The 72089-nt window shown below is 38.1% G+C and overlaps 2 protein-coding genes across 2 annotated transcripts; both read left to right on the forward strand.

Moving 5' to 3' along the window:
* Positions 1-14416: 14416 nt before the first annotated feature.
* Positions 14417-15614, forward strand: LOC142161697 (uncharacterized). The gene is made up of 2 exons (XM_075218471.1): positions 14417-14828; positions 15307-15614. Exons 1-2 carry the CDS (start codon positions 14417-14419, stop codon positions 15612-15614), a joined length of 720 nt encoding a protein of 239 aa, XP_075074572.1.
* A 96-nt stretch (positions 15615-15710) lies between these two features.
* LOC107804524 (uncharacterized) lies at positions 15711-16688 on the forward strand. The gene is made up of 2 exons (XM_075218473.1): positions 15711-16045; positions 16112-16688. Exons 1-2 carry the CDS (start codon positions 15711-15713, stop codon positions 16686-16688), a joined length of 912 nt encoding a protein of 303 aa, XP_075074574.1.
* The last annotated feature ends 55401 nt before the right edge of the window (positions 16689-72089 follow it).

Genomic DNA, 72089 nt, shown 5'->3' on the forward strand with positions numbered 1-72089 from the left:
GGGTTTTGCTAATATAATAAATTGGGGATTGCGTACCTTTATTCTCGCGGACCAGCACCGCACTTACCGCGACTTCTGAGACGGCCAAATATACGAGGAGGCGCTTGCTGGAATTTGCTTTGGCGAGTAGTGGGGGCGAGGACATGTATACTTTTAGTTCTTTCAAGGCATTAACACCTTAACGGGGTGGGAAGGGTAGATTTGGATATGATGACCGATGGCATACAATAAGTAACGATACCATTTTGAGCCCGTTATCTTTTTTTAGCACGTTGAAGAATTTGTGGCATCTGTCGGATGACCACGAGATGAATCTTGACAGAGCGGCTATGCGGTCAGTTAGTTTTTGCACCTATTTTTTACTGGTCAACACCTCAGGTATCCCTTCAATGGATCTGATTTATCTGGATTGACCTCGATGCCTTTTTGTGATACCAAGAAACCGAGAAATTTGCCCGAGGTTATGCCGAAGGCGCATTTTTCGGGGTTTAGTTTCATGTCGTACCGCCTCAATATACCGAAGGCTTCCTTCAGGTGATCGATGTGGTCTTCTTTTCTTTTTGATTTAACCAACATGTCATCGATGTATACTTCCATTGTTTTGCCGAGTTGATCTTTGAACATCTTAGTGACCAACCTTTTGGTATGTTGCCCCCGCATTCTTCAACCTGAATGGCATGACTCTGTAGCAGTACATTCCCTAATGAGTGATGAAAGTAGTTTTCTCTTGGTCCTCTTCCTCTATGAGAATTTGGTTGTTATGAGTAGGCATCCAAGAAGCTTAGCAACTCGTGTCCTGCTATTGCATCGATGAGTTGGTCGATGTGCGACAATGAGAAGGAGTCTATTGGGCACGCCTTGTTTAGGTCTGTGAAATCTACGCACATCCGCAATTTTCTATTTTTCTTTTTTACCATGACCATGTTAGCGACCCATTGGGGGTATTTTGATTCTTGGATAGAACCGTTGGTAAGGAGTTTCTCCACTTTGTCACTTATGGCCTTGTTGATTGCAGCATTGAATTTCCTTCTTATTTGTCGTACTGGCGGATAAAGTGGGTCAGTGTTTAACTTATGTGTGGCCACGTCTTTTGGGATGCCCAACATATCTGCATAGAAGAAAGCAAATAGATCGGTGTTGTCAATTAAAAACTTTTGAAATTTACCCGGTTCTGAGAATTTATGCACGATGTAAGCCTTTTTGCTGCTGCCACTGTTGTTTAGCCGGGCGGGATCGAGATCTTCTACTGTTGATTCCGCTGCTTCCATGACATCGGGGTCCCTGATGACGTCTATTTGTACGTCGAGTCCGGTTCACGACTGTGGTAATTGCTATGCCTCTGTGTCCGCTCTCTTCATCTGTTGGATGTACGTGTAATCTCAGGCGATGTGATAGCATTCTTGGGTGGTGCGTTGTTCGCCCCGGATACTGAATATTCCCCTTGGAGTGGGGAACTTGATTACTTGGTAGAGGATCGACGGGATGGCCCTCATGGAGTGTATCCATGGCCGCCCTATGATGGCGTTGTAAGTTGTGTCTTGGATTATGACATGGAATGTTGTTTCCAAGGTGATGCCCCCGGCTAGAACGGGTAGCATTATCTCCCCGGAGGTTTGCTCAACTGTATTGTTAAACATGTTAGTGTATGCAACGCGATATTATCTTGTCCTCGTGTATTATTTGTGCGAGGACTCGAGGGTGGATAATACATGTGCCGCTTCCATCATCTACCATTATTCTTCTTACATAAGTGTCTAAAATATGTAAAGTAATAACAAGAGCATCGAAATGAGGGAAAGTCAAACTGTCGGTATCCAACTTATCGAAGATGATACTGTCTCTGAAATTGTCATACCATTCGTGGGTGATCGACCATTTCAACTTATGTGTAGTGGTGAACTTCACGTGGTTGATCGTTGTTTCATCGCCTCCACCGATGATTATTTAGATAGTGCGAGCGCGAGAGGGTGGCTTTGGAGGTCCCTGGTGTGGGTCGTGTCCACGGGCAAAGTTCGCTCGTCCGCAATCGCTCATCAGTTCCTTCAGGTGCCCTTGGTTTAACATTCTCACTACCTCTTGTCGTAGACCTATGCAATCCTCGATTTTGTGACCTCGTTCCTAGTGAAATTCATAGAAGATGTTCGACTTTCGAGTATTTGGGTCGGACTCATCTTTTGTGGCCATTTCACCTTCGTGTCGAGCTTTTCTAGTGCGTACACTATTTCTGAGGGGGAAACACAAAAATTGTGAGCGGATAAGAGTGGAAGCATACCTCTTTCATTTCGCTGAGTCCCTGTGTGCGGTTTGGGCGGCCCTTCTGTATGTCAAGGAGGTGGTGGGACAACTGTTCTGACGTAGGGCTGACGTCTTTCTCGACTGAGATGGGGGCCCAACTAATCCCTTCGACCGTCGTTACGATGATCCTTTCTCAATTCTGCTTGAATAATGTCAGTCGTTGGATTGGTCCGTTAAGGTCATGAACTATCCTCGTCGGCTCTTATCTCGGCGCAATAGGCATTGCGGATTTCTTCCCAAGTGCTGGGAGGGTAGTTCATGAGCCTGCTTATTTATTTTCTGGTTGCTCTCAACCCATTCCTGCTCAACCCGTTCTGGAAGGCCGCTACCGCCATCCCTTCTGATACATTGGATAGGCTCATTCTTACCTTGTTAAACCGGGCGAGGAAGTCCATGAGTCCCTCGCCAGGCGATTGGCTAATGGTGAATATGTCATTCAGCCTGGCTTCCGCCTTCTTAGCCCTGTCACACCTCCTTTTTCTATCCCGGAAAGGGTATAAGGGAGTTTTTCTAATTAAACTGACAAAAATCGAAACGGGATTATTTATCAAATTCAGAGTCGCCACTGGGGATAATTTATGGTGTCCCAAGTCATCGGTTTAAAATACCGAATCGAGGAAGTTTGACTCTGTTTTACAGTCTGCGAAACACAGAAATCCTGGTAAGGAATTCTGTTAACCCGAGAGAATGTGTTAGGCATTTCTGGGTTCCGTAGTTCTAGCACGGTCGATCAACTATCATTATTGGTCTAATTATCTGATTAATTACATATTTTATACCTATTGTGCATTTTTAACCTTTGACCGCTTTTAATTATTTATGGAATTATTCTAGAACAAATTACGATTGCCGTACACTTATTTGTTTGGCACACATTGTGAATCGTGTCACGGGAACCGTACCCACGATCTACAACATGTTTATTTTATAAGTATTATTAGAAGTTATGGTCGGGTCACATGAAATGTGCACTCGAATTTGGAAATTATGTATCACAACTACGTCACAGGAATCGTATCCGTAGCCACAATGAATAATTTAATTACGCCTAGAGCAAGCTACGATGTTTACGAATATTAGCGGTTGAAGCATGCTCCTAACGTTTAAGAAAATGATGAAAGCAAAACAATTAAATGTTCACGATATGATTTTTCACATCTGATATCACCCCGCGACCCAATACAGCCAGCGACCTAATACAGCCAAAGAAACACGCAAACAGTTGCGATCAAATTTTGATCTTCAAGAATTTAATCTTAACTTTTGTTAAACCAACTCAATAACATTTAATTGAAGATCATATACTAGTTGAACATAAATGCAAACAAATTCTAGTAGTATGATCAAACACAGACAATAGGATGATATATATATACTTGTTACTTTCAAACATATATCACAAACATATACACGGATTTCAGATCAAAAAATCGAACAAATTACAACACGAACAGAAGCAATGAAGCTTGAACCAACTGACCAGATCAGAACCACGACGGCAACGGAAACCTCGACTTAGACCAACAGAAATAGATACCGATAAGAGCCTTAGACCGGAAAACTTCAACGGCGGAAACTCGAATAAGGACTTCATTAACTGTAATACATGAATATCGGTAGGTGGCTGTGCGAGATTATAGCCCAACTCTGTCCCAGGAGATTTTTACAAATGCTTAGCTTTGATTTCAGTTTTTTCATTGGACTGGCATCTCATCAGGGATTCAAAAGTTGAAAGCTCTTCAGACAGCTTGTTCGCAGTATTTTCATCATCAGCTACTAGATTAATGGGGCTTGATTTGATGGTGAAGAGGGGGAGTGGCGTTAGGGTGTCAGGATGAAGAAGAAGCCATCCTTAGCAACTATTCTAGCTTCTTTTTTTTTGTTCGCTTCTTAGGGTGTCTGGACAAAGAAGGGGTCAGCTGGTGTATAAGAGAGAGATGCTGAAGATTGAAGATGAAGCAGCAGGAACGACTGGGGTTATAGCTTCTCTAGGTTTAGGTCTAATGTTGTTGTTGAAGAAGAAGTTCATGGGGGAGCTAGAATGACGTTCATGGAGTCTTAGGGGTCTGGATTTTACCTGAGGAAGGAGAAGAGGCGTGAGGGTTTCTGATCGTTGCTTCTTGTTTTGTGTCCTAGGCTTTCTGTGCTGAGAAGACCAAGATCGAAAAACGGTTGCTCCCTCTATTTCTCTAGGGTTCAGTCATTTTGTTGAAGAAGGAAGAAGAAGGGTCTTCTAGGGTTCTCTTTGTGTGAAAAACGGTTGGTCCTAAGTGTCTAAGGTTTTAAGGTTATTTTTAGGTTAGGGAGTATATGCTTAGGGATTATGGGCTTTGGAATTATGGGCTCGATCCGAATTGGGCCAAATTTTTTTCAAATATATCTTTAAAAATGGTCATTTAACTCTACTAGACTAAAACTATTAATTCCTAAAATAATAACTATAAAATTGTGAAATCATTCCTAATTAAAATAAATTACCAGAATAAGACTAAATACTAAAAAATGAGATTATTTTTGTATATTTTTTTTAATTTTATGAAAGATAGATAAACTAAAAGCAACTAAATAAAATATCAATTAGCTAAATAAGAGAAAATATTTTTGTAATTTTTATTTTTGTGACAAAATAAAGTAATAGAGTCAAAATAGTTAAAGTAGCGATATTAGACCTAAACTAAGTATTTAACACTAAAAGATGTAAAATCTTGGTGAGGATCAAAATTACATGTCTATAGCTGCTCCTTTTTGTCTGGAAATACGAAGTATTTTCAGACAAAGAACGACGAGACAGGTTTTTTGACCCGACCCTTATTATTTAGAGAGACCAAAAGCTAAAAGAAAGGAGAATGTGACCGAGCCCTGGTATCTAAGCTGCCTACATATCCTTGGCTATAAAGGAATCTGGTCACGTGTAGCTCAGAAGTAGGAATAGTGATGGAGTATACCGAGGTGGAGAGCCGATTGAGGTGCCGTTCTGTCGAGGTTCCGGTCCGCGGTCCTGTTATTATATCAAAATCAAGAAATGAAAAGACTAACTAAGTCTGTCAACTATGAGTTACAAGATTCCTATCTATAAGTCTTCTGAAGCTTGATCTTGAGTCTTGAATGGTTCTTCATGCAGACTTTAGATTTGAACATTGACGCTTGCTAGATGCAGGTGCTAGTTTGTTCTTTTTCAACTTTTTTGTATCAAGACTGGACATGTAGTTCTCGTGACTTCAACCATGTCTTGAGAAGTTCACATCTTTCTCTGCTTCTGCATTTTGGATTCACTTCCCTTTTTTCTTCTCTTTTTCTTTTTATTCTGGATCAAGAATACTTCTGTTGGTCATCTCGGACTAACGACTTGCATTCTTGCCGCGTGCTTCTGCTACTTCTAACTTAAATTGAATTCTAAAATGACTTCCCCCATTCTTCAGGTGGGTGCATGCTACTAACTAGAAACTTGAAATAAATTCTATTGTTCTCCAGGTGGGCACCTGATGCTGACTTAAAATTTGAAATGAATTCCCTTGTTCTCCAGGTGGGTGCCTGCAACTTAAACTTGAAATGAATTCTGTTGTTCTCCAGGTGGGCGCCTGATGCTCACTTAAAATTTGAAATAAATTCTCTTGTTCTCCAGGTGGGCGCCTGCAACTAACTTAAAACCCGAATGAATTCCCTTGTTCTCCAGGTGGGCGTCTGATGCTGACTTAAAATTTGACATAAATTTTCTTGTTCTCCAGGTGGGTGCCTGCAACTTAAACATTGAATGACTTCCCTCGTTCTCTAGGTGGGCGCCTGCAACTAACTTAAAACTCGAATGAATTCCTTTGTACTCTAGGTGGGCGCCTGCATCTTAAACTTGAAATGAATTCCCTTGTTCTCCAGGTAGGTGCCTGTTATTATGACAAAACAAAAGAAACTTTTCTTCCCCGGTTTGGTACCAGGAACGTCTATAGGTGTTAATCGGATCCTGTTAACCAAAAATTCTCTCAGAATTTAAAAACTAAATCTCATTATCCAGGAGGGTCCTAACAACTCGAAATTGTATCCCATTATCCAGGAATGTCCAGGAGAGTCCTGACAACTTAGCTACGTCCTATTATCCAGGAGGGTCCTGACAGTTTTGAAATTAAATCCCATTATCCAGGAGGGTCCTAACAACTTAAAATTGAATCCCATGATCCAGACGGGCCCTAACAACTTAAAACTTTATCCCATTATCCAGGTGGGTCCTCAAACTTTAAACTAGATCCCACTATCCAGGAGGGTCCTGAAATTTAAACTAGATCTCATTATCAGGAGGGTCCTAAACTTTAAACTAAATCCCATTATCCAGGGGGATCCTGAAACTTTAAATTACATCCCATTATCCATGAGGGTCCTGAAACTTTAAACTAAATCCCATTATCCAGGAGGGTCTTGAAACTTTAAACTAAATCTCATTATCCAGGAGGGTCCTGAAACTTTAAACTATATCTTATTATCTAGGAGGGTCCTGAAACTTTAAACTATATCTCATTATCCATAAGGGTCCTGAACTTTAAACCAAATTCCATTATCCAGGAGGGTCCAAAACTTTAAACTAAATCCCATTATCCAGGAGGGTCCCAAACTTTAAACTAAATCCCATTATCTAGGAGGGTCATGAACTTTAAACCAAATCCCATTGTCCAGGAGGGTCTTGAAACTTTAAACTAAATCCCATTATCCAGGAGGGTCCTGAAATTTTAAACTAAATCCCATTATCTAGGAGGGTCCTAAACTTTAAACTAAATCCCATTATCCAGGAGGTTCCTAAAACTTTAAACTAAATCCCATTATCCAGGAGGGTCCTGAACTTAAAGAAAGCTAAAAACTCTTCTGATTAGGGAGAATGCCTGGGAGGTACGGTTCTTCTCGACTAGGGAAAATGTGTATGAGGTAAAAACCTTCTTAACTAGGGGAATGCCTAGTAATTAAAACCTCTTCAAACAGCCTTTAATTGATAAAATGTGGGCACAACACTTGAAAAATTCAAGCTTCCAAGCTTTTGATTTGGACATAGTCTTCGTCCTTGTTTCAAACAAAGAAAACTTGTGAGTTTAAATTTGGTGGTTGGTTTGTGGCCTTGACTTTGAGGGTGATTGCTCCTTCACTTTCCATGATAACTTTGATTTCAACTTGAAAGACCTTTCTTGTTTGTTGACTAACCACTTTCTCTGCCACCCTTATCACAGAAAATACCTCTGATCCGTTCAAACCCAATACCCTTTATCTGTTGCTTTGTGCTCATGAATTGACATATACCGAACCTTTGTATTTCTCATGAATTCCAAAGAACGCCAAACATTGCCAACTCAGTGTGCATACTGCTCTTTCTTGACTTATACCACTTTGATATACTAGCCAGGCTCTATTTTGTGCAATTGGAAAGCTAGTAGTAAATTTTGAAGTCATTTCTTACTTGATCTGACAAAACAGACTCAAGAGGACTTAAACAAAGCAAAAAGAACAGAGTTAAGGGAATAACGGAAAGAGATGACAATTAACAAGAAAATCACCAAGTAGAAACTTATCAGATGTGGATATCAACTCTAATGACCATGACATGCACTTTTGGATTAGGTGGCCTAATCTGTCAAGCAAGTTTAATATTGAACTCTTGTTGTACCTCTTTACCGTAAAATTGGGCTTCAATGCTTCGATTATCCTATCTGATTCACGATCCTTATTCGATTTGTAGTGCCCGAAGGGTTTTTACCATCAAGCCTCTCTCATTTTGTTCTTTCTCTCAACTTATCGTCGCCTTATAGTGCCTGTGAAGGTTTTCACCGATAAGACTCTCTCATTTTGTTCTTTTTCTTTTTATTTCCTCTAATTTTATCGATGACAAGGCATTGACCATAGTAAAAATATCATATGCTCCTGGCATGTCTAGCTCGGCACTCTCAAAGATTATCTGAGATGTCTTTTTTGGACTATAATGTGGCTTTTGGACGGAATTAGAAAGAAAGAATATCATAAAGGCTCAAAATAACTAAGACAACAGGGTTAATTTATTTACAACTTTTGGAATCCATTCTAAAACTTTGCCCCAATTTCTAACCAGGGGATTTGATTCTCTTTTTTTCTTTATCTTTTTAAGATGGGATTTCTAAGAAAGACTGCCCCACTCCCGACTTCGTAGTATTCTGAAATATTTTATTTGGTGCGACTGAACCTTAAGGCTACCTACATATCTTGTGGTGACAAGAATCAGATCGAACGTAGTTCAAAAGACTACTTTTTGTTACTATTTTCCTTTTTCTTTTTTCTTTCTTTTTTCTTTTTTTCTTTTCTTTTTTTTCTTTATCTCTATTTTTTTCTCTTCTTTTTCTTGAATTTTCCTTTTGGAATGATTTTTTTTAAAATAAACCTATGGTGACATGAACTTTTTTTTTTGTATGACTCTAACTTGATTTCAAAAGAGGGGAGGTCAAAGAAATCAGTACAGGCTCAAAAGGGTATCGAATGATATAAGTGTTTGGGTAGCTTAAAGAGGGCCTCCCAATCCCTGAAAATGCCAAGTACAACACGTTCAACTTGAGAATGAAAAGAATATCACGCACAACATTTTTTTTGCAGCTTCGGCATTGATATCACTAATATGCCTTCCACTTTTCTTTAGCGCCTTGTCAAGTACAGAACTCTCGTTGGGTAATTTCTTCTTCACAACGGATACCCTCCGTCAGTTCAGAGCAAACTCCCTTGGCTTTATCTTGTTACTTGAGGTGCACTTGAACTCAAAACTGCTCAATTCAAATTGTCTAGGATGCATTCTCCTTTAACGAATTCTTGTCATCCTATTAACTTCCCAAATTATCTGCCCTAGTTTCACACAGTTTCGGGCTTCAAATGATCTCAAAATATCTAAATCTGTACTTATCTCCCTCAAGTGTTCATCTTCAAAACTTGCTTCATTGCTTTATGATTAGACTAACTTTTAAGACTAGGCTAAGAATCATGCGTACATGCCATGGCACTAGAGTCAACAGGAAAAGAACTATAAAAGGAAAAGAGAACTAAACAAAAATGACTAGAAATAACAGAAAATAGAAAATTACATTAGACAGATGGTGAAAGGATTTGAACAACAAAACAAACAAAACACACTAGGATTACGACCCTGGAAAAACCTAAATAACACTAAAAGGGGTACTACGACTAAATGAACTAGGCAAAATAAAAGGATAGAAGGGTTTGAGTCATAAGATAATATCTGGATTACAATCCTAAAATAACCCAGACAACAGAAATGACAACAAAATAAACCACCAGGACTCCTCCCCGGGTAACCAAGAAGGGAGCATCTTTCCTATTACCAAGCTCGACATCTTAGCCACTGAGTTCCACATCAATATTACCAATACCATTACCAATTTCAATCACATTGACCTCAGCAAATATCTTTTGGGTCCCTTTTGCTAACTCGCTCTTAAGATCAACTTTTGGAACTGAGACTGATAGCACTGAAAACTTTGCGACAAGTGGCCTTCCAAGAAGCTCAGAAGAGTTCTCATATTCATTTTCAACACAAATCATGCCCACCATATGCGTCTCATTATGAACATGCAATGGAATTTGGTTAGTATCTGTCGCATCTGGATTTTGTACGGTAATGTCACCTGCATCAATAAGCTTTTGGATTGCTCTTTTCAGATGCCAACATTTTTCTATACTGTGCCCCGGGGCATTAGATCAATATGCGCACCTTTGAGAAAAATTAAAATTCTTTGGAATGTGGTTCGGCCTTTTTATCTGAATCGGCTTCAACATGTCTAATTGCTTCAACCTTTGGAACAAACAAGAATTTGACTCTCCAATATGTGTGAAAGACTTTTCTCTTTGCTGCTGCCTTTTTATTTTGTACTCCGACCTCGGTTGTAACCTCTTACGGGTAGGTGGTTGACATACTTGAGGATGCGGGTAAGATATTTGTGGAGGTGGTGCAGGCCATTGCGGGTCTCATGGGTGTGGATCATATGGCGGTGCATTGTGGATAGAGTACTAGGAAGGTGAGGTATGACCTTGGGATTTTGTGGAGGAAAGTAGCACTTGGAAGGATTATCTAGAGTACGAGGATATTCATGGGGTTGGTATTGAGGCTGAAAGCATTTAGCAGTAATGCCCACTGGATCCTGTCGTTGGTGGGACTCAGTAACATCTTTTCTATTAATCGGAGAACTGACCCGAGCGACTTGCTCATTCTATCTGAGCCAAAACTCCCTAAAACTTCCCTCAGGTTTCTTTTCCATATGAGAGAGGGAAGAGTGGTCTGGGATAATGTCTATATTGTACTGATAGTGCCGAACAAAATCTTGAGCCATGTCACCCCATACACGCCACTTACTGACATCTTGACGAGTAAACCATTCCAAGGCTTCCCCACTCAAACTCTCACTGAAATGTGCCATCAACAATTTATCTTTCCCGCAAACACTTATCATTTCACTGCAATAACCCCTTAGATGGGCTCCTAGATATTCATGCCCATCATACAAATCAAACTTTGGCATCTTAAACCCAGCAGGCAACTAGACGTCGGGAAACAAGCACAAGTCTTTGTAAGATACGCTCATCTGGCTCCCTATCCCTTACATGTTTCTTAAAGACTGCTCTAAGATTTCCAGCTTCTTGGATATCTCATCTTGCTCCACTGTCTTAGCAGGCTATTCAGTTTCACTGAGAGGCTCAAAATGAGGAGCGTGAGAGTATGGATCCGAGACCTTGAAAGTTGGTTCTGGAGCACAATGTTGGGCATCGAGAATTTTGAACACAATCTCGCTACAGGATCTAGGAAAGGTAAATGGTGGATGAGCTACAAAAACATGAGTGGTCAAAGGATCGGGATATGAGGTGGTTTTGGCAGGTGGAGTGTGAAAAGGTTGTGGGGAGATATCAGCAGGAGTGGGAATCTGGATTTGTGATAGTGGCGGAATGGTGACAAGGCTTTCAGGGTAGTTAGTGGGAAATAATGGTGGAGGACGCCCACTAATTCAGGCTTGGTATATTTCAGCCATCTGTCCTTTCAACCTTAAGACTTCTTCTTTCAACTCAGATTCTGACTCAACAATCTCCTTAGACGGATCAATAACACCCATGTCCAAGTCTTTGCTAGCCATGACTACCTTGCTCTTTGACCTTGTGTTGTATAGAAGAGTTACCAGTTAAGAACCACAAACCAACCACCCTTCTACTATAATGAATATAACAAAAAGGAACAAAATTAAGGCATCATGTTAGCGTTAGGGCATTTAACAGCTAAAAGTATCACATTGCGTGCATTGCACCTAATCACAATTATCGGTTCTAAAATAATTTTGAGGGTCACAAGGTTACTTGGCATCATCCCAATTTGTTCATTTCAATCTTCTCTTTTCTTTTCTTTTCTTTTCTAGCACTTCTTGGCTTGCTCATTTTCCTTCTTCTTTTCTTTCTAATTATAACTCTTTTCTTTCCTCTTATTTCTCACATCCCATAATTTTATCTTTTTTTCCCTTTTTTTCTTTTTCTTTTATTTTTAAAAATGATTCGATCGAACCCTATGTAGGTTGCCTACGTATTATGTTTCACATGAATCAGACCAAGCGTAGTTCTAGAAAAGTAATGGATAAATTAAACTAAAAAAATAAAAATCTTTTTTGGATTATTCATTACAATTTTTTTTACATTTTCAAATACAAAATAGGAAGTATGATAATGAGAGACTCAACTCAACTATACTATGACAAACTCCAACACCAACTAAAAGAATCATTACTACTGGACATGACTATAAAGTACAAGACAACATAAAAAGAAACAGACTCAAAACATAAAAAATCTCCTTAAGCAACTCCTGAATGAAACGATCCTGACCAGATGGTCCTGGGGTGTCTGTCATGCTCAAACTCCGGTAAGTAGATCCACACATATATAAGAAAACTAAAACCAAATAGAGTTAAGGATTTAGAACACTATGTGAGACAATAACACTCCCTATTGGACACGTGCAAGACATGATTGAGGATATTTTTGCATAGCGGCTTATGTGGCCAAAAGGTGCAAACTCAACAAAGGTGACTTCCAAGACATGGAAAAATTACTTTGCAAAAATGACCGATTTTGTAGAAATGGCCAATGTGGCCAAAAACGGCTAAGCATGCACATTTTACATAATGGGCCTTAAATATAGAGGACACCTTGTTATGGACTTAGGACTCTAAGATATGGGTTAATTGAACCACTTTTGCGAAAATAACCCTCTTTTACAAAACGGCCTATGTGGCAAAAAGCGGCTAGAGATGCAAGTTTCGACAAGGAAAGACCTTAAAGTAAAGAGACACCTAATCGTGGATTCAAGATTCTCCAGACAATTAAACAAAATCACTTTGCAAAAATAGTCATATTTTGCAAAATGACCGATGTGGCTAGAAGTGGCTAGACATGCAAGATTTGGCTACGACCCTCGAAGCCAAGAACCTAAGACTCACTAGGAAGACCGAACCCTATGTGGGTTGCCTATGTATCACGCCCCGAAAGATGAGAATCACGTATGCGTAGTTCGGGAAGATTGGATACGGGCGAGAATAAATAAAACAACTAATTTAGAGAAAATATATTTTTTGTCTTTTTCTTGAAAAATGATGAAACATGTAAGATCTTTTTGGATTTTCTTTTCTTTCTTTTTTTTGAATAAATGATGGGGAAAGTGCAAAATCTTTTTGGATTTTTTTGTCTTTTTCTTAAAAACAAAATGTGAAAGAGAAACATAATTGGACCCTACTAGCTTTATTTTTTACACTTCACCCGTTTTTTTCATTTATCCTCAACCCTAATTGGTCCGCCAAATAACCCCTTTTACCCTTGAAGATTTCAACATGTAGCACATAGAATGTATCAGGATGGTCTTTTCTGTGGGCACACCTGTCCTAGACGGACCCAGCCCCTGTGTTGAGTTCCCAAAATCAGATGTACGTGATGCAAATAAATGTTTCTACTAGGGATCCGGCATGAGGCTATGTTATTCTAGGTTTAAAACCTGGGTGTATTGTGCTAGACCTAGCTTACCCGAGCGGACAACTCGAGTCGGGGGGGGGGGGGGGGGGGGAGCATACCGGTAACTAAAAGATCATCTGACTTTGCAACTTGTCCGAACCTCGTTCTAAATTAGGGTATGAAACTAACAGACAAGAAGTCACGCCAGCATGCACTTCCCAGAAGAATAGAAGAGAGGTGTTTTGCAACAGTTTATATATAGTTCAAATAATAATATCAAGGCGGTAAAAAACGACATTTAGCACATTAGGCCCAAACACGTAGAAAATCAGATAATGAACAAAACTCAACTATAACAGTTATTCTAAGCTCGAATTCTGAACCCTGAACCAGAAGTTCTGGGTTCTTTTCCCCAGCAGAGTCGCTAGAGCTATCACACCTCCTTTTCTACCCTGGAAAGGGTATAAGGGAGTTTTTCCAGTTAAAGTGACAAAAATCGAAATAGGATTATTTATCAAATTCAGAGTCGCCACTTGGGATAATTTATGATGTCCCAAGTCACCGGTTTTTGCCTCTCTTTTTTATTTGTTATTTTTTATTTTTTGCTATGTAAATCTATTTCTTTATTCATTAAGAAAAAAATACTACATATTAAATATTAAATAGTCTCCAAATCTCAAAACCTCATGTCTCTTGGTTAAAAACTTTCACCCGTAAAACATTCAAACCTCAAGGTCTCCATCATCGGCCGTAGCGTCGCTTTTATTTGCCCACTGCCATCTCGCTAGAATCCACCTCTCGCGCCATCCACAAAGTCACCAATCAGGTTTTTCTTTATTCTCTACCTTTTGTATAATGTATCTAATTATCTTTGATTATAAATTTATCATGGTTGTGTGTGAATTGTGATTTCTTCAAATAAAAAAAATTTACACCTCTTAAAATTATTGGTAATTACAGTTGGATTTGGTATTTCTTCTTTCTTGTAATTTGGGAATTAGCACCAATCACCATCATTATTTTGTGAATTGAGTTTAAGATTATTCTTGTTTTTTATGCTAGTTGAAACATAAGTTTAAATATACTTATTAATTATTGTTCTAATTAGAAATTTAATTTGGTAATCCAATTTCAAAATTCAATGAAGAGATATTTCACTCCAGTATCTTCCAAGTTGCCACAATCAAGTTCTTCCCGTCAAAATGCTCCTCCCGGAGAAGAAAATCTGAACCAATTAGAAGAACAACCTCCTTCGTCTAAAAAACAAAGGCAACGAGTTGATCTGGACTCTTTAAAGGCTGATCCAAAGGAAAAAATATCTATTAGGGACTATCATCCAAATGAGCTTGATGAGATTAGAAGAGCATACCTTCAAAGAGGTCCTTACCAACCTGGAAATCACAAGTTTCCTAAAAGAGATTTTTCCGGTTTAAAGCATCGTTTTAATCCCAAATGGTTTGATCAATATCATGATTGGTTGGAGTATAGCGTGATAGAAGATGCAGCTTATTGTTTGTGTTGTTATTTATTTCAAGATGAAAGCATTCATCAAGGTGAATGTGATGTATTTTCGAGTATGGGATTTAAAAGTTGGCATAAAAAGAAAAGATTAGACATGCATATTGGAGGGCTGAGCAGTATTCATAACCAAGCAAAGAAAAAATGTGAAAATCTAATGCAACAAAAACAGTCAATTCAAACTGCATTTGATAGGCAATCCACTCAAACAAAGCTCGAACACTGACTTCGTTTAAAGGCTTCAATTGAGGTGGTGAGACTCCTTCTGAATCAAGGATTAGCATTCTGCGTACATCGTGAAGATGAATAATCATTAAACAAAGGTAACTTTCTTGAAATCCTTAAGTGGTATGCAAAAAGGTGTGATAAAATCCATGATCTTGTGTTGGAAAAGGCTCCAAAAAATGATAAGTTGACTTCTCATAAAATTCAAAAATATATTGTCACTGCATGTAAGCTTGAGACAATTAAAGCTATTATAGAAGATCTAAATGGTGACATTTTCATTGTTAGTGGGTGAATCTTGTGACATTTCACGCAAAGAACAAATGGCTATTGTTTTGCGTTATGTTGATAGAATGGGATCTGTGGTGGAGCGGTTTATTGGGATCGTACATGTTCGTGACACTAGTGATTTATGTTTAAAGGAAGCAATTGTTAATTACATTGTTCAATGTTCTTTGAGTTTATCTTATGTACGTGGACAATGCTATGATGGAGCAAGCAATATACAAAGGGATCTAAGTGGCCTTAAAACTTTGATTCAAAAAGAAGTAGATCAACTCATTCTGTTCATTGTTTTGCTCATCAACTTCAACTAACCCTTGTTGTAGTCTTTAAAAAATGTCTTGAAGTGGGAGAACTTGTGTTGTTGGTTTCTAATGTATTAAATGTAGTGGGGGGGTTCTTTTAAGCGTATGGATTATCTTCGACAATCTCAAGCAGAAAAACTTCAAGAGGCATTAGATATGGGAGTAATTGATACTGGCAAATGCTTAAATCAAGAACTTGGTCTAGCTAGAGCTGCTGATACTCGTTGGGGATCACACTATAAATCTTTTAAGAACTTTATTTATATGTTTGGCTCTATTATTGATGTTCTAGATACTATCGTTGTTGATGCTTGGTCTTTAGAAGAAAGAGCTAAGCCAACAGGATATCTTAGAACACGTCAAACATTTGAGGTTGCTTTCATGTTACACTTAATGAGAAATGTTTTGGTGATCACAAATGAGCTTAATGCATCCTTAGAGTAGAAAGAACATGATATTGCAAATGATGTTCTACTTGTTTATGTGGCAAGAAAATGATTGCAAAGGCTAAGTGGTGAAGGATGGGATCCACTTATTGATAAAGTGTCTGCATTTTGTAACAAGCATGACATAGTGATACCTAATTTTGATGAGTTCTATGTTAACTCTAGAAGATCTCGACGCAAAGTTACAGAGCATACCATTTCACATCACTATCGTGTTAATGTGTTTATTAAGATTATTGATTGGCAACTTCATGAACTCAATGAGCGTTTTAATGAGGAGACAACAGATTTGCTTATGGGAGTCATTTGCTTGAATCCAGTTGACTCATTTTCTTATTTTGACATTAAGAAGATATTGAGATTGGCTGAATTATATCTTGATGATTTTGATGAAAATATTATGATTACTCTTGAGAATCAGCTTGCAACTTATATCGTTGATGTCCGTGATGTTGATGAAAGGTTCTCTAATTTAAAAGGACTTAGTGATCTTTCTGAAAAGCTAGTTAAGACAAAGAAGCATTTGAATTATCCATTTGTGTTTCGCCTAGTAAAATTTGCGTTGCTCCTACCAGTTGCCACTGCTACAGTTGAAAGAGCTTTTCCCGCAATGAAGTTGATCAAGAGTGAATTGTGAAATCGAATGAATGATGAACTTATGAGTGGTTTTTTGGTACCTTATGTTGAAAGAGAAATGTTTAATAGTGTTTCTGATGAAACAATTATGAATAGGTTTCATGAAATGAAAACTCTTAAAGTACAGTTGGAATAATATATTAGATTATTTTTAAATTAATAATTATTTATTTTGTTGATTTCTTTATGCATTACTTCTTCATATATTGAATCCGCTTGATGAAAATCCTGGGTCCGCCACTGCATGTAGGTCCGCCCCTGCCCGGGTTCCGTAATTTTAGCATGGTCGATCAACTATCATTATTGGCCTAATTATCTGATTAATTACATATTTTATACCTATTGTGCATTTTTAACCTTTGACCGCTTTTAATTATTTATGGAATTATTCTGGAATAAGTTACGATTGTCATACACTTGTTTATTTGGCACACATTGTGAATCGTGTCACAAGAACCATACCCACGATCTACAACATGTTTATTTTATTAGCATTATTAGAAGTTATGGCCGGGTCACATGAAATATGCACTCGGGTTTAAAAATTATGTATCACAACTACGTCACGGGTGTCACACCTCCTTTTACCTACACCCCCGGAAGGGAGTAGATAAGGGAGTTCTTCCAATTAAAGGACAATCGAAATGAGATTATTTTTAATTAAAGATTCAGAGTCGCCACTTGGGAGATTTATGGTATCCCAAGTCACCGGTTCAAATCCCGAATCGAGGAAAGATGGACTCTGTATTACAGTCCGCGAACACAGAAATCCGGATAAGGAATTCTGTTAACCCGGAAGAAGGTGTTAGGCAATCCCGAGTTCTGTGATTCTAGCACGGTCGCTCAATTGTTATTATTGGCCTAATTATCTGATTTTAAACATGTTTTAGCCTATGTTGCAATTTTAACATATTAAACCGCTTTTAATTATTTTAAAGAAGATTTGACGTCATTTAAAACATGTCTTTAGATCGCGCCACATGAAATGCACCCGCAATCCGAAGCACATTTTATTCAACATTGTTAAGATTTGGATTTGGGTCACATGAAATGCACACCCGAGTTTAGGAAGGTAATATCATTGAAATAATGCGCCTAAAGTAGCTACGCATTCTTAACTTTGCGAGGGCCATGGAGATTTGCAAAATGGTGCGCCTCGAATTTTAAAGATTTTTTTTAAAGAAATAATTAAATGAGGGCCACGCATTTGAGATTTTATTTGGCAGGGCACACTTCGATTCAGATTTTAAAGGAAGCTCGAACTAAGCTTTTGAGGGCTATAAACTATTGATTTTATTTACTATGGCACACCTCACCCAATTAACGGAATCCAATTAACTAAATACTAAGAGAATTGGGATTTTATGCGAACTAGCTAAAGGGCTTGCGTTAAAGAAAAGGTTCAATTATTTAAACAAACGACTTGCGCTATCACAGATAATTAACGGGAAAACCGGGCTCAACAAAGACGAAGCGGGTCTGAGTACCATTTTTTCGAATGCCTTCATGCTTGGGCCCAAAACGAGCCCAATTACAATGAGAGAATGAATGCCCAAAGGCATAGTATCATGCCCTCGAGTCTGAGATTGAACTCTCATTAAATGGGCCAGCCTTAGGCCCACCTTTTGAAACCAGCAATTGTACGTAACCCATTAAATGACAATCATCAAACACTACATGAAACGTGAAATTAAACTAACATTTTATGCTTCTGCATTTTAACTGTTCAAGCACAGAGCAATTAGCTAAACATTCTGAATTTTAAGCCACAAATTCAACTTAAACATGCTCATAAACAAACCAGTATCAAATCAACGCATAGTTCAATTTTTAGAGTATTCTGGACCATTTTCCCCTTTTTAAGCATGACTTCATACTCACTAAAGTTAAGAACACATTTAACTATGATTACATGAACACAGCACCATCCAAACACAAGGTTAAACGAACTTATTATAGCAGACAAGACTCCAATGCAGTCCACATTATAGGATTTAGCATGATTGAATATAGGTTCTAACTACTGATTCAACACAACAAATTGTTCCCCAAGTTTTCGTAATAGTCTCAAGTTAGCTAAAATAGTAAAAGTTCACTATCCAAAACAGAAGCTCAACTAGACGATGTACATATCAAGTTACTAAAAAACATTTAAAAAAACAATACAACTGAGTCACAAAATAACTGATGATATGATCTAAACTTTGCTTTACATTTCACTCTTCAAGTCAAGCCTTACATGAGGTAGAATTCAGAGATCATGTACCTAGGAATAAGGGGAAAGCAAGAAGGAGTAAGGATCAATAGGCAGCAGCAACAAAACAAATTCTCAGATTCAGCAGTAGAACAGTGAAATCAGCTCAAGAATAATCAATGAAACAGTAACCTTGACCCAGAACTCAACCCCAGACTTTAAAATAAAAACAAGTTCAAGCCATCTCATACACCCATTGAACCAAAGATTGCCATAAGCAAGTTGGAATTCAAAAAAAATCATAAATGTATTCAATGGAAGAGTGATTTTTCTTCAAATTTTAGCCGTTCTCTTTTTCTGAGTTTCTTAGCTCTCTGAAATCTGAATTGAGCCTCAAGTAACAATGTCTTTATAGGCAAGTTACTAGGGCAGCCATAATGAGATCAATTTTTTGTACTTTTTCCTTTTGAAGTTTTCGTTTTTGCTATTTAATCCTTAATTTAAAAATCAGGTTTTTACACAAGTCTCAACCCCAGCTTCTAAGAAGCTTCCTTGTTCAATTATTGAAGATTCTCTAACTTAGAATTCCTAAAATAAACCCAGACCCCCCTTTTTTCTTAGGAAACCAATAGATCAAATTAACCAAATGGTTCAAACAAGACCTGGTCTACAAGACCGGGCTGAATCCTTTCTCCTGGGCCTCCGTCTAACAGAGCCCATATAGAATTGTTGGGCTAGACAGAATTGCCCAAGAGAAATTCGGATTTCCTTTCTTTGAAAGCTAAAAAATGAAATAACACACAGAACAATGAAATTAAACGACATGCACGAACAACTTTGATTTAAAAATACATAAATAGAACTAATTTAAAACGAAAAGAAACAAAAAAGACGAAGTAAAAGGAGATGAAGACTAGGACTTTAAATGAAACAAAAAGAAGAAGAAGAGAAAAAAAATGAAAGGAAGGAAACGAAACTAAAAATACCTAAAACCAGGCGGGTAAAATATTGAAAACTTTTAAAGGAATCTTCGATTTTTTACCGAAACGGGCCTTAATCGTATGTTCTCAAGCGAAAACACGCGATTAAGATCGATTTCGGCCTCAAAATTTCATCAACTCACTGATTTGGGGTCTTGGGCTTTTAGGGCTCCGATCTTCGATTTAAGATTCGAAGAGGATTAGGGTGATTCGAGGGGAAATGGTGCCGGATTGGGGAAGAGGGAGCCATGGAGATTCTTTGGTGTTGATTTGGGGTTGAACAGAGGTGGCGCCGCCACCAGAGGTGTTAAGGATTTTGGGGCGGCGGATTAGGGTTAGGCTTGAGTGTATCTGAAGATGAAAGAGAAGAGGGAGATGAGTTAGGGAGTAGGGGGTCAATCAGACAGTTTTATACTGTCAAGCCCACAGTTCTCGTTCGTTGGATTGAGTAAGATCAACGGCTTAGATGGTGCGAGATCAAAACGGTGTCGTTTTGGTTACTAATGGGGTTTGGACCGGGTTGGGACGCGGATCTGGGCTGATTTGGTCGGGTATAGGGGTTGAATTAATTGGGCTTTGAGGAATTTTATGGATTTGTCCCAAACATCTAATTCTTTTCACTTCTTTTCCTTTTCCCATTTTCCTTTTATTTTAAAAACATCTTTTCTTTTCAAAAATTAGAAATAAAACCTAAATTAATTCCTAAACCAAATTATCCTACCAAATTAAATTAATTAACTCTAAATAATAATTACCACAACTAATTAAATACCAAATTAAAAGAAAACTACCAAACTTCGGAGCTAAAAATTAAAAATGCAAAAACGAGCTATTTTTGTTATTTTTCCACTTTTGTAAAACAAACTATTTTACTAATTAATCTAAAAATGTAAAATTAAATCCTAAATGCAATGCGTGATATTTTTTGCTATTTTTCATGATTTAAATAAAATTAAATATGCGCACAAAATGTAAACAAACACGAAAATTGGGCAATTAATTCCTAAAAACCAAATAAAAAAGAAAAATCCTAATTTTGGGGATTCTGTAGGAGTAATTCATGCGGGGCAAAAATCACGTGCTCACAGCTGCCCCTCTTTGCTCAGAAACATGAAGAATTTTCGTGCGAAGATAAAATGAGCAGATACGAGCGATTTTTGCCCGTTTGAATACTCCGTAGGAAACATTTTTGAAAGATTTGACCCCACCCTGCTTCTGAGGTTGCCTACATATCCTTGGCTATAAAGGAATCAGGTTAGTGTAGTTCGGGAATGTCTGGTAGCTGGGACTACCATGAAGCTGTGATTTCACTGTTGCTGCTGCTACTGCTACTACTTATTGAAACCCTTATTACACCATGGCAAAATAAAAGAAGCTAGCCTAAACTATGATCTATGAATTATTAAATCCTATCTATATCTTCAAACTTGCTCTTATGGTTCTTGTTGCCTTGTTGACTTGTATTCTCCCGGTGGAATCTCCTTGTTGCCGCCTTGAATTGTAATCTGAGATGTCCTCCCTTTCTCCAGGTGGACGCCTGGTTGCTGAAACTTGAATGTATCCCTTGTTCTCCAGGTGGGTGCCAGATTGCTGAATTTGAAGTGTACTCCCTTGTTCTCCAGGTGGGCGCCTGATTTCTGAACTTGAAATGTATTTTCTTGTTCTCCAAGTGGGCGCCTGATTGCTGAACTTGAAATGTATTCCCTTGTTCTCCAGGTGGGCGCCTAATTACTGAATTTGAAATGTATTCCTTTGTTCTCCAGGTGGGCGCCTGATTGCTGAAACTTAAAAATGTATTCCCTTGTTCTCCAGGTGGGTGCCTGATTGCTGAATTTGAAATGTATTCCTTTGTTTTTCAGGTGGGCGCCTGATTGCTGAACTTGAAATGTATTCACTTGTTCTCCAGGTGGGCGCCTGATTTCCACAAAATAGACAAAAAGAAAGAAAACTTCTGCCCCAGTTTGGCATGTTACCAAATATCTCTATGAATTTGAAAGCTAAATCCCATTATCCAGGAGGGTCCCGAAAACTTAAAATTAAATCTCATTATTCAGGCGAGTCCTGAACACGTAAAACTAAATCCCATTATCCAGGAGGGTCCTGACAACGAAAAATTAAATCCCATTATCCAGGAGGGTCCTAAAAACTTAAAACTAAATCTCATTATTCAGGCGAGTCTTGAACACTTAAAACTAAATCCCATTATCCAGGAGGGTCCTGACAACGAAAAATTAAATCCCATTATCCAGGAGGGTCCTGAAAACTTAAACGTCAAATCTTATCTTAAGAGTGACAAATCTTTTCTGCCGAATTATGCTGCCCTACAACAGAACTTATGGTACATCTGGAAATCTTAAAGCTAGGTCCCATTATTCAGGAGGACCCTGAAAACTCCTACTTGAATCCTATCTCAAACATGCAAACTTTGAAACCCTCTTGCATTCCTCGGGGTATATTTATGCTAGATTTTACTACTCATGATTGTTTTGAATTTCAAACTAGGTTCCATTTTTCAGGAGGGTCCTGAGAGTTTATGGTCAAATCTGATTAGTGCTTGTTTTTCCCTTACGGAGCGTTCCTCCAAAACAAACGAATTTTTTTGCCCCTGTTTCAATCAAAGGAAAATCTTGTCAGTTTAAAATGATGGTTAGTTGACGACATTCTTACTGGAGGACTCTCCGCTGCCATGTTTTGCTTTGACTAACTTCCCCGAACTGGCCCTAAAACGCTTGACTTTCTGTCTGACTTTCAAACCCCATGACCTTTGAAGACCCGAGTGTTCTATACCCATACTGCTTTTTTACACCTCTGATCCCTTTATCTGAACTTTTGCATCTCCTATGACATTACCAAACCGTTCCACCGATGGTGATTCCTTGTATCCCACTTTACATTATACTACTTCTAGCAATGCCTTGACCACCCTACGCCTTGTACCACTTTGGAAGTTGGTAGTAATCTTTGAAATTCCTTTTTATTTGCTTAAACAAAAATGACATTGGGAACATCTTAGAAAATTAACCCAAAAGAAATGAAATGCAAAACTGGAAGACTATCTGAGGGGAAAAAGAAAGAGGGACTTATCTGAGTGGAACTACTGGCACCAATGATCATAACATGCATTTCGGATTAATCAGCCCAATCTGTCCAACCAATCAACTTTCAGTTGCCATACTTGCTACCTCGGAATTTCCATAACCTGATTTCTTCACCAAAACCTTGACTTTGTTCGGCCTGCGGTTCCCTGAAGAGTTTTCACCAACAAGCCTCTCTCATTTGGTTCATATCTCAACTCACTTTCGCCTTACGGTGCCCGTGAGGGTTTTCACCAATAAGACTCTCTCATTTTTGATTTCTCTCAGCTCCCGTCGCCTTATGGTGCCCATGAGGGTTTTCAACAATAAGACTCTCTCATTTTCAATATTTTCTGCTTGGACCAGAGTGTTGCCCTTGATATGAATTACCTCCACTTGCTTGACTTGGCATCTCTCGAAGACTAATCGGAAGGTCTTTCTTCGGATCGTAACGCGGGCTTTTGGATAGGGTTAGAAAGAAAGGATATCAAAGGCTCAAAACAATTCGAATGGGTTCAAAATTACAACTTTCAGAATCAGATTTCTGACAACAACTACATCTTCTGCCACAGTTTCTTGTTTGGGGACTTTTGGATTTTTATTTTGATGGGACCGAACCGTGAGGCTGCCTACGTATCCTTAAAAGGAATCAGGTCGAACGTAATTCATATCATAGAAATTGTTTTGTATTTGTGCTTTTTCTCTTCTTTTCTTTTCTCTTCCTTTTCTTTTTGCAGTTTTGTTTTGTTTTGCTTGTGTTTTTTTCCTTCTTCTTTCTTTTCATTCTTTTTCTCTTTTTATTTCTTTCTTTTACTTGTCGTTTGTTCTCGCATTTTGAATTTTTCCACTGATTCCCAAAAGAGGGGTACGAAAGGAAATAAACAAGGCTCAAAAGGGGTAACAAAGGATAAAGTGTTCAGATAGCAGAACAAAATGCCTTCATCATTCCAATCTCCAAAATATGCCAAGTACAAACAAACCCAATTTGACCAAAGAAATCATACATAGTATCTTTTGACTGCATCAGAATTGATGGTCATTTCTATACATTTTCCTTCTATATCCGTTAAATACAAAGCATCATTGGACAACACTCTTGTCACGACGAACGGCCCCTGCCAGTTTGGGGCGAACTTGCCTTTGACTTCAGCATGATGAGGAAGAATACGTTTCAATACTAACTGACCCACTTCAAACTTCCGTGGACGCACCTTCTTATTATATGCTCTTGCCATTCTTTGTTGATACAACTGGCCATGACACACTGCTGCTAATCTTTTCTCATCAATTAAACTCAATTGTTCCAGGCGGGTTTTAACCCACTCATCATCGTCAATTTTGGCTTCTGCAACAATCCGAAGGGAAGGAATTTCAATTTCCGCGGGTATCACTACTTCCGTGCCATATACCAACAAATAAGGAGTTGCTCCTACTGAAGTACGAACAGTAGTGCGATAACCCAACAATGCAAAAGGCAGCTTCTCATACCATTGCCTGGACCCTTCCACCATTTTCCAAAGTATCTTCTTTATATTCTTGTTGGTTGCCTCGACTGCTCCATTCACCTTGGGGCGATATGAGGTGGAATTGAGATGTGTAATCTTAAACTGTTGACACGCCTCTTTCATCAGATGACTATTGAGGTTAGCCCCATTGTCTGTAATGATCACCTTTGGTATCCCAAACCGGCAAATGATATTTGAGTGCACAAAATCAACCGCCGCCTTCTTGGTTACAGACTTGAATGTTTTAGCCTCTACCCACTTGGTGAAATAGTCTATGGCCACCAGAATAAACCTGTGCTCGTTTGATGCTGATGGCTCAATTGGCCCAATGACATCCATGCCCCAAGCGACAAAGGGCCATGGTGCGGATATTGTATGCAATTCAGATGGCGGAGAATGAATCAAGTCTCCGTGTACTTGGCATTGAAGACATTTGCGCACAAAAATGATGCAATCTCGCTCCATGGTGAGCCACTAATAACCTGCTCGAAGAATCTTCTTTGCCAGAGCATACCCACTCATATGCGGTCCACAGACTCCAGAATGTACTTCGGTCATAATAGCCGTAGCCTGCCTAGCATCTATGCATCTCAACAACCCAAGATATGGAGTCCTTTTATACATAACCCCTCCGCTGAAGAATAAACCGTTTGCTAACCGCCTAATTGTTCTCTTTTAATCACCTGTGGCTTGTATTGGATACACCCTCATCCTAATGTATTCCTTGATATCGTGAAACCAAGGCTCCCCATTGAGCTCTTCTTCCACCATATTACAGTAAGCATGCTGATCGTGGATCTGAATCTGCAAAGTATCCATATAAGCCTTATCGGGATGGTGCATCATTGACGCCAGAGTCGCCAAAGCATCGGCGATCTCATTGTGAATCCTTGAAATATGCCTGAACTCTATTGATTGGAACCGTTAACAAAGATCCTGCAAGCATTGTCGATACGGTATGAGTTTTAAGTCTCGTATTTCCCATTCCCTTTGAATGTGGTGCACCAGAAGGTCCGAGTCGCCCAAGACCAAGACCTCTTAGACACCCATATCCACAGCCATCCTCAAACCCAAAATGTATGCCTCGTACTCAGTCATGTTGTTAGTACAGTAGAACCGAAGCTGAGCCGTAACAAGGTAGTGATGCCCTGTTCCAGAAACAAGTACCGCTCCTATCCCAACGCTTTTCATATTAGCATCCCCATCAAAGAAAAGTTTCCATCCTGGCCTTTCAATCTGTTCCGACTCATCAATGTGCATTACCTCTTCATCAGGGAAGTAAGTCTTCAAAGGTTCGTATTCTTCATCCACAGGATTCTCAGCCAAATGGTTGGCCCATGCTTGTGCTTTCATCGTAGTCCGAGTCACGTAGACAATGTCAAATTCTGTGAGCAAAATCTGCCACTTTGCGAGCCTCCCTGTAGGCATAGGCTTCTAAAAGATATATTTTAACGGATCCAAACGAGAGATGAGGTAAGTAGTGTGAGATGACAAATAGTGCTTCAACTTCTGTGCCACCCAAGTAAGGGCGCAACACGTCCTCTCAAGATAAGTGTACTTAACCTCGTAAGATGTGAACTTCTTGCTGAGATAATAGATGGCCTGCTCCTTCCTACCGGTAATGTCATGCTGACCCAACACACAACCAAATGAATTGTCCAAGACCGTCAAATACAGAATCAAAGGTCTCCCTGGTTCTGGCAGGACCAACACAGGTGGGTTTGACAAGTACCTCTTTATCTTATCAAATGCTTCCTGACATTCATCTGCCCACTTGACTGCATCATCTTTCTTTAACAATTTGAAGATAGGCTCACAAGTTGTCGTGAGCTGAGCAATAAACCTGCTGATATAATTCAATCTCCCTACCAGACTCATTACCTCAGTTTTATTCTTTGGGGGTGGCAATTCCTGGATAGCTTTGATCTTTGAAGGGTCTAATTCAATACCTCAACAGCTGACTATGAATCCCAACAACTTTCCAGACGGAACACCAAACGCATATTTTGCAGGATTGAGCTTGAGATTGTACCTGCGAAGCCTTTGGAAGAACTTTCTTAGATCTCTGACATGGTCAGACTGCTTTCTAGACTTTACAATCACATAATCCACATAAACCTTGATCTCCCTGTGTATCATGTCGTGGAATATGGTCGTCATTGCCCTCATATAGGTTGCCCCAGCATTTTTCAAACCAAATGGCATGACCCGATAGCAGTACGTTCCCCATGGAGTGATGAATGTCGTCTTTTCTGCATCCTCCTCATCCATTAAGATTTGGTGATAGCCCGTATAACAATCCACAAAAGAACCAATCTCATGTTTGGCACAATTATCGATCAATATATGGATGTTCGGCAATGGGAAGTTATCTTTGGGACTTGCCTTGTTGAGATCTCAATAATCAACACACACCCTAGTCTTGCCATCTTTCTTCGGCACAGGCACAACATTGGCTAACCAGGTGGGATACCGGGTGACCCGAATGACTTTGGCCTCGAACTGTTTGGTGACCTCTTCCTTAATCTTCACACTCATATCAGTTTTAAATTTCCTCAGCTTCTACTTGACAGGGGGGAAATGTCGGGTCAGTGGGCAATTTGTGAACCATCAAGTCAGTGCTTAGACCCGGCATGTCGTCATAGGACCATACAAAAATATCTTTATACTCGAACAGTGCTTTAATTATCTCCTCTCTGAGTTGTGGTTCAAGATGGACATTTATTTTAGTTTCCCGGGCATTATCTTGGTCCCCTAAATTGATTGCTTCTGTATCACTCAGGTTAGGCCTCGGTTTTTCTTCAAAATGGCTTAGTTCCTTACTAATCTCTTCAAAGGCCTCATCCTCATCGTATTCTGATTCATCATCACACTCTATTTCTTGAATTATTATTTCAGAATTATATTGGCTTTTAAGACTGGGCCGGAGATTCCTCATGCATGTCATATCATTGAAGCCAGCATAAAAAGAACTGTAAAAGGAAGAAAAGAAAAGACAAATAAAACTATCAGGAAGGGAAAAAAAAGAAATTGCATTTCATTGAAATTAAAGATAACAAGGTTTATACATCCAAACGGACGGAACATAGAATCTGAATTATAACCCTGGAGTAATTTAGATAAACTGAAAGAAAATCAAAGCAAACTACCAAAACTCCTTCCTGGTGGGGAGAGGAGTAGCTTCCCAATTGTTAATCTTTGCACTGGGCCCAACAAATTGCACATCCGCCTTACTCGAACCCTCTCCAGCCTCTAACACGTTCACATTGGCGAATAACCTCTCAAACTTTTCAATCAAATCTCCATCCATATCAACCACTGAACTGGGAACCATCGTTACTGGGCGCTTTCTAGTACCAGGCCTGACAAATGATCTGGAAAGACGCGGGACCGGCTTTGGAAGGGCCCATGCCTTATGTTTCATTTTTCTAGATCTTCTTACGTCTGCAACTGTGGGCTTGAATCCTAGACCAAATGTATCCAAGTTTTTAGGAAGAGAAATCGGTTGTACGATACCTTGCAGAGATGCACCCAAACCCTTGCCCGGTACAAAACCATTTTTCAACATTTCAACGGCTACCATGACTGATGCAGCAGCTACTCTTGGAGTTGGCACGCACTTCCCTTCTGGAATTTTCTCTACCAATACCGTGTCAAAAACCTGATAAACCCACGGCCCCTTGTCGCCTTCAACCTCTATGAGCAGAACAATGGCATCACCGGGAACACACAAATTATCTTCGCTGTGCACAACAATTTCCTGTCTATCCCATTCAAACTTGACCATTTGATGCAGAGTAACGGGACCGCGTTAGCAGCATGAATCCAGGGTCGACCTAACAGTAGATTTTAAGAAATAGCCATATCGAGCACCTGGAATTCTATAGTAAATTCAACTGGCCCTATTGTAAGCTCAAGCACTATGTCGTCAACTGAATCTTTCCCTCCACCATCGAATCCCCGAACACAGATATTGTTCCTATGAATTCTTTCATCCTCCACCTTCAACTTGTTCAGAGTGGAGAGAGGGAAAATGTTCACTCTGGAACCATTGTCAATCAGTACCCGAGTAACCAATGAATCTTTGCATTTCACCATCAGGTAGAGGGCTCTATTGTGCTCAGTAGCCTCCACAGGCAACTCATCATCAAAAAAAATGACTTTGTTTACCTCAAATATTTTGTTAGCTATCTTTTCCAAGTGGTTTACTGAGATTTTGTCAGGAACGTGGGCCTCATTCAAGATCTTCATCAAAGCCCGACGGTGCTCGTCTGAATGGATCAATAATGACAATAATGAAATCTGAGCCGGTGTTTTCCTCAACTTCTCCACAATGGAATAGTCCTGCACTTTCATCTTTCTCAAAAATTCCTCTACTTCTTCCTCGGTCACAGCTTTCTTCGCCAATACTGGGTTATCTTTGGAGATTTTAGCTTTTCTCAACTCTTCGGGGGCAAAGCATCTCCCCGATCGAGTCAGACCATGGGTCTCACAAACTTCTTCTTTAACCTCTTTCCCCTTGTAAGTCATTGTCACTCGTTCATAATTCCACAGGACTGCCTTGTTGTTGACTATTAGTAATTAAGTTAGCGGCTTGATAATGACAGGATCTGTGCAGGCACCCTCCACAACTACCACAGGCTTGTTTGCCACTCCTAGCACAAACACTTTCGCTCTTTCAGGTTTCCCTGCAATGTCACTTGAGGACCCTTTCTTGACCACCATGGATGGTTCACTATTTGTCCCGTTCAACTCGATCACAGACTTTTCACATGTTGACTTTTCAAACGGCCTGGCTTCACTAGACCGAATTATCATGACAGTTTGCGAAGGCTTCTTAGGCTCCCCTCCCTTATGCACTATCTCAATCATATTTGTCTCATGTTGGGCTGGCAATGGGTTCTGGTTGATATTAGGTGCCTCCGGAGCCTGGACCTCAATCCGATTAGTATCAATGAGCTCTTGAATAGTTGTTTTCAATTGCCAGCACTTCTCTGTGTCGTGCCCCGGAGCACCAGAACAATATTCACAACTCACAAAGTGATCAAGATTCCTCGGGGGAGGATTTTGCAATTTTGGCTCGATCGGACTCAGCATACCCAATTGCCTTAACTTGTGGAACAAACTGGTATAGGATTCTCCCAATGGAGTGAAAGTCTTCTTCTTCTGTAACCTCTCATTCTTGGTGGCCTGATTGGGCCTGAAACCTGTTCCAGGGGAATTTCGGTAGGCTCTCAGTGGTGGATAAGTATTTTGCGGGGCTAGGTAAGGATTATGTAGAGTTGGCGCACGCCATTGCACATGGGCAGGAGATTGAGGGTATATTTGTGCATGATGGATGGAAAAATGGGGATCTGGTGGTGGGTAATAGTGTTGTGGTGGGCTATATGGAGTGTGGGGGTAAGTTTGGTGATAGGGTCGAGGTTGGTTGTAGTAACGTGAAGGGCCCCTGGGTCCGACCCAAGCTCCTGACTCAACTGTCACAACATCCTCTTTCTTCTTTTTCCCAAGTACACCTCCAGTACCGTTTTGAATGGCCTGGGTGGTCGCTTTGATTGCTGAATAACTCATGATCTTATTGGACTTGAGTCCCTCCTCAACCATGCCTCCCATTTTTACAACCTCATTAAAGGACTTGCCCACTGCTGACACCAAATGACCAAAATAAGTGGGCTCCAAGGCCTGCAAGAAATAATCAACCATCTCGCTTTCTTTCATTGGAGGGTCAACCCTCGCGGCTTGCTCCCTCCAACAGAATCCATATTCTCGAAAACTCTCACCAAGCTTTTTCTCAATCTTTTTCAATGACAGACGGTCTGGGATAATTTCAAGATTGTACTGAAAATGGCAGGCGAAGGCTTGGGCCAAATCGTCCTATGTGTACCACCTATTGTGGTCTTGTCTAGTATACCATTCCAATGCCGATCTGCTCAGACTTTGGCTGAAATATGCCATCAATAATTCATCTCTTCCGCCCGCCCCTCTCATCTTGCTACAAAATCCTCTTAAGTGTGCTACTGGGTCACCATGCCCATCGTACAGATCAAACTTAGGCATCTTGAACCCTGCTGGTAACTGAACATCTGGGAACAGACATAAATCCTTATATGCCACACTTACTTGACCTCCCAACCCCCTCATATCTCTAAACGATTGTTCCAAGCTTTTGACCTTTCTGATAATCTCCTCATGTTCGGGATTTTTGGGTGGCTTCTCGGTCTCTGCCGGGAGATCAAGATGAGGGGTGTAAGAATATGGTTCCGGAACTTTGAAGGTGGGTTCAGGGGGATTATACTGGTTGTCGTGAGTCTGGAACAGAGGTTCACTGGAAGATCGATGTAATACAGCAGGTGGAGGTGCCATAAAAATGGGAGTGACTGGTGGAGGAGGGTATGGGACTTGTTTGGGTGGTGGAGTTTGAGAAGTATGGGAAGTGGTGTCATAGCATTGTTGGTAGAGGGGAAAGGCTGGAGATGAGTTCACAGTGGGAGGCTCCTGAGGTTGGGCCGATGGTGGGATATAAGCAGGGTTGGCGGGATAAACCGGTGGTGGATGACCCTTTGCCCAGGCTTGGTACATTTCAGCCATTTGCTCCTTTAACTTATACATCTCTTCCTTCATCGTATAAACATCCAATTCTTCCACCTCTTTTGACGGATCAACAATACTTGCCTCCGGTTCTTGGTTGGCCATGTTCAGCTTGTCTTTTGATCGGGTGTTGTAGGAGTGAGTTGCCAGAATGCCAATCAACTAACCACCTGCCTGAACTCAGTATATCAACAACGACCTTGTTAGTGATTAGGGCTTTAACAAATTGGTAACTGCACATTTCGGGGAATGAATGCACCTAAGCAGTTAACCGTTTCTATTATGCATTTGATCGGCTGCTTGCATCATCCCTGCTTTTCGTTATTTCCATTTGCAATTCCTCTTTTCCCCCTTTTTCTCTCTTTTCATTCTGGCCTTTGCCTTTTCTTTGTTTTTATCCTCTCATTTCCCTCTTGTTTTGCCATTGTTTCTTTCTCTTGGTTTTCTTATTTTTCTCTCTTTTCTTTTCTTTTTCTCTCTTGTTTTTCCTCTCTCTTTTTCTTTTTCTTCTCTCTTTTCTCTTTTGGTTATGGTCAAATCTTATGGAGATTGCCTACGTATCATAACCCCGCATGAATCAGACCGAGCGTAGTTCTAGGAGATAAGTGTGAAAGTAAGTAATAAAATATTTTGGGATTTTCAATTTTCATAAAAAGCAAATGCTTTGATTACAAAAACTCGAAACCAACAGACTAACAGACTCTGATGCAAAGACAAAATATAGACTCCGAATATAAACTATCATACTCCAACAAAAGAAAATATAGACTCAAAAACAACTGACAGACTCCAGCAGAAAGAAAATACAGACTCAAAACAACTGACAGACTCTAACAGAAAAGGAAATATAGACTCAAATGAAAAATCATAAATACATTAATGCTCCTGGTGCCCGCGGGACATAATTCGGTCTCGCCGCGGGCCTATATGCAAAATCCCTTTGAAGTCGATCCAAGTCACTCATTATATGTTTAACAAATGTCATCACTGCCGCGAAAAAGGTGGTGCGAGTCATATCCTCACAGGCTTGGCACTTCACAACAATGTAATCGGCGATGTTTCTAATTCTCTCTCTTATGACACCTTTTTCTTGTAACAAACGCCCGATCTGCTGGGCCCTGGCTTCCAAAGTTTGCTCGGCCACATGATTCTGCTCCTGAAGTTGTTGCAAATCTATTTCTAATTGTGCCAATTCTGTATAACAATGTTCCCTTTCAACCTTGAAGTCTTTCGCCTGTTTGATCATTTTATTTTCCGTGGCAATGACCCTTTTCTTTAATCCCGCGACGTCATTGTCGTACTTTTCTTTTAAATGCTTAACCAGGCATGCTCGTTCATCTGTATTTTTAGCCAATTGCTTTTGAGCCATGGCTAGTTCACTTTCTGCTTTGTTCAAATAAAAACTATAGTCACTCACTTTCTGCCTCAGGTTATCTATGAGTTTTTCATCTTTGGCACTTCGAGCGGGGTTTTCTGCCGCTATTTTCATTTTCTGAATTTGGGCTCGAAGGGCCTCATTTTCTTTGGCTAGCTTTTTCTTTTCTCTTTCGTCCGTCGCGGCTTGCAAGCTATTCTTGAATTGAAGTTCTTTGACTTGTTTTTCCAATTTGCTTATAGTAACCCTGTACTCGTTTTCTTTGGTCAACCAGTCCCATTGCACTTGTGCTCCGTCGGTGAACTGTTGGACATGGGGTCTCTTTGCAGGCCTTTCAGGCTCATGATGAACTCGGGATCTTTTACCATACCAAGCAGTGTAACTAGGCTCCACCTCGCCTCTGGATAGATCTCGTACTTGAGTATTAAGCCCTAAGAATTTGCACTGATGCCAAATCCAACGCACTTTTCTTCCGGGAAGGCAGCTTTTGGTTCTAACTCGATGACCTGCTGACTCAAATCTTCATCGTGTGGGATGGTCTGGTATCGTCCTAACTGATGTAGGACTATGTGCAGAGCATAAGGCTGGATACTCTGAAGACCCATCAACAGCAAACAGCCGACATATAGATTACTTCACTGACCGAGAGCCACCCGATCGTCCATTCGATCTTGTTTGCAGTCAAAGATCTCAAATGAGCATGCCATGCTTCCGTACCATCTGGGAACTCATAACCCTCTACCCACTTTTCATGTTTTTCGATGCATTCAAGGCCATTCATACCACAATTCAAGTATCCGGGATGGTAGCAAAGGTGTTCCTCCATCCATAGTTGTAACAGCATATTGCACCCTTCAAAGAACTTCCCTCCTTCTCGACAAAGGGTCAGAGCTCGGTAAATTTCCGCCAAGATCAGCGGCACTATAGTCCCATTTGCCTTTTTCATCAAGAAGTCAGCTATCCCCACAAGCCCCAACTCTATGTTCCCGTCTTTTCTGGGGCAAACCAAAATACCCAGGAACGCCATTATAAAAGCTATTCCTCTCCGAGCTTCCCACTTGTCTTGGTTTCCCGCGTGAGTAAGACCGGTATCTGGCGTTTCAAAGCCACGGGGATTCCCGTAACGTCGATACAAAAAGTAGAAGGTACAAAATCCATTGGCCAAATTTCCGTCTCGGATGTACCGACTGATGCTTAACAAGTCCAAAAATTTGTGAGGGGTTACTGTTCTCGGTGCTACCGGGTATTGATTTCTAATATTCCCCTCGAAGCCGGCATAGCCTGCTATCTCTTCCACTGTATGAGTTAACTCGAAATCAGCAAAATGGAATACATTATGTGTTGGGTCCCAAAATGGTATCAAGGCCTCAATCACGTCTTTTCTTGGCTTAACCTTCAAGAGCCCGATAAGACTGCCCAACGCTTTTGTCACAACTTTCCTGCTGTCGTCCCCCAAATCATGTCACCACATATGTAACTCCAAAGGGATCTCTTCACGGACTGAGAAAGGTTCATTTTGAATTGTGCTCGTCCTGCACATTTATTAAGGTAATTTTAATTAAAAGATAACTATGACTCATTTTGACTAAAGAAAAATGACCGTTGTTTTCAAACTTTTCACAAAAATATCCGGCCTTGCCAATACGGCCTTTCAGCATTTCAAAAACGAAGATTTTAAGGCTATGTCTCTAACCAGTCAAAACCTTTAAATGTGACTAAAAGTGGTTGTTCTTGCAAAAACAGCCTTCCGGCGCTCTTTTGAGGGATATTCGGCTATTTTGAGAAGAATGGCATCATCTTACTTTATTTGCAATGAAAATAAAAATTTTATTTTTTTGGGTTGCTTTTACAAAAGAGAAGTTGGACCCGATGGGGGTTGCCTACGTATCTCACACCCTGTGAGAATCAAACTGGCGTAGTTCGGGCAAGTAAAACAAACTATTTTTGAAAATAAAACTCTTCACTTTTTTTCATTTTTCATTTCGTTTTTTTTCAAAAATTCGGCAGAGTTTCAGCACTGTTTGGACATTGGTTTTTCTCAAAACAGGTGATTAACTCTTTTAACCCTCTACATTGTTATTTCCTTTTCTCGACTTTTCCCAATATTCACAAGCCGGTCAGCATGCAGGTCCGAGGCAAATAAATGCACAATAAGTAGCAAGTAAGATGTGTCAGGATGGTCTTTTCTATTTTGGTGTACCTGTCCTAGACAGACCCAACCCCTGTGTTGAGTCTCCAAAGTTAAATGCACATGATGCAAGCAAACATTCCTACTAGGAATCCGGCATGAGGTCTCGTTGTACTAGGTTCACAACCTGGGTTTATTGTTCTAGACCTGGCTTACTTGAGCGGATAGCTCGAGCCGGGGGGGGGGAGAGGGGCAGCGTACCGGGAATACAGAAGCTTCACCGGCTTTGCAACTTGTCCGAACCTCGTTCTAAATTTGGAATATGACTCTAACAGAAAAGAAGTCACACGAAGTGCACACTTCTTCATGATTTAGAAGACTCAGAGAGAAGAGGGATTTCACAACAGTTTATATACAGTTCACGGAATATCAAAGCGGTAAAAGCAATCAATTAGAACATTAGGCCCAAATCATGTAACAAAATCAGATAATGGATAAAGCCAACTATAACAATTATTCTAAGCTAGAATTCTTGAACCCTGAACCAGAGATTCTGGGTTCGTTCCCCAGCAGAGTCGCCAGAGCTGTCACACCTCCTTTTACCTACACCCCCGGAAGGAAGTATATAAGGGACTTTTTCCAATTAAAGGACAATCGAAATGGGATTATTTTTATTTAAAGATTCAGAGTCACCACTTGGGAGATTTATGGTGTCCCAAGTCACCGACTCAAATTCCGAATCGAGGAAAGATGGACTCTATATTACAGTTTGTGAACACAGAAATCCGGGTAAAGAATTCTGTTAACTCGGGAGAAGGTGTTAGGCATTTTCGAGTTCCGTGGTTCTAGTACGGTCACTCAATTGTTATTATTGGCCTAATTATCTGATTTTAAACATGTTTTAGCCTATGGTGCAATTTTAACATATTAAACCGCTTTTAATTATTTTAAAGAAGATTTGACGTCGTTTAAAACATGTTTTTAGATCGTGCCACATAAAATGCACCCGCATCGAAGCACATTTTATTCAACGTTGTTAAGATTTGGATTTGGGTCACATAAAATGCACACCCGAGTTTAGGAAGGTAATATCATAGAAATAACGCGCCTAAAGCAGCTACGCGTTCTTAACTTTGCGAGGGCCATGGAGATTTGCTAAATGGTGCGCTTCGAATTCTAAAGATTTTTTTAAAAAGAAATAATTAAATGAGGGCCACACATTTGAGATTTTATTTGGCAGGACACACTTCGATTCAGATTTTAAAGGAAGCTCGAACTAAGCTTTTGAGGGCCATAAACTATTGATGTTATTTACTATGGCACACCTCACCCAATTAACGGAATCCAATTAACTAAATACTAAGAGAATTGGGATTTTATGCGAACTAGCTAAAGGTCTTGCATTAAAGAAAAGGTTCAATTATTTAAACAAAAGACTTGGGCTATCACAGATAATTAACGGGAAAACCGGGCTCAACAAAGACGAAGCGGGTCTGAGTCCCATTTTTGCGAATGCCTTCATGCTTGGGCCCAAAACGAACCCAATTACAATGAGAGAATGAACGCCCAAAGGCATAGTATCATGCCCTCGAGTCTGAGATTGAACTCTCATTAAATGGGCCAGCCTTAGGGCCCACCTTTTGAAACCAGCAATTGTACGTAACCCATTAAATGCCAATCACCAAAGACTACATGAAACGTGAAATTAAACTAACATTTTTTGCTTCTGCATTTTAACTGTTCAAGCACAGAGCAATCGGCTAAACATTCTGAATTTTAAGCCACAAATTCAACTTAAACATGCTCATAAACAAACCAGGATCAAATCAACGCATAGTTCAATTTTTAGAGTATTCTGGACCATTTCCCCCTTTTTAAGCATGACTTCATACTCACTAAAATTAAGAACACATTTAACTACGATTACATGAACACAGCCCCATCCAAACACAACTAATATGTTGTATCAACTTAAATGAACTTATTATAGCAGACAAGACTCCAATGCAATACACATTATAGGATTTAGCATGATTGAATATAGGTTCTAACTACTGATTCAACACAACAAAATGTTCCCCAAGTTTTCGTAATAGTCTCAAGTTAGCTACAATAGTAAAAGTTCACTATCCAAAACAGAAGCTCAACTAGACGATGTACACATCAAGTTACTAAAAAACATTAAAAAAACAATACAACTGAGTCACAAAATAACTGATGATATGCTCTAAACTTTGCTTTCCAATTCACTCTTCAAGTCAAGCCTTACATGAGGTAGAATTCAGAGATCATGTACCTGGAAATAAGGGGAAAGCAAGAAGGAGTAAGGATCAGTAGGCAGCAGCAACAGAACAGAGTCTCAGATTCAGCAGTAGAACAGTGAAATCAGCTCAAGAATAAGCAATGAAACAGTAACCTTGACCCAAAACTCAACCCCAGACTTTAAAAGAAGAACAAATTCAAGCCATCGCATACATCCACTGAACCAAAGATTGCCTTAAGCAAGTTGGAATTCAAAAAAAAATCAGAAATGTATTCAATGGAACAGTGATTTTTCTTCAAATTTTAGCCGTTCTCTTTTTCTGAGTTTCTTAGCTCTCTGAAATCTGAATTGAGCCTCAAGTAATAATGCCTTTATAGGCAAGTTACTAGGGCAGCCATAATGAGATCAGTTTTTTGCACTTTTTCCTTTTGAAGTTTTCGTTTTTGCTATTTAATCCTTAATTTAAAGTCAGATTTTCACACAAGTCCCAACCCCAGCTTCTAAGAAGCTTCCTTGTTCAGTTATTGAAGATTCCCTAACTTAGAATTCCTAAAATAAACCCTAGTCCCCCTTTTTTCTTAGGAAACCAGTGTGTCAAACTAACTCAATGGTTCACACCAGACCTGGTCTACAAAACCGGGCTGAATCCTTTCTCCTGGGCCTCCGTCTAATAGAGCCCATATAGAATCGTTGGGCTAGATAGAATTGCCCAAGAGAAATTCGGATTTCCTTTCTTTGAAAACTAAAAAATGAAATAACACACAGAACAAAGAAATTAAATGACATGCACGAACAACTTTGATTTTAAAACATATACATAAGTAATTTAAAACGAAAAGAAACAAAAAAGACGAAGTAAAAGGAGATAAAGACTAGGACTTTAAATGAAACAAAAAGAAGAAGAAGAGAAAAAAAAATGAAAGGAAGGAAACGAAACTGAAAATACCTAAAACCAGGCGGGTAAAATCTTGAAAACTTTTAAAGGAATCTTCGATTTTTGACCGAAACGGGCCTTAATCGTATGTTCTCAAGCAAAAACACACGATTAAGATCGATTTCGGACTCAAAATTTCATCAACTCACTGATTTGGGGTCTTGAGATTTTAGGGCTCCGATCTTCGATTTAAGATTCAAAGAGGATTAGGGTGATTCGAGGGGAAATGGTGCCGGGTTGGGGAAGAGGCAGCCATGGAGATTCTTTGGTGTTGATTTGGGGTTGAACAGATGTGGCACTGCCACCAGAGGTGTTAAGGATTTTGGGGCGGCGGATTAGGGTTAGGCTTGGGTGTCTTTGAAGATGAAAGAGATGAGTTAGGGGTAGGGGGTCAGTCGGACAGTTTTATACTTCCAAGCCCACAATTCCCATCTATTCGATTGAGTAAGATCAACGGCTTAGATGGTGCGAGATCAAAACGGTGTCGTTTTGGTTACTAGTGGGGTTTGGACCGGGTTGGGACGCGGATCTGGGCTGATTTGGTTGGGTATAGGGGTTGAATTAATTGGGCTTTGAGGAATTTTATGGATTTGGCCCAAACATCTGATTCTTTTCACTTCTTTTCCTTTTCCCATTTTTCTTTTATTTTAAAAGCATCTTTTCTTTTCAAAAATTAGAAATAAAACCTAAATTAATCCCTAAACCAAATTATCCTACCAAATTAAATTAATTAACTCTAAATAATAATTACTACAACTAATTAAATACCAAATTAAAAGAAAACTACCAAAATTCGAAGCTAAAAATTAAAAATGCAAAAACGAGCTATTTTTGTGATTTTTCCACTTTCGTAAAATAAACTATTTTACTAATTAATCTAAAAATATAAAATTAAATCCTAAATGCAATGCGTGATATTTTTTGCTATTTTTTATGATTTAAATAAAATTAAATATGCGCACAAAATGTAAACAAACACGAAAATTGGGCAATTAATTCCTAAAAACCAAATAAAAAAGAAAAATCCTAATTTTGGGGATTCTGTAGGAGTAATTCATGCGGGGCAAAAATCACGTGCTCACAACGGGAATCGTACCCGTAGCCACGATGATTAATTTAATCACGCCTAGAGCAAGCTATGATGTTTACAAATATTAACGGCCTAAGCATGCTCCTAACGTTTAAGAAAATGATGAAAGCAAAATAATTAAATGTTCACGGTCTAATTTTTCACATCTAATATCACCTCGCGACCCAATACAGCCAGCGATCCAATACAGCCAAAGAAACACGCAAATAGTTGCGATCCAATTTTGATCTTTAAGAATTCAATCTTAACTTTTGTTAAACCAACTCAATAACACTTAATTGAAGATCATATACTAATTGAACATAAATTCAAACAAATTCTAGTAGTATGATCAAACACAGACAATATGATGTGTGTGTGTGTGTGTATATATATATATATATATATATATATATATATATATACACACACACACACACATATATCATAAACATATACACGGATTTCAGATCAAAAATCGAACAAATTGCAATACGAACAGAAGAAATGAAGCTTGAACCAACTGACCGAATCAGAACCACGACGGCAACGGAAACCTCAACTTAGACCAACAGAAATAGACGCCGATAAGAGCCTTAGACCGGAAAACTTTAGCGGCGCCGGAAACTTGAACAAGGACTTCACTAATTGTGAATATCGGCAGGCGGCTATGCGAGATGATAGCCCAACTCTGTCCAAGGAGATTTTTACAAATGCTCAACTTCGATTTCAGTTTTTTCATTGAACTGGCATCTCATCTGGGATTCAAAAGCTGAAAGCTCTTCAGATTGCTTGTTCGCGGTATTTTCATCATCAGCTACTAGATTAATGGGGCTTGATTTGATGGTGAATAGGGGGAGTGGCGTTAGGGTGTCAGGATGAAGAAGAAGCCAACCCTAGCAGTTGTTCTAGCTTCTCTTTTGTTCTGTCTGCTGCTAAGGGTGTCTGGACGAAGAAGGAGTCAGCTGGTGTATGGGAGAGAGATTCTGAAGATTAAAGATGAAGCAGCAGGAACGACTGGGGTAATAGCTTCTCTAGGGTTAGGTCTAATGTTGTTGTTGAAGAAGAAGTTCATGGAGGAGCTAGAATGGCGTTCATGGAGTCTTAGGGGTCTGGTTTTTACCTGAGGAAGGAGAAGAGGCGTGAGGGTTTCTGATCATTGCTTCATCTTTTGTGTCCTAAGGTTTATGTGCTGAGAAGACCAATATCGAAAAATGGCTGCTCCCTCTATTTCTCTAGGGTTCAGTCAGTTTTGTTGAGGAAGGAAGAAGAAGGGTCTTCTAGGGTTCTCTTTGTGTGAAAAACGACTGGTCCTTAACGTCTAAGATTTTAATGGTATTTTTAGGTTAGAGGAGTATGGGCTTAGGGATTATGGGCTTTAAAATTATGGGCTCGATCCGAATTGGGCCATATTTTGGCCAAATATAACTTTAAAAATGGTCATTTAACTCTACTAGACTAAAAATTATTAATTCCTATAATAATAACTATAAAATTGTAAAATCATTCCTAATTAAAATAAATTACTAAAATAAAACTAAATACTAAAAATAAAATTATATTTTTATATTTTTTTAATTTTATGAAAGATAAATAAACTAAAAGTAACTAAATAAAATATCAATTAGCTAAATAAGAGAAAATATTTTTGTAATTTTTATTTTTTAACAAAATAAAGTAACAGAGTCAAAATTAGTTAAAGTAGCGATATTAGACCTAAATTAAATATTTAACATTAAAATATGTAAAATCTTGGGAAGGGTCAAAATTACATGTCTACAAGCTCCTGCATGGGCGGTGACAAACTTGTCGGCCATTTCCTCGAACGTTGTTATTGGCCGCACCGGCAGTTGTGAATACCAGGTTAGGGGGCCCCCTGTTAGGGTTTCGCCGAATTTTTTCAGTAGCACCGATGGTACTTGCTCCTTCGAGAGATCGTTGCCCTTCACCGCTGTAGCGTAGTGGATGATATGATCTTCTGGATCTGTAGTACCATTGTATATCTTTAGGTACAGTGGCATTTTGAAGGTTTTGGGAATGGCGTATGGAGCCGCTTCTTCTCTGTATGGTTGTTCGATGAATCAACCAACGTCTCGTTTCGGTAGTAACTTTGGGGCACCTGGTATCTTGTCGACCCTTTCTTGGTGTTCTTTCATCTGGTCGTGGAGCACCTTATTTTCGTTTTCCATTTCTTCCATTTTCTTTAGGACGGCTGCGAGCGCATCGTTACCTGCATCCATAGTGGGGTGAGTGTTACCTATTTGAGGAAGGGGATGCTCACCAGTAGTTGTTATGATGTCTGCTTGCATGGTGTTTCCGTTCTCCCTTTGGGCAGGTCTGTCGAGTATATTGCTTAGAGTGCGTGTGAGCCTCTCTTCTAGTAGTTTCTTCACTGCTGGTGGTGCTTCTTCAGCTGTGGATGTGGAGGCTCCCCTTTCGCGTGATACCGTCACGCTTTCGTGAGGGGGAGGTGAAATACTTCACCTGGACGTAGCGTTTGGTGTTACATTCTCATCATCTCCCCTGCCATCTTCGTTGATGGTATTCAAAATATTGGTAGTGACACCTGCTATCGCCTTCAGTCTCGCATCTCCCTTTCCTGCCATCGTTAGTTTGTGCAAAACGTGAATTTTTTTTATGATCTAGAAAGAAGTATAGTTTCAACTAAAACCTCCCCACAGACGGCGCCAAATTGTTTGAGCAAATAAATGCTAAACTAATTAGTAACAGGTTAATGGAGTGAATCTCAGTTGAGCTTAATAAATCCTAGACCAAATAGAATGAAACTCTCGTATAGTGAGAAGAGTTTAAGAGCATTAATTAGTGAGTTCAATATACTAAGATTGACAAAATATATAATATCATAAATGTGCAATAAATGCAAGAAACGACAATGGTTATAGTGTAAAGGAACTGTCACCCAATGATTGTATGATTGGGTGCCTTTTCTCTCTGACGACGTGAAACGGTATGTAGTTGATATGAATGTGGAATCTTTGAGATTTATCGATGAAGGTTGAATAACATATGCTCGAATAAGGTGAATAAGACAACTCTTCCGTATATTCTTCTCTTAACTTTACAATGTGTTTCTTAGTTCTCAAAAAGGCAGATTCCTCCATTGTTCACTGTCTCCTCCCATTTATAAGGGACATTCCCAAAAAAAAAACTAAAAAGTACAACACAAAGAATATCCAAAGGAATATTCTTCATGTCCCTTTCTAAGTTTAAGCAACCGTTATTATCTTATCTCAGTTGCCCACTTCTGGTCGTCGACCATTATCACAACGATCGTTAATCGATGTGTCGTGATCGACCCTGCCCTTTGTCTTGCTTATCTGTTACCGTAGTTACCAAATTGGACCTATACAACAACATTCTAGTTTTTAAAAGTTAAACTACTCTCTCCAATATTATTTTATGATCTACCTAAAATGTATAGGGATTGGAAAATAAGAGAAACCAAGATAAGTTCGATTCATTTATTTTATGCTACTATATGAACTTAAGAAGGCTTCAAATTTTACGAACTTTGCACTATTCTTTTCTAGTTTAAAATTTTCTATTTGAGAAAAATGACAAGGTTATCCTAAAAAGTTATGGTAAAAAGAAGACATTGTGGTCAAGATATGTTAATAATTAAAGGAGAAAGGTCCAATTTATTTCTCAAATTTGATAGAATAAGTTTTTTAGAATCAGTAAAGAATTATTCTTAAGAAATTTTATACAAATATCTCATTGTGGTTGATGATTGAACATAATAGTACTATTTATTATGAGGAGAAGGAAAAGGAAGGTCTGATTTAAGTAGTTGGGCGCCCCTCATAATGGAACATTGGAATGTTAGAGACAAACTCTTTGCATACTCACCTAACAATCATGGCAAAATAGAAAAAGTCCCTCCCACCCACACCCCCTCACCCCCACCCCCCAAATAAAAAAATTAAAAAGAAAAATTTGGAAATTTCAAAAGGTGGCGATTGAATGGCTTCAAAAGTACGTATGGTCATCTCTCGTGTCTCAAGTTGTTTTTTTTAAAATCAGTCTTAGAGTTCGATTATTTTCCTTAATAAAAGGTCATGCAGTTCATATTATATGAGTGTAAATTATACTAGAGTTTATGAGACATTAAAATTAAATTATTTCAAATTTACGCATAAACTATTTTTAGAATAGAAAAGCACAAATAAACACAATGCACAGAATAATAAATTACACAATCTAAAGTCTTTACTTTACACTTGATGATGATTTCTTGGTTAGTAGATTAAATTGATTTTTGAGTTAAACCTTAATGACCATCCATTATAAACTTACGCCAATTAATTAGCAACAAAATTTTCTCACTGTACTTAAAATATACTCCAATTATCAACAAAATATCTAACGTGATACCTGAAACTATATAATTACATACTATGAAAAAAAATATAGTTACATGGCCAATGGGCTAAATGACCTTTTCATGGGAGAATTTAAACTAGTCACTCCCTCCTTTCCACTTTAAATGATTTTTTGGCCTCTTTTTTATTGTCCATAATATTTAATTTTTTTCAAATATCAAGAAATAATTAACTTTTTTTTCCAATGTTGTTATTGGAGTAAAAAGCCTAAGAATATTTATTGTTTTTCCAATGAACAAATTAAGGTTAATATGATCAATTACATTGTTAATTAATATTACAAAGTGAATTCCTTAATATGTGTAAATACAGCCCAAAAAAATTACTTAAAATAGACAGGAAGGAGTATAAATTAGCTACTGTTAATTTCATTTAAACAAGTTAAAGATAGAAGTTTGATTAAACAATCAAAAGTAGTTAAGATTCAGTTAGATGAGGAAAGCGAAAGGTATTTATTTCTTTACTGTTGTGATATTAACACATTACCGAAAGTGAAAATCTTTTGGAAGCATTGATGTTGGCTTCCTTTAATGTGTCTGAATCATTAGGGCAAATGGACCGACTCTTTTTAACCATGCAAAGGCTTATATTTCTTTAACCCCTCTAGTTGGAAGGTTTCAAGAAAGTGATCTAATTATACTCCTCTATGTTCGTATAATTTATCTTTTAAAATTATTTATGCATCGATACACCTTTGGACATATGGGTGCTGAAGCACCCATTGACTTTGGCCAAATTATATAATATATTCATAAATAATACGTAAAAACTTCACTAATTGATCATGAGCACCCACTATAACCATGCTTGGCCATCTAGAATTTAAATTAAAATCAGTGAAGCACCCACGACCCATAAATCCTGGATCCGCCACTGTATGCATCCCTAAAAAATACAGTTTTCCATCGATTCTTTATCAATGACCCATCTTTTCTTCGAACCTTGTCAATGATCGAACTTAAAGATATGAACTGAGTGTCATTTGATGAGTAGCTGAGAACAGTTATCCGTCTCCCCTGCCCTGTTAGAATAGTCTGGTCTGCAACAACACAACCTGAAAGGAAGACATTCCATTTAATAGTAGCATTTTTGTATAAACTTTTCTTTTTATAATATAGGCTACTAAAGAGTAAGTGTAAAATTAGAAAATAAAATAATTTTTATTTACTTTTCCAAATATTTGATTCTGTGAAATAAATTCAGTTTTTCAAAGTGACTAACATTTAGGAGGAGGAGGTGTAAATAATAAATTGTGAAGCCCAAGATTGATTTTGAAATAAATTATACTATTGACAAATGAGAAGGGTTTGACCAGAAGAGCAAAATCATGCATGATTTCACGGGAATACTAGGCATAATTAGTGCCTTATGTTTAGTACTCCACAACTTTATCTTGAATTCAACAGCTTTCTCCTTTCACCCTAAATCTTATGTTTATTTATGAATCACAACGTTCTTTTATAGTCCTCGTTTTGGTCCGCGAATTCATTGCAAAACTTAATCCGCAACAAGACTTTGTTGTGTATCTTTTTTTCCTCAGAATTTGTTTTCATTTTCTCTTTTATGTTCAAGAAAATGAAACATTTAGACAGATATTTAATAGCTATTCACATCGCCATCCGTTTTTAAGATTATGATATGAACAATTTCTACCTCATTTTTTTTTTACAACCATCAATCGTGTTCTTTAGCTCCAGAAAATGAATACTAAAAGGGAGGGTAATAATATACTATATCTCTCTCCTTTCTTAGAAAAGCAACTCTCTACTACTAATTATTTTCCTAAAATTTTTAAACAAGGCTAACTCAGCAATAAAAATAAGAAAAGATGGATTCGAATCTATATTTTATTAAGAGGGTAGTTTGCAATATGGTTATGCCAAGTGGCGTCTTAAGAATAAGACACATAGTAAAGCAAGACAAAATAAATAAGAATTTAGGAAAGACTTAGGATAAAGTTAAAAGGATAAGAAGAAAATATAATGCATTAATTTTGTATCACATTCGAAGATTTAGAAAATCTTCATTTTTAATTGGACTAATAAATGCCTATAGTTATGGGATATTGTAAATCCTATTTAAAACTACTTTGCCGCTTTAATTTTAGGCATTTAAAAGGGTTATTTGCAAGAAATATATATTTGAAAAGGTAATATCGAAAGAATTTTGTTTGAAGCCTACGTGTTTTTTCTAATTTGACATTGAGTTTTTGTAATATTGTTAACTTCTCGGAAAATCGAAAAATTTATAAACCAAATTCCAAAAGAATATATATGTGTGTGTGTATAAAAATTATTACAATAAAAAAACACATTAATCTATAATGTATTGTAATGAAAGTAGCGGACGAGGATACAAATAATTTTAAGTTATGGGCAATGCAATACGGACAAGAAATTAAAAGAAAAAGAGAAAAAAATATGTATAAATAAATAATTTCAATGTAGAATTATATGGAAGGATAAGACTTATTTGATTTTTGAGAAGTGAGTATGTATGTATGTATGTATGTATGTATGTATGTATATATATAAGCGAATAAAATTTGCATTGTGATTAAGCCAAGTGATAACCTACGTCTATAAAGCCACTTGGCAATTTAGGAAAATATTAATACTAATACTTAATTTAGTTTTTTTTTTTTTTGAATCTGAAGGAAAAGAAAGTGAATATTTTTGTAAAAATATTGTCTACCCTATCTTAATTAATAAGATTTTAAAATTTTAAATTGAAAGATAAAAACAACGCCTATATATTAATTAATTACAAAGATAAAAATATAGGTATTATAAAAAATGTGATAAATTTAAACATTAATATAAACAATAGAATTAAAAAAATTAAAAGAGAAAGAGAAACAAATATACAAATAAATAATTTCAACGTACAAATATTTGAAAGGATAAGACTGGAGTATTTGATTTTTGAGAAGAGAATGTATTTTAAATAATAATGAATAAAATTTACATTGTGGTTAAGTCAAGTGACAAACTACTATAAAAATACTTGGCAATTTAGGATAATATTAATACTAATACTAATTTAAATTAAAAACATATTTTTTTGAATCTAAATGAAAAGAAAGTGAATATTTTTGTAAAGATATTGTCTACCCTATCTTAATTAATAAAATTAAAAAAAATTAAATTGAAAGATAAAAACAACGCTTCTATCTTAATTACATAAAGATAAGAACAATAGAATAAAAGTAAATATTTTTTTTTTACTAATTTAGACAAATCTATAAAGGATTAAGATGGATTAGATTTGATCAAATTTAATTTATGGTAAAAATCAGTGACAATATAATAATATTATTTAATAAATAATGTTGTAACCATAAGTAAAGCAAAATGAAAAAAATATATGAGAATAAGTTATTTGAATTTGAGATGAAAAACAAAGTAATTTTAAGAATTTTATTAAAATAATATGATTTAATGTGGTCAAAGAAGACACATCACAACATGACATATTCAGTATTATTTAATATTGATACCGAAACGAAATGCAAGTACTAAAATTTAGGATTTCGGTTATTTTACATAATGCAAGTACTAAAATCTAGGAGTTCGGTTGTTTAATATATATATATAATAAGATTTGAGAAATTTCTGCTTTTTTATTAATATTTATTTAATGATTATATATAACTTTTATCTAAAAGATTAATATTTTAAAGTTATTTGCACATAAATCAAATAACTCAATCATAAGTTTGTATGTGCGGATACTAATACTAGTTATTTGTTTAAGAGGAAAATAAAAAGGAAATTTGGATTACACGCGAGTGTGGGTCACAAGCGCAAATAAACATGGGAAGTTAAAGGATAATGAATGAACCATAAAGAAGATAAAGAGTATTAGGATTTGATAAAGAGTGAGTATTAGGATTTGACTCACGAATACTAGCCCACAAGCAGCGTCCTTTTGGGCAGGCACATGTCAAATCAAATCCGATTTTCTCTGTTTTTTTTTATTACTCCAAGAAATATCCATAACATTTTTGCCAATCCTTAAAGTTATTTCTTAAACTAAATTTATAAAAAGTTTCATTTTAATTTATTTTTTAGTAGTTTAAGAAATTTATTTTTAATATTAATTAATAATCAAATTAACCATTAACCTTTACTTTGTTCATTAGAAATATAATAAATATCCAAGACTTTATACTGCAAGGACAACTTTGGAAAAAAAAGTTAATTCCCTTCAGAATATCATATCAAAAGAATTTAAATATTATAAACCACAAAAAAAGGTCAAAAATTAATTAAAATGGACCAATATATACGCTTCTTTCTTGATTTTCTCCTTTTGTTTATTGGATAATCTCTTTACGTTCCGAATAAAGTTGTCTTTATGCCCTTTCCATGAGATACAAAGAAAAGTTACTACTACGTAGTACTATCTTTTGCTATCAAAGTGATGACCCTAATGAGGTTTTTGTAATCTTGTTATATTTTTACTTTTTAAACGAGTAGTAGATTGGACTGATCACTCGACTGATCTTGGCATTCAATCTAAAACATGATGAGGTAAAGCGTTTTTTCCGAAAAACGACAAATTTAGTCCATTAAATTTGAGAGCAATTTAAAGTAGTTTTTAAGTATATTTTAAGCAGTTTGATCCTTCCGGTTTGTCAAAACTCAAAAGGAAATACTTTTAGTGGGCGTTTGGACATAAGAATCGTAAAATTTAAAAAAAGGGTGAAATTTTTTTAAGTGAAAATGATATTTGAAATTTTGAGTTGTGTTTGGACATGAATATAATTTTGGGTTGTTTTTGAAGTTTTGTGAGTAATTTGAGTGAATTTTGAAAAATAAATTTTTGGAGTTTTTCAAATTTTCGAAAATTTCTAAAATGCATCTTCAAGTGAAAATTGAAAATTTTATAAATAAACGCTAATTTCGGAAAAAAGTATTTTTTTTGGATAAAAGAAAAAAAATTCCTATGTCCAAACGGGCTCTTAATATTCGTTAAATATTTAATAAATTTTCACCGCAAATTGTAAGAAATTGTGAAAAGGGAAAGATTTAACAAACATTAGTTTAGACTTATATGTAAGGAATCCAACCCTGAACGTCAATAAGTAATGACTCCATTAAATTTTCTTTCCTTTTCGTTAAAGAAAAAAAAGAGATTGTATTTTGGGAGAAAAAATAAAATGATTGCTAATAGACAAAGCTATCTCCAAAATGACTGGGTCATTACACTACCATCATGTATTTTGATTTTCATGTTCGTTATCTCCATCGTAATGCTTATTCAACATAGAATTTGCCATCATTTGGTGGTGTCCCACTGTCCAACAAAGAAAATTAAAGGATCAATTGCATGTATCCTATGCCGTAGAAAATTATCATTAGGAGGAATTATTTGATCAAATAGTTTTTATCTATTACAATAATATCAGCTTAGCTTGTCGGACTTCATAAATTAATGTTCATCATTTTGCTAGAATTGAGCAACATAATTTGTTTGATAATGTGGCCTATTTTTTGAATAGGCATCTGGTATTTAAACTCAACTAATTTAAATTCACACCGTGTAAAAATAAAGTTACGCTCATCACCTAATGAAATTTATGTGCATCATTCATTGAAGTTCTTCTTAAGATTTATATTTTAGAAGTTAAGTAATTCATTAAAGTTTCATCTTGTTGCCTCGCTAGCTTGAAATGTTATGAAACGTACAAACCCCAAAAGATAAAAAGGAGAAGGCAAGCTTGAATATATATTCGTAAATGAAACATGCCGATTCACAATTGTGTAAACCGATTCCTATTGAAATAGTTCTGTCTAAACGGCTAGGTGTTGGGCACAGCGATGGAATGTTTTACAAGGAAGCAATTTTACCCCATTTCTATCCAAGGGGAATTATCTTTTCACACTTTTTGGAATATGATTTTCTTGGACAGTTATTGACAATAATAATTAAATGGCTCATTCTTTGAAGTTGATGAAACTGTAGTGATCAGGTATGTTAGGTTAAATAATTAAATGCCGCATTATATTGCCAATCAATCATATGCACGTGAACCACGTAAACCACCTTTGAAAGCAAAAGAAAAGAAAATACGTACCAAAATTACATATATTTGATTCATATTATTCGCTTTTTAAAGTTATTAACCACTTATTGAGAAAGATATTTTAATCTGCTCAATCATAAAAATAGTTTATCACTTAAAGAAATAATTACATACTTTACTTTTTCTTTTGTTTTAAAGAAAATGCCATAATTTACTATTTAAAAATAATATCTCTATGCCTAATTATTTTACTCTTAATGATATACTAGTAATTTTTAGTTACACAACCTCCATGATTTATTTAAGACCAACAAATTTAAATTTTGTTTTTCAAAGTCCTTGTCTAATCATACAGTGGCATTTAAATGCGGACTGAAAGAGTAAAATTAATTATGATGGGATGGTGATATGAATAAAGGGATATAAACCTGATCTTTGTCAAAAGTATAGGGTGTAACATCCTGTACATTCGGAATAGATGTGGATATGTTAAATGGGTACTAATTTGATATTTTAGACATATGAAGTCATATCGGGATGATTATGGATAAAAATAGTTGTTTTGGAATCAAGACGAAGAGTGAGGTGCATAGGATTCAACAAAATCGATTAAGTTGCAGAAGGTCACTCTTCCAACAGGTTTTAGTGAAAATGTATAAGGAATTTGAGAAAACTCAAAGCATAAAAGTTGTAGGCCTTTGAAATAGTTTTCCAACAATATATTGTGGAGCCAAAACGAACTCCGTGAAAAAAGTTATGCCTGTTTTACAGAATAGTGCGTAACCACCGCGTTCGGCCGCATTTGACCGCGACCGCGGTCGTGAGGCAGTGCTCTAGCTATTTACCGAGGTCTTGGGAAGTCATTATTTTAGCCCTATTTCGTCTCCCACAGCCCCAAAACATAAAAACTTGTCCTAGAAAGGAAAGCTCTAAAAAACCTAACTCCTTAAGGGTCCCTCCGCCACCCAAGGTAAGTTCTAATGGTGATTCTAAGTTAATTTCAATTTTCCAACATCTTATTTATATGGGTAAACCCTCCATATCATTAGATATTCGATTGGGACACCATTGTTGAGAGAAGAAACCCTAGAACTCGAATTCAAGAAGATTGAACGTCAAAAAGGTAATATCTTCACCCTCTAATTGATTCTATCATTGAATTAATGATTATAGACTCTAGTTCATGAGATATGAGTTGATGGGTTTGATAGAAAAGCATCAACGGTGATATGTTTGGGTTGTTGATTGGTTATTATTGGTTATGGGTGTTGATTACCTTATGGGTGATAAAGAATAATGTTGATTATAACCATTTGAGACTTTAGAATTTATCTAGGAGCAAGAGAATGAGTTATTGGATGTAGAGACACCATTAATAAGGGCTATGAAGCTTTATGCCACCAAGTGTTTGATAAAATGCCTAAGTGACCAAAACATGACTATTGTTGCTAATTTGGAATCCCTTTGACTTGTATTGATATAGATTAAAGTTGAAAGGGTTGGTGAATGTTGTATTATGCTCAAGAGCAGGAAGTTAAGGTATGTGAGGCTAACTCTCTATGTTTGGGAATGTTAATGATTCTCCCTACATTACGTTTCTTTTACGACGTTACTAATTGCCTCAGAAATATGGTTTAGCTTAGTTCCTTGAATAGTTGTAGAACTTCTATTCTCTAGCTTCACAACTCGTTCATGACTTTCATTCTGAACGTTGTGAGCTCAGTACGTATTCAATATAGACTTGGGTTTGATGCCCCCGAGTCTTAGTATAGATTACCCAGTATGCCATAAATAGTTGAAGTTTCAGTGTTCATGATCGGTTCAAGAATACATGTCTCAATCTAGTCCTATTTAGTATTCCAGTATTATTTAACTCAGTGTGATCCAGTAACCAGTATCATGTAACTCAGTGTGATTCAGTATTTCACTATCATATATTGCAGTATGATTCTCAGTTCTTGGTTTTAAATCCTGAATGTTGAACACCTGTATTTGGGCTTGAGGCTGTAGTTAATGCTTTATGCATCTTTAGGCCTAAGGCCGCAGTTTATGCTTTATGCATCTTTGGGCCTGAGGCCGCAGTTTATGCTTTATGCATTTTGGATCTGAGGTCACAGTTATGTATACGTATACTTGGGTCCGAGACCGCAGTTTAATATTCAGATAAACAGGTTGTTCATCATTCAGAAGAAGGAGTATTCATACCCTTACTTCCTTTGTTCGGCTCAGTTATCAATTATCAATTATCATTTCAGTTATCAGTTATCAGTTATCAATTCAGTTATCAGTTATCAGTTATCATTTCAGTCGTCAATTATCATTTCAGTTATCAGTTATCGTTTCAATTTCAGTTTCAATAGTTATCATTTCTGTACCAATTATCAATTCTCAGTTATCAGCTTAGTTTTAGTTTCAACATTTATAATTCTTTCTTTCAGTTGTTTTATATACCAGTGCAATTCAAATGTACTGACGTCCCTTTTGCCGGGGGCTTGCATCTCACGATGCAGGTAATGATTTACAGGTTGATGATTCGGAGCGCTAGGATTCTCGTACCAGCTATTTGGTGATCCCCAGTTCTTTCGGGACATTATCATTACCTTACAGTCTTCATTATTTTCAGACAGTCAGTATTTTCAGTGCTTCATTAGAGGCTTCATAGACTAGAGTAACAACTCGAGAGAGTCGCAAGCTTTTCATACTAAGCCATGTGGGCTACAGATATATTTCAGAATTGTATTAGTATTTCCGCACTTTAATTTATATCATCTAGACTTTTAGTATATCATCAAGTGTTAGTTTATCTTCCGCACTCAGTAGGTTATGATATTACATGTTGATTCAGCCAGCCAGTTGGTTCGCTCGGCCGCATGTAGTCAGGTACCGGGTATCGCGTTACGTTCAGGCTCAGGTTCGGTGCGTGACATGGGGTTAAAAAGGGAGTTTGTTAAAACATGAGGGTTTGGAGTAGGGGTGTTAATGGTTCGGTTCGGCCAATTATTTTATCAAATTTGTACCATAAGTACCATTTATTTAGTTATTCTACTATATATAATCGAAATTAGACTTTTCGAAACTGTCCCAATCATGTCGGCTTCTCTTCGGTATCAGCACGGTTCGATTAATTTTCGGCATTTTTTAAATGTCATGTAAAAGTCAATAGTGGTAGTAGAATGCAATAACATACGTACTTTTATATATGGCTTAACAAAACTCTATGGACATTTTTACTGTTTAAAGGTTGATAAATTAAGAAAACATGAAAGATAGCTAGAGTATTGATCCATCAACCAGTCTACAATAACGTAAAAGAAACTAAGCAAAGACAAAGAAAATATAAATCACACGAGAAAAAAATATTAACCAAGTTGGGACTCAAAAATAAAGTCTATAGAAGATTATATTTTCAAGAGACAAATATATACGAAAGGAAACACATTCAATATATTGTAGTTTTCTACTTATAATCGCTAAAATACTCTGTGTCTTGCTAGTGAGTATGCTGGAAATAATTTAGTTCCAGGGGGAGTAGCATAATAGATTTAAGAATTAGGATTTTGAATTTAATTATTTGTTGGCTTGTGATTGTTTTTATAATTTCAAGGCCCAAGGAAAAATTTAATACTATATTATTTTTAAATTTAATATATAAGTATATTTTTTACATATAAATTTATTTGGTACAAATCGATATTTTTCGATTTATTTCATAAAATAAAAAATCTATCATAATTATTGGTATAATTATAAATTTATATAAAAACTTACGAATTTATTGATAGAAGCGAAAAATTGATTCACGATTCGATCGGTATAATCAATTTCTAAATATGAGTTTGGAGTTGTGAGATTAGTTTTTCCTTGTGAAAGGTATGTATGGCTTCTTCAATAATTGCAGATGATCCCAGAAGCATGACATTTGTCATTTTTGACACTCACCTATTTTCCAAGACTTCAAACTTGGTCAATTAAAGTTTGCTTGACTTCCATAATTGGGGTGACCCCAAAAAGGTACGACACAGTATTTGTTTAATTATGAAATTTCGTATCTATTTCAGCAGGTGTATCATGTACTCTTTGGATATCCATTGACCAGATTTTTCTATGAGTGGATCGAATTCATTCAATTTTTGAACTGTGATTGAATAGCATCATTTTGTTTCCCATTTTCTTTTCTATCACAATTGTTTCTATTTGAATGTTGAAAAATAACTGATCATTTGTCTCTTTATTCAACTCACGTAATTGTGAGTTAAAATGGGTGAAGTCTATATATCTTTATTTTGCAAAAATAATGAAAGGATTAGTAAAATGAGACGCACATCTTGTGCAAGACTCCTATGGACATCAGTAAACTAAAAGCGTTAGACTATTTTAAATTCAATATTTGTTTTCCACCCTTTTTAATTCAATAATATATTAGTCAAATTTCTTCTAGACTAAGGGTATGACTGTACTAGTACTCATACAGACAAAATCTGTCGTAGACACATTAATTTTTTTTTTTTTTTTTTTTTTTATTATTATTATTATTATTAATATTATATAATATAAACGAGTTCTCATATGGTTTGTATATACGGTTACTTGACTATTTTTATAATTTTAATGTTCGGATCGACTTAAGCATTTTTCAATTAATTTTATTGGATATTTGCTACCTTCAACTTGCACATATACCAAATATTTCAGTTCAGCAAAACTTAAACAAATAGAAATCAACTAAGAAATTGATAAAGAAATGTTATTTGTAAGTGAAACTTACAATATGCAGGGGCGAATGTAGCCTTATTGCTACGACAAATAGAAATCGACTAAGAAATTGATTAAGAAATGTTATTTGTAAGTGAAACTTACAATATGCAGGGGCGAATGTAGCCTTATTGCTACGGATTAATCTGTGCCTAAAATTTTTAGCATGAAGTATAAATATATATGTACAAATCTACTAAAATCTCAACAAATCTTAAATCTGAACACCATAATTTTTATAATATATTGAGTTTAATATTATGAATCTTAAAAATTGAACCCAATAAATTTAAAATTTTGAATCTGCCTCTAATAATATATATGAGATCCAAGGAGTATTTTATCAGCTATACGGATTCAAGTATGATTGAGAGATGTAGAGAAATATGCCAGTTTAGTGATACAGATGAAATAAAATACTCCCCCGTATTATGAAACTACATAAAATAAGTATATGCTCTATGACTCTATCAGTAGTCAACTGATTTCAAATAACTTGATAAAACAGAAAATGCAACAAAATTTAAGAATCACACTGCCAAGTATGATCAACCTATTATTGGTAAAATTATAGGGTTGTGTTGGGCAAATAACATTCTGTCACAAACTGTTTAATGATTTGTAGCAGACCCGACACAGATACAGACACAACAACTAAGTCTACACAACGACAGGATCCTAATGAGATCTCTTGACGCATATTAGAGCCCTCAAATCGAATTGACACATATACCCCTACTTGTAGACCTTAGGAGAAAGCTTTGATGGTAGATTATCAGCAAGGGCAATAAAGGGAAAACAAGTGTAGTTGTCAGGCCATGCGTGATTTGACTTTACAAGAGTAGATTTGAGAGAGAGCTGACGTTGGTTTGACTTGTGAGGAAAAAAGCAAATAAAAGGTTTCTTTGTGCATGTATATTTGAGAATATCCATGAAGATACCAACTCTTTTTTACTCCTACTAGGCTACTATTTTTTATTTTTCCGATGAACTCACTTGAGGACTTCCCAACTCCTATCTTTTGGAGGCGTTTGTTTCAAAAACATAAAAAAAATAGTTTTGAATTATTCTTACGAAAAAACTGCTTTTACATCATAAAAAATACTAGTAGATCCTTTTCATTTTAGCAAAAACTTACAATTATTGAAAATAAACTCAAAGGTAATTTCTGAAATTTCAGTTCCCGTAAAATAAAAATAAAAATAATATGATTGAAAAATAGACTACTTGTTACAAAAATTGATAATTTTTAAAGCTTTTCTTCAAAATGAGAAAGGAAACGCCACTTCATATCTGGTCAATTTTTCATCGTCTATTCATTGAAATCTAAGGTGAAGCTGCACACATGAGATTCAACGTGCTCCGGTCCTTCTCAAGATTAGCTTTGTTTTATTTAGTGCATCGCGCTTCCGTTTTTAATTCATTAAATCCATCCGATCTATTTGTGGAGCTACTTTACCTTTTTATTGATTACCCTCGAAGAATTGGTTCCAAAGTGTGAACATAAAGATTCTATTCCCTCCTAGATACATCATACACAAAAAATTATCAAATTTGAGGTAACGGGGACACAAACAATTATCTTCGTCACAAGGTAAATGTAGCATCAAACATAGGCAGATTCACAATTTGAACTTGTTGAGTTCAATATTTAAAGTTCTCGGTGTTAAATCTTTTATATTTTTAAAATTATATATTCAGATATATTTGTGTACGGCTAAAATCGGGGTCTCCAGTATGAGAACGAAGGAGAAGCACAGGTCGACGTGATTATAATTGAGGTCAGAAATCTTTCATATCGAGACCCGGAAAGAATGAACAATGTATCTGAGATGGATCACGGTAAAGTGACGTACTCCGGACCAAGTATATATTTTGGACCCAGGGAGACGTCGTGAACAATTATGCATGAGGATAGGTAGCCGTAATATTTGCTCCCAACCGGATATTACAGCGCTAATCCCATTTAGTATCAATTATAGATTAAAAATTATCAAAAAAAAAAAAGATTTTTACATTTTTCAGACTTGTACTAAGACTGAAATTCTCTTGCTGTATAAAGGGAAAGTTTTTCTTTAGTTTAAAACATTGTAACATGCAATTCAAAGAAATAAAAGTTTACTTTTGTCTACTAGTTATTGTTTAGGGCATTACTCACGGGTTCTTATCTTCACTCACGACCGAGCTTGTACCGAGGACCCAATCAAGGACAAATTCCACTGTTCAATTTAAGATCTGGCTTGGTCATTACATCGCGATTGGTTTGACCGTTTATTTGTTTTTAATTCACCTATCAATTAATCTTAATTGCTCAAATTGAATTAAACCACGTATCTTTTAAACAACATACAAATTTAATTGTTACTTATTTTTTGGGTAAACAGTTTGGCGCCTACCGTGTGGCTAAAAATAATAGTGGTGATTTGATACGAATCTCCACAATACACCCTATTTTACGCTTGTTCTTTAAAATCTTAAATTCCAGTTCAGCTTAAGAATGTCAAACTCTTAGTCTACTCACTTGAACATTGACGTAGAGTCAGGCCATCAGGGCAAAAATAACAATGTGGTGCCCAGTAATTATGTGCTTCTTGCCGATCCCAATAGTGTCCCAGCTACCGACCCGATCGATGCTAACTCGCAGGGGGCCATCAACATCAATTTGCCAATTGATCCCGAAAACAGTATTCGCGAGAGACCCCGGCCAACGGCCCGAGAAAAGCCCGAGAATGAAGGTGATGGGTGGAGCCTACGATTGAATTTCGAAATACTATAGGCTTATTAAGCGGCAACAGCACAACTGCAGAACCAAAGCCACAACAGGGTCGAGCCTGAACAATCCCAGGAAAATACTCGGAGAAACGAACAAGTTGTTGTGAGACTAGGGTGAAGCCAATCCTGGAGAAACTTCAGAGATAATGAAGATTCTCGAAGTATTAACAAAAGGGATAGAGTCAGGCGAGAAAATAATTGAGGCCAACGACAAAAAGGTGAAAACATACAACTCCAGGGTTGATCAAATTCCCGGGGCACCTTCGTTATTGAAGGTATCAGTTTCCAAAAAATTTATCCAGAAGCCCTTCGCCCCGAGCGCGGCACCGAAGCCAATCCCGAAGAGGTTTCGAATGCCCGACATTCTCAAGTATAATTGGATCATAGAACCAAATGAGCCTGTAACCTCCTATACATGCGCAATCAAAGGGAACGACTTGGAAGATGACGAAATCGAGTCGGTGTTGCTAAAAAAGTTTGGGGAAACTCTATCCAAAGGGACTCTGTCCAAATGGGAAATGATATGGTATCATAACTTGACTCCTAATTCCATTGACTCGTTTGTTATGGTTGCAGATTCCTTCGTAAAAGCCCACGCCGGGGCCATCAAGGTCAAGACCAGAAAGTCAGATCTTTTCAAGGTCAAACAAAGAGATAATGAGATGGTCAAGGAGTTCGTGTCAAGATTCCAAATGGAACGGATGGATAAGCCACTGGTTGCGGATGATTGGGCCATTCAGGCATTCACTCAGGGGCTCAACCCCCGAAGTCTTGTGGCCTCTCAATAGTGAAAACAAATTTTGGTGGAGTATCAAGCGATAACCTAGGTCGACTTCCACAAAAGGTACCAATTGAAGATCAAGGTCGAAGACGATCAACTTGGGGCTCCTTATAGATCTGTTTACCCCATAAGAACCGTTGATAGATCTAAGAGAGTCATTGATTAGGATCCAAGGCTGGTCCGAGATCGATTTCAACCATACAACGTGGATCGGAGGAGAAACTGATCCGGGCATCACCTAACCAGGAACGAGAATAGAAGTGATCGAGGGGCAAATGGTCTGGGCCTGATAAGTTAGCATCATGTCAACCATAGGGCGCATCAAAGAGACCAAGTGGTCCCGACCATGTCAGTCTGACCCTTCCAGAGAGATCCTAATTTGATGTGTAATCATCATGACACTCTCGGTCATAGGACCGAAGATTGCCGGTAGTTAAGATAAGAAGTTGCTTGATTGTTTAACAATGGGCACCTCCGAGAATTCCCAAGCAAGCGAGCCAAAAACCACTTTAGAAATAGGGACACCGGCAAACAAGTCAAATAAGAGGAGCCTTAACATGTGATCAACATGATCATTGGGGGAGTCGATGTCCCCCAAGGGCCAATAATAAAGCACACTAAAGTGTTTATTACGAGGGAAAAATGCACCCGGGAATATATTCCGGAGGGAGCTATCTCGTTCAACGACGAAGATGCCAAGGACACACTCCCTATAGTGTGTTGATTGGTCCAGGGCTTGAGCAATATCATCATATCAAGGGTCGTAAAGCAACTAAGGTTACATGATCATATTGTACTAGCAGTTCGAGTATTGAATGGGTTCAATACGGCATGTGAGACCACGAAAGAGGAGATAACTTTGTTGGTAAACACTGTCGGGACAACCCAAGAAACGAAGTTCTACGTGATCGAAGGGGATATGAGGTACAATGCTTTATGCGGAAGGCTATGGGTCCACAACCTGAGGGTGGTACCTTTGACCTTACACCAAGCACTGAAATTTCCCGCACCGGGGGGGATTCAAAACGTTCTACAGGGAACAATCGGCCGTAAAGAAAATATTTGCTATTGATGAAGTGATCCCGGTGCCCACGATCTCAACATCGAGAAGCGAGGAACCGACCAAAAAGAAAAGACTAAATAGCAATCAATTATACCGGCTTCAGCTGACCCGTAGAAGCAGGAAGAACAAGGAGCAAATGATGAGGACGAGTACAATGTCTCGAGATAATTCATAGCTCCCGATGACACTGACGCCACCAAATCAGTGGTCGAGGAGTTGGATCAAGTTATATTAATCGAGCATCTACCATATCAAAAGGTATACCTAGGCACGGAGTTAACCCCTAAGCTCAGGAAAAAATTTATTAATTTTCTTAAAGCTAACACCGACTATTTTGCTTGGTCCCATCTAGACATGACAAGGATCCCACCGGAGGTAACCACTGACAAGTAGAGTTTGGACCCAAAGTTCCATACGGTGAAGCTAAAGAGAAGGCCAATATTTGAGATCAAACACGCGTTCATCAAGGATAAAGTATCCAAACTTCTAAAAATCGGTTCCATCTGGGAAGTTAAATACATGGATTGGTTAGGTAACGTAGTGGTAGCACCTAAAAGGGAAGTAAAATGAGGATGTGTGTGGACTATAAGGACCTAAACAAAGCATGTCCACCATTTGCCTAACTTCGATCGAATGACCGACACGACGGCCGGGCACGAGATACTCAGCTTTCTCGATGCTTACTCCGGGTACAAATAAATTTGGATGGACCCCGATGATCAAGAAAAAATTTCTTTTATAACAAAGTTCGACACATATTGCTATAATGTAATGCCGTTCAGATTAAAGAACGCCTGTGCTACCTACCAATGCCAAGTAAATAGGATATTCAAAAAACAAATAGGAAAATCAATGGAAGTTAATAATGACGATATGTTGGTCAAGTCCCTGCGAGTAGAGGACCATTTGAAACTTTTTCAAGAAACCTTTGACATATTAAGGAAGTACAACATGAAGCCAAACCCGGAAAGAGTGCATTTGGGGTTGATTCGGGCAAGTTTCTTGGGTTCATGGTATCTAATCGAGGGATAGAGATCAACCACGACAAATTAAGGTCCATAAAGGACATTACCACAGTCGACAATACCAATGTGGTTCAAATACTGACCAGTCATATAGCCGCATTGGGCCGATTCATCTCGAGATTGTCAAATAAGAGCCATTGGTTCTTGTCAGTATTAAAAAAGAAGAACAATTTTTATTAGACTCTGTAATGCCAACAAGCTTTGGAGGAACTCAACTGATACCTGTCGAGCCCCCTTGCTACACTCCGAAGGTAGACGAACAGTTGTACCTTTACTTGGCGGTTTCTGATGTGGCGATAGGTGGTGTCCTAGTCTGGGAGGAAGAAGGTACATAATTTCCTATTTATTATGTTAGTAGTACCCTAGGCGATGCCGAAACGAAGTATCCTCACCTAGAAAATTTAGCGCTCGTGTTACTAAGCAATTCTAGGAAACTAAAACCGTACTTTCAATACCATCCTATATGCGTTGTAACCTTTTACCCATTGAGGAATGTCACATATAACCCGAGCTCTCATGCTGGCTGGCCATATAGACTGTAGAGATCAGTGGGTACGATATCAAATACAAACCCCGGACTACGATAAAGTCTAAGATATTGGCAGACGTTGTGGATGACTTTGCACCGGACTTGATACCCAGAGTCAAAAAGGAATTGTTGTTCACTTCAGGGGCTAATTTGGGGATCTGGACCCTATTCACAGACGATGCCTCCAACGGGAAGGGGTCCGGGCTAGGTATCGTGTTAAAACTGCCTGTGAGTAGCGTAATTAGACAGTCTATTAGAACTATAAAATTGACAAACAATGAAGCCGAGTATGAAGCTATGATTACAGGTCTAGAACTGGGTAAGAGCCTCGGGGTCAAAGTGATCGAAGTCAAATGTGACTCACTTGTCGTCGTAAATCAAGTCAACGGAACGTTTGAAGTAAAAGAGGAATGAATGTGGAGGTACTTGGACAAATTGAAGGTAACTGATCCACATCCAATCCGCATTCAATAGTGAATGGACACGGTCGTTGCAATAATAATACCCAACAAGAGTCAGGGTCGATTTCGCAGGGAGTTACTAGGGGTGTTAAGAGTATACACTTGCCGAAAGCGAATAGAATAACTAAATTGCACTTCCACAAAAATGTTTTTATTTCTAATTCTAATTTTATTCTAGAAATTATAAGCTAAGAAAAGAAACTAGAAGTGAATGGTTGTTTTTGGTATTTTTCCAAATAGTTAAAAAACCCAGGGATGTGACCATAACCTAGGTGTTCGCCTAATAAGTTAAATAAGTTAATACTTATTTTGTTGATTGGGGTGTATTATAGTTCTCAACTCTACATTACACACTCAATACCTCTTGGTCAAAGAGTGATATTGCCCAACTTGGCTTTCTCAAGTCCAAATTGGTATACAAAAATAGTTGATATGACCTCAAGTCAGGTTCTCACTATCTCTAGTTTGAACCCTTTAATGAGGATAATCAAACCCTCAATTAGCCGAGTTCCTTATTAGCCAAGTTATCCTAGACTAGGCCCCTCTTTGTCAAGTAGAGACCAAGTCAAAAAGGCACAAATCAATGTTTGCAACCATCAATTCTAAAATTGAAGTATAAACTAAGCTAAATAATCAACACACAATCATAAACAAGCATTAAATTAAGTACCCATAAGGTTTACACACTAGGGTTGGGTCACAACCCTAGTAAACATCTAGCTACTCATAGTGGGAATTGAAGAAAATAAAGAGGAAATGCTAATTAAACTCATAATCAAAGATTAAAATGATAAAATATAATTTTTAAACACTAAAATAGTCACAAACTTTCTAAAATGGCAAAATGTAACGGCTACAGCAGCTCAAACCTCGAACTTGACCTAAAAATGTGAAACTCGTCTATTTATAGTGGCCCAAAATTCGCTAACAAAAATGCCCCTCGGGAGGTTCTGCGGCCGCACAATTCCATGTGCGGTCCACCGATTTCTTTAGTTGGCAAGATCTTGGATTCTGCAGCCGCACAATTCTTGATTGTGGTTGCGAAGCATCTTTTGCGGCTGCACAATTCTTGTGCGGTCCGCACTTCAGCAAGGCTTCAGATCTTAGTCTTTTGCACACTCTTAGATCATTGAATCATTGTCAGTGCAGACCTTATTTTATGGCCGCACAATTCATGTATAGTCCGTACATTGGCAAAATTGTTGATGGGATATTTCACTTGATCTGCGGTCCGCAATTTCTTCTGCAGCCGCGAAAATCCTTCTACAGATCGCACTTCTTTAGTTATGTGCCCTTTCTTGCCTTGTGATTTGGAACACTTCTTTTTGAGTCGGATTTTATCATGGGAGACCAAACTTCCAACATTCCTGCAATTTGCACACTTTCATTAGTTTCGGGAACATAAATCAATACTTTTGGACCCAAAAAGGTGCTAATAAGTAGTCAAAATCTCCACTTATCAACTCCTCCAAGCTTCAGTCTTTGTTTGTCCTCAAGCAAAAAAGTTAGTTCCCACCTCCTAGAGTTAAAGGTTATTTCAGCGAGTCAAATGTGAGCCAGTCACACATCAGTTAGGACCAAGAATTACCCACACTACTCATGCATTATCAACAAGGTGACAAGTCAAATATTCATGCACATATAGTTATACAGTGACATTTGAGCTTCAAGAATTGACTTTACTCATCAAGGAATCTTGTTCTATCATATAGGTCATGGTGGACTCCAAACTCTTCCTCCTATACTTTTTATTTTCCAAGCTCACTTAAGAATTTAGCACTCAATCTTAAGATTCATGAAAGGTTCACTCGTTTCCCTCAAGAGAATGTCACAAGTACGGCTTTAAGTACTGTAGGCTTGCCCATCATGTAGATTGCCACTATGTAAGCTCACTCAGTTTGAAATCAAGTAGAACTTCTTTCGGGTTGTAATGAAGGCTTTTGGAATAGGGTAGGATACCATATGGGTAAGTAGTTACACCTTTCCTTAAGCACTCCCTACTTTTATTACTAGGCTCACAATTGCCAATTCTTATAGGCATTTTCTTTTCATTGGGAAACTAAAGAGACTTAACATCACTCTTTCTTGTTCATTTCATTCTTTTTCTCCCTTTTTGATTGCTCATGCTAGGGATCATTACCTCTTTTTGAATCCATCATCCCTTCTACTTATTCACGTTTTGCGTCTTTCTTTTTATTCTTTTCTTTTCTTGCCTTCTCTTTTCATACAGATCATTTCTTTTGTTCTTTTTGTGCCTTGATACCTTTTTAAAATTTCTCATCTCTCCCCAAACTTATGTTTTAAGCCACTGTTTCACAAGAGTGTTAAGGAAAGTCCGGGTGCCAAGAGAGGGTCACACAAAACGGGTAAAGATGTATAACATGGTTATCAAATGAGAAAGGCTAGAGGCTCAAAGGGGTTGAATGGGGATAACGACATTGGTTGGCAATAGAAATCTCAAACGGGACAAGGAAAACCTACAATCACTTCTCAAACCAAGCAAAACTTAGGATATCACCTTGAAACACATTCGTGGCAGATTCTAGACCCTTTGCACGGATACTTCGACTAGCAACAATTTATCTCACCCCTCACGCAACTAGATTGTAAAAGAGGATATAGTCGAGATCCTACAACGACCATATACAATTTTAAAGATCACTATGGTCCAATTAAACCACTCGATGATTACCAAACTCAACTCAAGAGTTACAAAGTCACTAATAGAGCTATTCATTTCAGAAACCTTGTCTCTAATCATAAGCACGTAGTTAAGTGTGTTAGTACCAATTGATTTATGATTAACTCTTCGAGAATGACTTGATTAGGTCTTTTTATTCATTACTACTACTATTATTACCTAAACACTAAAACGGACTCATTCCCTTAAGAATGTTGTCACTCCATCCTTTGTTGGGATGAGTCACCCGTTCACAGAACAACTACCTTTGGAAACAACCGTGGCGTTAATAAAACCAAAGGCTTATTATCTACTAAAGCATAAAAAGAAGCTACTTAACAAAACAAGAACTAATATGGAAAAGATAAAGAAGCTAATAAGCAAAAAAATAAATAAAGAAGCTAATGAGAGAAAACTACTAAGGATAGAATAAATATATATAATAAGACAGAGAAGATAGATAAATACAAATAAGAAAAGAAAGAGTATTATCAAATTATTACATACCAAATGTATCAAATAAACTCCACCCCCCTCCGAATAAAAGTAAGCATTGTCCCTAATGCTTAGCAAAATAAGAGTAAAAGAGGAGAGGGTGAAGAAAACTCCCTAAGGATCATTGGACATCTCAGTGTCCCCAACAATGTCATCTCCCTCAGGATCAGCCAACTGAATCTCATCATCATCAAATCTAGGCGCGACTGAGTTGGCGAACATCTCATGCACTGCCTCAGCAGTGTCGGCAGTAAGGTCTGGCTCGTTAGACTGGCTATGTGGTCCACCGATATAGATGGTGCTGAAGGATCTGGGGCAAACTGGTGCGGGTCAAGCAACATATCAAAAGGAAGGTCGCCGACTGTAGCAAGTCTGGTCACCTCTTCTGGAGCTTGTCCATTGATTTCTTAAGTACCTGGGGCTTCCTCATCTTCTTCACTTCCTTTCCCAGCTCCTCAATAACTGACCCGTGCTATACCAAGGCATCCATGATAGACTTCTGGTTCTCTAAAATATTCTTCAATGTTTCATTAATATCAGAAGGGGCCTATGGTGCCTAAGAAGTGGATTGCGTTGCAATAATACTAGACAAGTCAGACATCTTAGAAGTAGATGTCTTCACCTAGTTGTTGAGACTCACCAATGTTTGGGAGATTCGCAGAGCATATAGGGGAACTGTGGGCATGGGCACTGACTTTAGAGAAACTCTAAGGGTTGTGGTTAGAGCTGAAGATGATGGTGGAGGCATAGCAGTGGCATTGGTAGAAGGCTTAGCATCGGTGGATGGAAGATCAACTACCTCAGAAGCTATACTGCTGGCTCATTAGACTGACCTGTGGTGGTAGAAGGCTGGATTTTTTCTTTGGGATGCTCGTATCCATCAGTGAATACAATCGAAGGGCTTCTTCGCCTTTACCTTGGTATCAAAATCTCTCGTCTTCTACCCTTGCATCAGTGAGATACTCTGTAATAGTGTTGGGATAAGGGTAGGTTGAGCTATCCTACCGTGCTATCAATGAAATATTGTCCGACATCACAACACCAATATTAATTAGGTACCCGAACATAATGTAATCCGTAATAACTACCCGAGGAATAGGAAGGTGAGTCTCGTTCTGACATGGATCCAACCTAGTACAAACAAAGTTCTGCCACCCTTTTGCCTCAAAGCTCAAAGTATCTCGCTGAATGGGAACCCCAATGGCAATCTATGGTGGTGGTGGCCCTGGTGGTGCTAGAATCTCAGCTAACCAATGTCGAACTTCCTCCTTCAGTACACACTTCTCCAAATACTCTTTCGTCTCAACATCCTCAAAGACCAAACACACATTTAGCGTATGATGATCAAACCTCACCTTGAGGTTGCATACTTTGCTCACCTCCGTCCCTTTCTTTATATGAGCCACGTTGGCATAGAATTCACGGACATGGTATTCATTGGCATCCTCTAACCTCTCGGTGAATCACATCCATCCTTTCATGCCTTGAACTGTCTCAATATATTTGGGTTATATTTCTCCAAATCCTTCAACAGAAACTGTCGCTCAAGAGTTAGCGACCTTATTGGCCACCATATATGAAAACTGGTGAAGGCGGCCAAGCTGACAAAATGATCCTCCCAAACCTCTTTCTTCTTTGATCTCTCAAGCCTTGTAGTTGTAGCATCTCCCCCTCTTCCGTATGGGGGATATCCTAAGTAACCTGTGCCTCACGGACTGATGTAGCTGATGGCTCAGATGCCTGAAAAGCACTTTTCGGTCCCTCGGAGATGCTGTGAGATAAAGAAGACTCGTCCTTGAGCTGGTATTTCCCCTTCGGCCTCGACTGTGTGGTCGGCTGCTCCTTCTGAACAAAGGCTGAGTTGACCTCTGACACCTCATTAGACGGGACATAAGAGCTAGACTCAGAGAGGTCTGCACCTCTCCCTCTACCGGTTGTTGTTTTCTTTCTTATTGTCTTGGATTGGCCAAGGGGCAAGGCTTTTTTGCCACGACCCTAAGAAGATTCACCTCTCCCTTTTGAAGTGTGGCCTCATCCTCTTGATCGACTTATTGTTAGTATCAAGCAGAGGATATTGTTAGTTACAATTTAATGTTTAAACATATACATGAGACATGTAGGTAAGGGAGAAACCATATGACATAATGGGGTTGTACAGTTGATTTATGCCTGCAGGATAAGGGAATTGCGGTTCGTACAATTTGACTTGTGAGTGCAGATGGGAACTCGCGGTCCACACATTTCTGTTGTGCGTCCGTAGAAGGGAAGTGTGGCCCACACATTTTGGATTGTTGCTGCATTTCTGAGGCCCAAATTTATGAACTCTCTGATGATAGAGAAAGGGCCAATCTATGGACGCAAGAGGATTTTTGCGGTCCACACAATTTGATTTGCTGACACACCTTGGAGTCTCAAAAGTGAAGACTCTCTGTTGACTGAGAAAAGCCTAATCTGCGGGTGCAAGAGAATTTTTGCGGTCCTCACAATTTGACTTGCGGTCGTAGATTCCTACCTCTTATAAGTGTCTAATAATGCATATCTGCGAACCGCACAATTCAAGTGCATCCGCAGAATTCAAACCATTACGAACAGACAACTTTTTTTTCTTTTTTTTCTAAGATTTTTCAATTTATTGCAGAAAAAGGCATGGCAACATTGGAAAAGCATGAAATATCACTAACCCAATCCCTGTAGAACATGTATCAAGTTAACTCAGTTCAGATCTACCCCACATGGACATACAATGCAACTCTAATAACAGATGGCCTAAAAAGAACTAAACAAAATCTACAAATTAAACTAACTTAAATTTAATATGAAATTAAAGCATACCAGATAGAGTGAATGCACTGAGTGAGTAACATAGGTGACTGAGTATGGGGACAGTTGAAATCTCCAAGAAAACTTAGTAGGGCAACAATGTTTGTTCAAAGTGGGAAAAGTGTAAAATGAGCCCTATTGTGCTATTTATACCATTCAAAATGAGAAGGGATCAGAGAAGAGTGCGACCGCACATTTACATATGCGGTCCACACACTTTAACCTGAGTGATCATTCTTAGAAACCAATCTGCGGTCCAAAAGTTTTTAGGTGCGGTCGCGGATTTCACGTGCGGTCGCAGATGGACCTCCGCACTGACAAGCTTAACCTTTATAGAGTTGGTATTTTTGACATTTCAATTCTGCGGTAAGCATGATAAATCTGCGGTCGTAATGCTCATCTGCCATGACACCTAAAAAAGTGCGGTTCGCACTCTCTTGAAGTCACACTCGCCCCTGTAGAACACTTCAAATAAATTTAGAATAAAAATAACACCTAACTAGAAAAGAAAAAGGAAAAGAAACATGGTCTGCCTCCCAAGCAGTGACTGATTTAACGTCGCGACACGACGCAAAATTCCTTCAAGTGAAATGAATGACCGCCACAACATAGCTATCTCCAAACTTGCTCAAGTAGTGCTTCACCCGGTGACCATTGACTTGGAATACTTCATTGTTCTTGTTATTCAAGTCTAATTCACCAAAAGGTGACACACCCACAATTTCAAAAGGACCACTCTACCCGATTTTAGCTTCCCGGGAAACATCCTCAACCGTGAGTTAACCAACAATACAAGATCGCCCACCTTGAACTCTTTGTTCCAAATGTATTTGTCATGAAGATATTTCATCTTTTCTTTGTATAAGGACTAATTCGCATAAGCATTTTACCAGAACTCATCCAATTCATTCAAATGTGCAACCCTCAAGTTAGCAGCTACATCCCAACCGAGATTCAACTTCTTTAGAACACACATGGCCTTGTGCTCTAATTCCACCGAAAGATGACAAGCTCTTCCAAACACCAACCGGTATGGAGACATTCCAAAAAGTATTTTGTAAGTCGTGCGACAAGCTCATAATGCATCATCAAGCTTCTTGGACCAATCCGTCCAATTAGCATTCACCGTTTTGGACAAGATACTTTTTATCTCTTGGTTGGAGACTTTCACTTGCCCACTAGCTTATGGGTGATAGGGAGTCATGACTTTGTGAGTAATACCATACTTGTTAAGTAAAGTGTTGAAAGCCTTGTTGCAAAAATGTGACCCCCCATCGCTTATAATTGCACGTGGAGTACCAAATCTTGTAATATTCTTCTTCAAGAAGGCCACCACATTTCTCGCCTCATTGTTGGGTAAAGAGACAGACTCAACCCATCAGGACACATAATCCACCGCGGCCAAGATGTAGGTGTTTCCACAAGAACTCACAAAAGGTCCCATGAAGTCAATACCCCACACATCGAAAATATCAATCTCCAAAATGGTTGTGAGAGGCATTTTATTTTTCTTTGTGATTCCACCGGCCCATTGACATTCATCACATATTTTTCTAACTCACTAGCATCTTTGTAAAGAGTAGGCCAATAGAAACCGTAACTAAGCACTTTGGCCGCCGTTCTTGCTCGACCATGATGGCCACCATATGGCAAAGCATGGCAAGCCTCAAGAATTTTACATTGCTTTTATTCTGGTACACATATTCTAATCACCCATCCGTACATATCAGAAAAAGGTATGGTTCATCCCAATAATAATCTTGACAATCCCGTTTGAGCTTCTTCCTTTGGCTTGAAGAGAACTCAGCCGGTATGATTCCATACACAGGAAAATTTGCTAAATCCGCGAACCATGGTAGCTCTTTAATTTAAATTGCCAAGAGTTCCTCATTGGGGAAGGAGTCATTGATTTCAAGGCCATCACGCAGCCTCCCCTCCTATAAACAAGACAAGTAGTCCGCCACTTGGTTTTCACTACCTTTTTTTAATCTTGGATGTCAATATCAAACTCTTGTAACAAAAGCACCCATCTAATCAACCGATCTTTGGAGTCCTTCTTGCTCATAAGATACCGAAGCGTTGCATGATCCGTGTGGATAATGACTTTTTCACCTATCAAGTACGGGCAAAACTTCTCAATTGCAAACATAATGGCAAGGAGATCTTTCTCCGTAACAGTATAGTTGACTTGGGCACTATTCATGGTCTTACTAGTATAGTAGACCGGATGAAAAATCTTGTTGATACGTTTCCCCAAAACAGCCTCAACCGCTACGTCACTTGCATCACACATGAGTTCAAAAGACACACTCCAATTTGGAGTGGTGATGATGGGAGTAGTAGTCAACTTCAGCTTCAAAAATTAAAAAGCTCTAATGCAATCATCATTGAAATTAAACTTAGCATCCTTCTCAAGAAGCTTGTACGAATGTTTCACCACCTTAGAGAAGTCTTTGATGAAGCGCGAGTAAAAACCCGCGTGGCCTAAGAAACTCTGCACAACCTTTACCGAAGTTGGGGGTGGAAGCTTAGAATTTATCTCAATCTTTGACTTGTCAACTTCAATTCCATTCCTTGAGATTTTGTGGCCAAGGACAATGCATTCCTCGACCATGAAATGACATTTCTCCCAATTGAGCACCAAATTTGTCTCTTTGCACCTAGCCAACACTTTGTCCAAAATTTCAAGACAATCATCAAAAGAATCTCCAACCACCGAGAAGTCATCCATGAAAACTTTAAGGTAGTCCTCCACCATGTCCATAAAAATATCCATCATACACCTTTGAAAAGTCATCGGTGCATTGCACAAACAAAATGACATCCGCTTGAAAGCAAAAGTACCATAGGAACATGTAAAGGTTGTTTTCTCTTGATCTTTCTGCGCAATGAGAATTTGGTTGTAGCCCGAGTACCCATCAAGAAAGCAATAGAAGGCACGACCGGCCAATCTATCGAGCATTTGATCTATTAAAGGAAGTGGAAAGTGATACTTCCTTGTAACTTTGTTGAGCTTGCAATAATCCATACACACCCTCCAACCGGTCACCGTTATAGTAGGAATCAACTCATTTTTGTGATTGGTGACCACCGTCATGGCCCCCTTCTTTGGGGCACATTGAACAGAGAAATCCATGAACTATCAGAGATGGGGTAGACAACCCATCATCCAACCACTTGATAATCTTCTTCTTGACAACTTCTTGCATAGCCTCATTGAGTCTCCTTTGATGTTCAATAGATGGTTTGGCGCCATCCTCCAAATAGATCTTATGCATGCAAAAGGAGGGGCTTATCCACTGAATATCTACTAATGTCCACACAATAGCCTTCTTCCTCTTTTGTAGCACCGCCAATATGGAATCTACTTGTACGTTAGTCAAATAAGAGGAAAGAATAACTGGTAAAATAGAACAAGGACCAAGAAATTCATACCGAAGATGTAGAGGGAATGGCCAACTCCAAGGTAGTAGGATCTTGAATAGAAGGATTTGTAGGGGGAGTTGTCCTATTTTCAAGATTCAAGGACAATTTTCGGGGTGCATAGTTGTACGACCCCATTCCTTGCAAAGAGTTTACACATTCCATAAATCCATCCATCTTGTCATCATCAAAGTTGAGAAATACGGCCTCTACACCAACATTGATTGTAGCACTTGTTTCATCAACAATAACATCGGCCACCAAGTCCACAAAAGAACACAGGTCATTCCTATTTGGTTGCCGCATGGACTTACGAACATGGAATACCACTTTTTTATCACCAACCCGAAAAGTGAGTTCTCCAACTTTAACATCACAATGAGCCTTACCCATAGAAAGGAAAGGTCTCCCAAGAATAAGCGGCACTTTATAATCAACCTCACAATCTAGAATGAAAAAATCCATTGGGAGAATGAATTTATCAACATGAACCAAAACTTCTTCAATCACACCCAAGGGCCTATTCATGGTACGATCGGCCATTTGTAATATCATATATGTGGGTCTTGGTTTCCCAATTCCCAAAGTCTTAAAAATCAAATAGAGCATCAAATTAATACTTTCCCCAAGATCACAAAGATCTTTAGCAAACTCGGCACTTCCAATTGTATAAGGAATCATGAAAGCGCTGGCATCTTAGGAGTAATGCATAATTGCACTCACTTGATGAGTGACTTTGATGGTTTCAAAATTCATTGATCGCTTCTTCGTTAGAAGATCCTCTATAAACTTTTCATAACCGGGCATTTGTTCCAAAGCTTCAACTAATGACACATTGATTGAGAGATTCTTCATCATTTGAATGAACTTCTAGAATTGATTCTCACCATTTTCCTTAGCAAGTCTTTGAGGGTATGGAGGTGGAGTCTTAGGCAATGGTGCCTTAGCCTTTTGCACTACCGGCTTCGGTATATCAATAATGTGTTCCCTAGACGGGTTCACCTCCTCTTAAGTATCTTCCACACTATCATCAATGTCAATCCGAACTTCATCATTAGGTTGGACCACATTGATCGGGATATCTTTTTCTTGCATCACTTGATCATCATCAATACGTTGCCTTCCACATGAGGTGGGTGCATTCCCGCCTCTTCCATTTCTTGTGATAACTGCCATGGAATGCCCCGTGTTGTTACCACCCTTTGGGTTTACCACCGTGTCACTTGGTAGTGCCCCCTTAGGGCTAGAATTTAGGACTTGAGAGATTTACCCCATTTGAACTTCTAGGTTGCGGATTGATATGTTGTGTGAGGCAAGTTTGGCATCCAAATCGGCATTATTTTCCATTATTTGCGTGAACATATTTTCAATATGCCCTATCTATTTGTTTTGAACTCGAACCACGGGAAGGATAAGGAGGTGGGTTGCTTGATTGTTGGTACATCAGGGGCCTTTGAAAACCCGACCCCCGGTTGCCTTGATTGTTGTTCCATCCGCCTTGATTGTTACCTCCCCAATTTCCTTGGTTGTTTCCACTCTAATTTTCTTGATTGTTGCTGTTATGCCAATTCCCTTGATTTTTTTTCACTCCTATTTCCTTGATTGTTAGAATTCCAATTGCCTTGTTGCCATTGTTTTTGGCTTGGGCCTTGGAAGTTGTTTCTTTGCCTTGAAAATTATTCACATATTGTACTTCCTCATCTTGTTCATAATAGGACTCATCTTGCTCAAATCCATCATCTTCTTGCACATAGTTCTTCACTCGATTTTGCACTTGTGGACCCTTGGTCCTCCTCTTGTTCACCATCATGTTCACCCCTTTCATAGCATTGATTTGCTTTGAATTTTGCACTTTATTTAGTTGGGCCTTTGCTAGTTGAGTCATGGTAGTTATCAATTCGGCAATGGCTTGCCCATGGTCTTGCAATTCTTTGTGAAGGTGGATCATATTCGAGTCACCTTATGGAACATTGGCCTAGGATTGCCAAGCCGACGACATTTCTGCCATCTCATCCAAAATCTTACATGCCTCCGCATAAGGCGTAGTCATAACGTTC

Source organism: Nicotiana tabacum, chromosome 7, assembly GCF_000715075.1.
Source record: "Nicotiana tabacum cultivar K326 chromosome 7, ASM71507v2, whole genome shotgun sequence".
In the NCBI taxonomy this organism is placed as follows: Eukaryota; Viridiplantae; Streptophyta; class Magnoliopsida; order Solanales; family Solanaceae; genus Nicotiana; species Nicotiana tabacum.

What these genes read in the sequence shown, in the direction of transcription:
- LOC142161697 (XM_075218471.1), top strand. Translation starts at nt 14,417, where the DNA reads ATGAAGAGATATTTCACTCCAGTATCTTCCAAGTTGCCACAATCAAGT. An exon ending in AGATGAAAGCATTCATCAAG is followed by an intron (nt 14,829 to 15,306) that starts GTGAATGTGATG and finishes TTTCATTGTTAG; the next exon opens with TGGGTGAATCTTGTGACATT.
- LOC107804524 (XM_075218473.1), top strand. Translation starts at nt 15,711, where the DNA reads ATGGATTATCTTCGACAATCTCAAGCAGAAAAACTTCAAGAGGCATTA. An exon ending in GAGCTTAATGCATCCTTAGA is followed by an intron (nt 16,046 to 16,111) that starts GTAGAAAGAACA and finishes ATGATTGCAAAG; the next exon opens with GCTAAGTGGTGAAGGATGGG.